Consider the following 72,089-nt stretch of genomic DNA (forward strand, 5'->3'; position numbering starts at 1 on the left):
GGGTATTGGAGTGAGGGGCAGGTATTGGAGTGAGGGGTGGGTATTGGAGTGAGGGGTGGGTATTGGAGTGAGGGGTGGGTATTGGAGCGAGGGGCGGGTATTGGTGTGAGGGGTGGGTATTGGAGCGAGGGGCAGGTATTGGAGTGAGGGGCGGGTATTGGAGTGAGGAGTGGGTATTGGAGCGAGGGGCAGGTATTGGAGTGAGGGGCGGGTATTGGAGTGAGGAGTGGGTATTGGAGTGAGGGGCAGGTATTGGAGTGAGGGGTGGGTATTGGAGTGAGGGGCAGGTATTGGAGTGAGGGGCAGGTATTGGTGTGAGGGGCGGGTATTGGAGTGAGGGGCAGGTATTGGAGCAAGGAGTGGGTATTGGAGTGAGGGGCAGGTATTGGAGTGAGGAGTGGGTATTGGAGTGAGGGGCGGGTATTGGAGTGAGGGGCAGGTATTGGAGTGAGGGGCGGGTATTGGAGTGAGGGGCGGGTATTGGAGTGAGGGGCAGGTATTGGAGTGAGGAGTGGGTATTGGAGTGAGGAGTGGGTATTGGAGTGAGGGGCGGGTATTGGAGTGAGGGGCAGGTATTGGAGTGAGGGGTGGGTATTGGATTGAGGGGCGGGTATTGGAGTGAGGGGCGGGTATTGGAGTGAGGGGCGGGTATTGGAGTGAGGAGTGGGTATTGGAGTGAGGGGTAGGTAATAGAGTGAGGGGTGGGTATTGGAGTGAGGGGCGGGTATTGGAGTGAGGTGCGGGTATTGGAGTGAGGAGTGGGTATTGGAGTGAGGGGCGGGTATTGGAGTGAGGGGCGGGTATTGGAGTGAGGGGTGGGTATTGGAGTGAGGAGTGGGTATTGGAGTGAGGGGCGGGTATTGGAGTGAGGGGCAGGTATTGGAGTGAGGTGCGGGTATTGGAGTGAGGTGCGGGTATTGGAGTGAGGAGTGGGTATTGGAGTGAGGGGCGGGTATTGGAGTGAGGGGTGGGTATTGGAGTGAGGAGTGGGTATTGGAGTGAGGGGCGGGTATTGGAGTGAGGGGCGGGTATTGGAGTGAGGAGTGGGTATTGGAGTGAGGGGTAGGTAATAGAGTGAGGGGTGGGTATTGGAGTGAGGGGCGGGTATTGGAGTGAGGGGCGGGTATTGGAGTGAGGGGTGGGTATTGGAGTGAGGAGTGGGTATTGGAGTGAGGGGCGGGTATTGGAGTAAGGGGCGGGTATTGGAGTGAGGAGTGGGTATTGGAGTGAGGGGCAGGTATTGGAGTGAGGGGCGGGTATTGGAGTGAGGAGTGGGTATTGGAGTGAGGAGTGGGTATTGGAGTGAGGGGTGGGTATTGGAGTGAGGGGCAGGTATTGGAGTGAGGGGCGGGTATTGGAGTGAGGGGTGGGTATTGGAGTGAGGAGTGGGTATTGGAGTGAGGGGCGGGTATTGGAGTGAGGGGTGGGTATTGGAGTGAGGAGTGGGTATTGGAGTGAGGGGCGGGTATTGGAGTGAGGGGCAGGTATTGGAGTGAGGGGCAGGTATTGGAGTGAGGGGCAGGTATTGGAGTGAGGGGCAGGTATTGGAGTGAGGGGCGGGTATTGGAGTGAGGGGCAGGTATTGGAGTGAGGGGCGGGTATTGGAGCGAGGAGTGGGTATTGGAGTGAGGAGTGGGTATTGGAGTGAGGGGCGGGTATTGGAGTGAGGAGTGGGTATTGGAGTGAGGAGTGGGTATTGGAGTGAGGGGCAGGTATTGGAGCGAGGGGCGGGTATTGGAGCGAGGAGTGGGTATTGGAGTGAGGGGCAGGTATTGGAGTGAGGGGCAGGTATTGGAGTGAGGGGCAGGTATTGGAGTGAGGGGCAGGTATTGGAGTGAGGGGCAGGTATTGGAGCGAGGGGCGGGTATTGGAGCGAGGAGTGGGTATTGGAGTGAGGGGCGGGTATTGGAGTGAGGAGTGGGTATTGGAGTGAGGGGCGGGTATTGGAGTGAGGAGTGGGTATTGGAGTGAGGAGTGGGTATTGGAGTGAGGGGCGGGTATTGGAGTGAGGAGTGGGTATTGGAGTGAGGAGTGGGTATTGGAGTGAGGGGCAGGTATTGGAGTGAGGGGCGGGTATTGGAGTGAGGGGCGGGTATTGGAGTGAGGGGCGGGTATTGGAGTGAGGAGTGGGTATTGGAGTGAGGAGTGGGTATTGGAGTGAGGGGCAGGTATTGGAGTGAGGGGCAGGTATTGGAGTGAGGGGCAGGTATTGGAGTGAGGGGCGGGTATTGGAGTGAGGGGTGGGTATTGGAGTGAGGAGTGGGTATTGGAGCAAGGAGTGAGTATTGGAGTAAGGGGTGGGTATTGGAGTGAGGGGCGGGTATTGGAGTGAGGGGCGGGTATTGGAGTGAGGGGCGGGTATTGGTGTGAGGGGTGGGTATTGGAGTGAGGGGCAGGTATTGGAGTGAGGGGTGGGTATTGGAGCAAGGGGTGGGTATTGGAGTGAGGGGCGGGTATTGGAGTGAGGGGCGGGTATTGGAGTGAGGGGTGGGTATTGGAGTGAGGGGCGGGTATTGGAGTGAGGGGCGGGTATTGGAGTGAGGGGCGGGTATTGGAGTGAGGAGTGGGTATTGGAGTGAGGAGTGAGTATTGGAGTGAGGGGCAGGTATTGGAGTGAGGGGCGGGTATTGGAGTAAGGGGCGGGTATTGGAGTGAGGAGTGGGTATTGGAGTGAGGGGCGGGTATTGGAGTGAGGGGCAGGTATTGGAGTGAGGAGTGGGTATTGGAGTGAGGGGCGGGTATTGGAGTGAGGAGTGGGTATTGGAGTGAGGAGTGGGTATTGGAGTGAGGGGTGGGTATTGGAGTGAGGGGTGGGTATTGGAGTGAGGGGTGGGTATTGGAGTGAGGGGTGGGTATTGGAGTGAGGGGCGGGTATTGGAGTGAGGGGTGGGTATTGGAGTGAGGGGCGGGTATTGGAGTGAGGGGTGGGTATTGGAGTGAGGGGCGGGTATTGGAGTGAGGGGCAGGTATTGGAGCAAGGGGTGGGTATTGGAGTGAGGAGTGGGTATTGGAGTGAGGGGCAGGTATTGGAGTGAGGGGTGGGTATTGGAGTGAGGAGTGGGTATTGGAGTGAGGGGCGGGTATTGGAGTGAGGGGCGGGTATTGGAGCAAGGGGCGGGTATTGGAGTGAGGGGCAGGTATTGGAGCAAGGGGCGGGTATTGGAGTGAGGGGTGGGTATTGGAGTGAGGGGCAGGTATTGGAGTGAGGAGTGGGTATTGGAGTGAGGGGTGGGTATTGGAGTGAGGGGCAGGTATTGGAGTGAGGAGTGGGTATTGGAGTGAGGGGTGGGTATTGGAGTGAGGGGCAGGTATTGGAGTGAGGAGTGGGTATTGGAGTGAGGAGTGGGTATTGGAGTGAGGGGCGGGTATTGGAGTGAGGGGCGGGTATTGGAGTGAGGGGCGGGTATTGGAGTGAGGGGCAGGTATTGGAGTGAGGGGTGGGTATTGGAGTGAGGGGTGGGTATTGGAGTGAGGGGCGGGTATTGGAGTGAGGGGCGGGTATTGGAGTGAGGGGCGGGTATTGGAGTGAGGGGCAGGTATTGGAGTGAGGGGCAGGTATTGGAGTGAGGGGCAGGTATTGGAGTGAGGGGCAGGTATTGGAGTGAGGGGCGGGTATTGGAGCGAGGAGTGGGTATTGGAGTGAGGAGTGGGTATTGGAGTGAGGAGTGGGTATTGGAGTGAGGGGCAGGTATTGGAGTGAGGGGCAGGTATTGGAGTGAGGGGCAGGTATTGGAGTGAGGGGCGGGTATTGGAGTGAGGGGCGGGAATTGGAGTGAGGGGCGGGTATTGGAGTGAGGAGTGGGTATTGGAGTGAGGAGTGGGTATTGGAGTGAGGGGCAGGTATTGGAGTGAGGGGCAGGTATTGGAGTGAGGGGCGGGTATTGGAGTGAGGGGCGGGTATTGGAGTGAGGGGCGGGTATTGGAGTGAGGGGCAGGTATTGGAGTGAGGAGTGGGTATTGGAGCGAGGGGCAGGTATTGGAGTGAGGGGCGGGTATTGGAGTGAGGGGTGGGTATTGGAGTGAGGGGCGGGTATTGGAGTGAGGGGCAGGTATTGGAGTGAGGGGCGGGTATTGGAGTGAGGGGCGGGTATTGGAGTGAGGGTCAGGTATTGGAGTGAGGGGTGGGTATTGGAGTGAGGGGCGGGTATTGGAGTGAGGGGTGGGTATTGGAGTGAGGGGCGGGTATTGGAGCGAGGAGTGAGTATTGGAGTGAGGGGCAGGTATTGGAGTGAGGGGCAGGTATTGGAGTAAGGGGTGGGTATTGGAGTGAGGAGTGGGTATTGGAGTGAGGGGCGGGTATTGGAGTGAGGGGCGGGTATTGGAGTAAGGGGTGGGTATTGGAGTGAGGAGTGGGTATTGGAGTGAGGGGCGGGTATTGGAGTGAGGGGTGGGTATTGGAGTGAGGGGCGGGTATTGGAGTGAGGGGTGGGTATTGGAGTGAGGAGTGGGTATTGGAGTGAGGGGCGGGTATTGGAGTGAGGGGCAGGTATTGGAGTGAGGGGCGGGTATTGGAGTGAGGGGCGGGTATTGGAGTGAGGGGTGGGTATTGGAGTGAGGGGCGGGTATTGGAGTGAGGGGCGGGTATTGGAGTGAGGGGTGGGTATTGGAGTGAGGGGTGGGTATTGGAGTGAGGAGTGGGTATTGGAGTAAGGGGTGGGTATTGGAGTGAGGGGCAGGTATTGGAGTGAGGGGCGGGTATTGGAGTGAGGGGTAGGTATTGGAGTGAGGGGCAGGTATTGGAGTGAGGGGTGGGTATTGGAGTGAGGGGCAGGTATTGGAGTGAGGGGCGGGTATTGGAGTGAGGGGTAGGTATTGGAGTGAGGGGCAGGTATTGGAGTGAGGGGCAGGTATTGGAGTGAGGGGCGGGTATTGGAGTGAGGGGTGGGTATTGGAGTGAGGGGCAGGTATTGGAGTGAGGGGCGGGTATTGGAGTGAGGGGTGGGTATTGGAGTGAGGGGCAGGTATTGGAGTGAGGGGCAGGTATTGGAGTGAGGGGTGGGTATTGGAGTGAGGAGTGGGTATTGGAGTAAGGGGTGGGTATTGGATTGAGGGGCGGGTATTGGAGTGAGGGGCAGGTATTGGAGTGAGGGGCGGGTATTGGAGTGAGGGGCAGGTATTGGAGTGAGGGGCAGGTATTGGAGTGAGGGGCAGGTATTGGAGTGAGGGGCGGGTATTGGAGTGAGGGGTGGGTATTGGAGTGAGGGGCAGGTATTGGAGTGAGGGGCGGGTATTGGAGTGAGGGGCGGGTATTGGAGTGAGGGGCGGGTATTGGTGTGAGGGGCAGGTATTGGAGTGAGGGGTGGGTATTGGAGCAAGGGGTGGGTATTGGTGTGAGGGGCAGGTATTGGAGTGAGGGGCGGGTATTGGAGTGAGGGGCGGGTATTGGAGTGAGGAGTGGGTATTGGAGTGAGGGGTGGGTATTGGAGTGAGGGGCGGGTATTGGAGTGAGGGGCGGGTATTGGAGTGAGGGGCGGGTATTGGAGTGAGGAGTGGGTATTGGAGTGAGGGGCAGGTATTGGAGTGAGGGGTGGGTATTGGAGTGAGGGGCAGGTATTGGAGTGAGGAGTGGGTATTGGAGTGAGGAGTGGGTATTGGAGTGAGGGGCGGGTATTGGAGTGAGGGGCGGGTATTGGAGTGAGGAGTGGGTATTGGAGTGAGGGGTAGGTAATAGAGTGAGGGGTGGGTATTGGAGTGAGGGGCGGGTATTGGAGTGAGGTGCGGGTATTGGAGTGAGGAGTGGGTATTGGAGTGAGGGGCGGGTATTGGAGTGAGGGGCGGGTATTGGAGTGAGGGGCGGTTATTGGAGTGAGGGGCGGGTATTGGAGTGAGGGGCAGGTATTGGAGTGAGGGGCGGGTATTGGAGTGAGGGGTGGGTATTGGAGTGAGGAGTGGGTATTGGAGTGAGGAGTGAGTATTGGAGTGAGGGGCAGGTATTGGAGCAAGGGGCGGGTATTGGAGTGAGGGGCGGGTATTGGAGTGAGGGGTGGGTATTGGAGTGAGGAGTGGGTATTGGAGTGAGGGGCAGGTATTGGAGTGAGGGGCGGGTATTGGAGTGAGGGGCAGGTATTGGAGTGAGGAGTGGGTATTGGAGTGAGGGGCAGGTATTGGAGTGAGGGGTGGGTATTGGAGTGAGGGGCAGGTATTGGAGTAAGGGGCGGGTATTGGAGTGAGGAGTGGGTATTGGAGTGAGGGGCGGGTATTGGAGTGAGGGGCAGGTATTGGAGTGAGGGGCGGGTATTGGAGTGAGGGGCAGGTATTGGAGTGAGGGGCGGGTATTGGAGTGAGGGGCGGGTATTGGAGTGAGGGGCGGGTATTGGAGTGAGGGGCAGGTATTGGAGTGAGGGGCGGGTATTGGAGTGAGGGGCAGGTATTGGAGTGAGGGGTGGGTATTGGAGTGAGGAGTGGGTATTGGAGTGAGGGGCGGGTATTGGAGTGAGGAGTGGGTATTGGAGTGAGGGGCGGGTATTGGAGTGAGGGGTGGGTATTGGAGTGAGGAGTGGGTATTGGAGTGAGGGGCGGGTATTGGAGTGAGGAGTGGGTATTGGAGTGAGGGGCAGGTATTGGAGTGAGGGGCGGGTATTGGAGTGAGGGGCGGGTATTGGAGTGAGGAGTGGGTATTGGAGTGAGGGGCGGGTATTGGAGTGAGGAGTGGGTATTGGAGTGAGGGGCAGGTATTGGAGTGAGGAGTGGGTATTGGAGTGAGGGGCAGGTATTGGAGTGAGGGGCAGGTATTGGAGTGAGGGGCAGGTATTGGAGTGAGGGGCGGGTATTGGAGCGAGGAGTGGGTATTGGAGTGAGGAGTGGGTATTGGAGTGAGGAGTGGGTATTGGAGTGAGGGGCAGGTATTGGAGTGAGGGGCAGGTATTGGAGTGAGGGGCAGGTATTGGAGTGAGGGGCGGGTATTGGAGTGAGGGGCGGGTATTGGAGTGAGGAGTGGGTATTGGAGTGAGGGGCAGGTATTGGAGTGAGGGGCGGGTATTGGAGTGAGGGGCAGGTATTGGAGTGAGGGGCAGGTATTGGAGTGAGGGGCAGGTATTGGAGTGAGGAGTGGGTATTGGAGTGAGGGGCAGGTATTGGAGTGAGGGGCGGGTATTGGAGTGAGGGGCAGGTATTGGAGCGAGGAGTGGGTATTGGAGTGAGGGGTGGGTATTGGAGCGAGGAGTGAGTATTGGAGTGAGGGGCAGGTATTGGAGTGAGGGGCAGGTATTGGAGTGAGGGGCGGGTATTGGAGTGAGGGGCGGGTATTGGAGTGAGGGGTGGGTATTGGAGTGAGGGGTGGGTATTGGAGTGAGGGGCGGGTATTGGAGTGAGGGGTGGGTATTGGAGTGAGGAGTGGGTATTGGAGTGAGGGGCGGGTATTGGAGTGAGGGGCAGGTATTGGAGTGAGGGGCGGGTATTGGAGTGAGGGGCGGGTATTGGAGTGAGGGGCGGGTATTGGAGTGAGGGGTGGGTATTGGAGTGAGGGGCGGGTATTGGAGTGAGGGGCGGGTATTGGAGTGAGGGGTGGGTATTGGAGTGAGGGGTGGGTATTGGAGTGAGGGGTGGGTATTGGAGTGAGGAGTGGGTATTGGAGCGAGGAGTGGGTATTGGAGTGAGGGACGGGTATTGGAGCGAGGAGTGGGTATTGGAGCGAGGGGCGGGTATTGGAGTGAGGGGCAGGTATTGGAGTGAGGGGCGGGTATTGGAGTGAGGGGCGGGTATTGGAGTGAGGAGTGGGTATTGGAGTGAGGAGTGGGTATTGGAGTAAGGGGTGGGTATTGGAGTGAGGGGCAGGTATTGGAGTGAGGGGCGGGTATTGGAGTGAGGGGCGGGTATTGGAGTGAGGGGCAGGTATTGGAGTGAGGGGCGGGTATTGGAGTGAGGGGTGGGTATTGGAGTGAGGGGCAGGTATTGGAGTGAGGGGCGGGTATTGGAGTGAGGGGCAGGTATTGGAGTGAGGGGCGGGTATTGGAGTGAGGGGCGGGTATTGGAGTGAGGGGCGGGTATTGGAGTGAGGGGCGGGTATTGGAGTAAGGGGTGGGTATTGGAGTGAGGGGCGGGTATTGGAGTGAGGGGCAGGTATTGGAGCAAGGAGTGGGTATTGGAGTGAGGGGTGGGTATTGGAGTGAGGAGTGGGTATTGGAGTGAGGGGCGGGTATTGGAGTGAGGGGCAGGTATTGGAGTGAGGGGTGGGTATTGGAGTGAGGGGCGGGTATTGGAGTGAGGGGCGGGTATTGGAGCGAGGGGTGGGTATTGGAGTGAGGGGCGGGTATTGGAGTGAGGGGCAGGTATTGGAGCAAGGAGTGGGTATTGGAGTGAGGGGCGGGTATTGGAGTGAGGGGCGGGTATTGGAGTGAGGGGCAGGTATTGGAGTGAGGGGCAGGTATTGGAGTGAGGAGTGGGTATTGGAGTGAGGGGCAGGTATTGGAGTGAGGGGCAGGTATTGGAGTGAGGAGTGGGTATTGGAGTGAGGGGCGGGTATTGGAGTGAGGGGCAGGTATTGGAGTGAGGAGTGGGTATTGGAGCGAGGGGCGGGTATTGGAGTGAGGAGTGGGTATTGGAGTGAGGGGCGGGTATTGGAGTGAGGGGCGGGTATTGGAGTGAGGGGCAGGTATTGGAGTGAGGGGCGGGTATTGGAGTGAGGGGCAGGTATTGGAGTGAGGGGCGGGTATTGGAGTGAGGGGCAGGTATTGGAGTGAGGGACGGGTATTGGAGTGAGGGGCGGGTATTGGAGTGAGGGGCGGGTATTGGAGTGAGGGGCGGGTATTGGAGTGAGGGGCGGGTATTGGAGTGAGGGGCAGGTATTGGAGTGAGGGGCAGGTATTGGAGTGAGGAGTGGGTATTGGAGTGAGGGGCAGGTATTGGAGTGAGGGGCAGGTATTGGAGTGAGGGGCGGGTATTGGAGTGAGGGGCGGGTATTGGAGTGAGGGGCGGGTATTGGAGCGAGGGGCGGGTATTGGAGTGAGGAGTGGGTATTGGAGTGAGGGGCGGGTATTGGAGTGAGGGGCGGGTATTGGAGTGAGGGGCAGGTATTGGAGTGAGGGGCGGGTATTGGAGTGAGGGGCAGGTATTGGAGTGAGGGGCGGGTATTGGAGTGAGGAGTGGGTATTGGAGTGAGGAGTGGGTATTGGAGTGAGGGGCAGGTATTGGAGTGAGGGGCGGGTATTGGAGTGAGGAGTGGGTATTGGAGTGAGGGGTGGGTATTGGAGTGAGGGGCGGGTATTGGAGTAAGGGGTGGGTATTGGATTGAGGGGCGGGTATTGGAGTGAGGGGCAGGTATTGGAGTGAGGGGCGGGTATTGGAGTGAGGGGCGGGTATTGGAGTGAGGGGCAGGTATTGGAGTGAGGGGCAGGTATTGGAGTGAGGGGCAGGTATTGGAGTGAGGGGCGGGTATTGGAGTGAGGGGTGGGTATTGGAGTGAGGGGCAGGTATTGGAGTGAGGGGCGGGTATTGGAGTGAGGGGCGGGTATTGGAGTGAGGGGTGGGTATTGGAGTGAGGGGCGGGTATTGGAGTAAGGGGTGGGTATTGGAGTGAGGGGTGGGTATTGGAGTAAGGGGTGGGTATTGGAGTGAGGGGCGGGTATTGGAGTGAGGGGTGGGTATTGGAGTAAGGGGTGGGTATTGGAGTGAGGGGCGGGTATTGGAGTGAGGGGTGGGTATTGGAGTGAGGAGTGGGTATTGGAGTAAGGGGTGGGTATTGGAGTGAGGGGCGGGTATTGGAGTGAGGGGCGGGTATTGGAGTGAGGGGCGGGTATTGGAGTAAGGGGTGGGTATTGGAGTGAGGGGCAGGTATTGGAGCAAGGAGTGGGTATTGGAGTGAGGGGCGGGTATTGGATTGAGGGGCGGGTATTGGAGTGAGGGGCGGGTATTGGAGCAAGGAGTGAGTATTGGAGTGAGGGGCGGGTATTGGAGCAAGGGGTGGGTATTGGAGTGAGGGGCGGGTATTGGAGTGAGGGGTGGGTATTGGAGTGAGGAGTGGGTATTGGAGTGAGGGGCAGGTATTGGAGCGAGGGGCGGGTATTGGAGTGAGGGGCGGGTATTGGAGTGAGGGGCAGGTATTGGAGTGAGGAGTGGGTATTGGAGTGAGGGGCAGGTATTGGAGTGAGGGGCAGGTATTGGAGTGAGGGGCGGGTATTGGAGTGAGGGGCGGGTATTGGAGTGAGGGGCAGGTATTGGAGTGAGGGGCGGGTATTGGAGTGAGGGGCAGGTATTGGAGCGAGGGGCGGGTATTGGAGTGAGGAGTGGGTATTGGAGTGAGGGGCGGGTATTGGAGTGAGGGGCAGGTATTGGAGCGAGGGGCGGGTATTGGAGTGAGGAGTGGGTATTGGAGTGAGGGGCGGGTATTGGAGTGAGGGGCAGGTATTGGAGTGAGGAGTGGGTATTGGAGTGAGGGGCAGGTATTGGAGTGAGGGGCGGGTATTGGAGTGAGGGGCAGGTATTGGAGCGAGGGGCCAGGCCACATTCACTAGTTGTCTGTTAATTTTAACTTGAGTGTTGCTGAGAAAAGAGACATGTTGAAGCTTTTCATCTTGCACTCATCAGCATACTCGCAAAAATACCAGTATTAGGGGAAAACAGCAATTTATACTGTATGTGACGAGAGTGCTGATTGACAAGCGGTGGTTAACTGTCAGTCACCATCGGTGGTGCATTCTCCTTGGCAACGCCACTTGCCAACCAATCAGCTCTCTCTTTACAGTATAAATTGTTGTTTCCACCCTTATAGTGGTATTCTTGCGAGTGTCCTGATGAGTGCAAGATGAAAAGCTTCGACGTGTCTCTCTGGTCGGCAATGCCCAGGTTCTGGACCACCGAATGGCCATTTTAACTTTATTGGGCCAGACTTTGCGGTGAACGGCAACTGAAGGGCACCCCCCTACCCCCCACACCAACCCCACCACCCCCCCACCTCCACCACCCCCCACACCCCCCGGGGCCTGCAGTTTCTCCCACAAAGCGCGGCAAATTAAAGTCAGTGGGACAACCTGACAGCGCCGTGCCATCCACACCGGGTCTGACCTTGGGGACCCGCGAGAGAAACGGGGGAGGATTGTTCATGAGCAGTGCTGAGCCTGAACTAGCAAGTCCCGGTTAGGATGTCGGATTCAACGTCCAGCCAGGGACAGAAAGGGGCAGGATGTCACCGGGGGCTCATGCCCGACCCGATCGGACGTAAAACAGCGCCCGAATGGCGCCGGGTGAGCATCCTGACGTCACCGGGCACCTGGGCGATATTTCGGTCGGCGGGCGTGGGCCTGGGAGTTGGCAGCGTACCCGCTGCCAATTAGGAGGCCTGTTAAAGGCCTTTACTGTAGTAGTTGACCTGGATTTTTCGCTGCCCCCTCCCCCAGGGTTGGCGGGTGGGTGGTGGGGGGAGGTGGGGGGGGGGGTGGTGCGAATCAGCCTTCAGGTTTTTGAGGGAACCTCATCCAAGGGCCAGGGTGAGGTTTCCGAGATTAGTTTGAAGAAAATAATGAAAACGTTTGGGTGGAATTTTTACCACCGACGTGTTTACTTGAGCGATTCTTACGGGTGGAATTTTTTTGGGTGGAATTTCATAATCTTTACTTTTGGCTTTAAGATTTTTTCGGCTCCCTAAGGCAGCTCTCCGCCCCTCGGTGGGGGGGTTTCATTGGGCACTTCCCCCCCACACCCCCATCCCCCCCAAACCACCCCCGCCAGCGCTGAGCCTTTCACGCCGGCCGGCCGTCAATTGGCGTGAAATGGCAGCCGGGGGTGGTGGGGGGGTGGGGGGCCGATGGTGGGCGGCGGCCTGTTTCCCTGGTCCCACCCTCCTTGCCCGCGCCGGACATCCCGAAAATCCCGCCCAAAGTGAAATGAAGGAGATCGGATTTAGCCAGCGAGGTAAAAGCGAACAGCAGGAAAGGAAAAAGGAATCTGCGGATTCCGGAGACCTGAAATTAAAACTGAAAAGGCTGGAAAAGCTCAGCTGGGGTCTGACAACATCCGGGGAGAGGGGAACAGAGTTAATGTCTCAAGCCCGATATGAGTTTACATATTTAGGTATTTATGAGTCCAGCATAAGCTTTTCCAGCACCTTCTGTTTGTACATTAGAGAGTGGTGTGGGATCTTGCTGTGTGCCAATTGCCCATCGCATTTCCTAGCATGACAGCAGCGACCACACTTCCAAAAAGTACGCCATTGGCTGCTCAGAGGCTTTAAGGCATCGTGACATCATGAAAAGTGCTTTAAGATCCTTATAATGGGTAAAGAGCGGAGGATGGGGGTTAACCGGATAGTTCCTTCAAAGATGGGCCGAATGACCTCCTGTATGCACTGTGTGGTTCCCATATTGCCTTGCTGTTAACCCAGAGCTTCGAAACTGGTAAGGGATTAACATTAAACGCGAGGTGACGGAGGGTCACACTCTCGCGCTTTCCAATGGACAGGATCATTAAATCCAATCCCCAGGTGCCAGTAAAACCCTAGAACCTCAGTTCATGAAATGGAAGTCCACCCTATCTAGTTACCGAAGGTCAGTGACGGTGATGTCACTCCCGAATGGCATAAAAATCCAATCTGTCAGAAAGCAGCAGGACGCTGAGCTCAGACAGGACGCCTGGCACGTTTCATTACAACTGAGCAAGCTTTGAGATGGTCGCCCATAGCTTTGTCCCGTTTGCCCCTGGGTTGCTTTAAACTTACAGACAAAGGATGAAAGCCCTCGTTGGCACTGGTGCCATTGGAAGTGAGAACAGGAGACGTCCTGTTAGGAGAGCATTGGGCCTGGTCAGATTGGATCCAATCAGCCTGTGGTCAACCTCGTCTGACTGACGAGAGTCAGGGATGGGCCATAAATGCTGACCCAGCCAGCAAAGCTCACATCCCCTGAATGAATTAAAAAAAATTATAGCTGTGTGTTTGTAATTACTCTATTATTTTCAGGTTTAGGTTTTTGGGGAATAAAGCTGTTGGATTTATGATGAAACTGTGCTGCTTGTGATTCACAATGTCACTGTGCTAGCAAAGCCAGAGGCCTGGACCAATGTCCCCGGAGATAATCCCATCAAGGCCGCTGAGGGGATTAAAATTCAATTCATTAATAAATCTGATATAAAATGCGGCTCTCAATGATAATGAGCACAAAACCCATTGTCTTCACGAACGCCCTTCAGGGGAGGGAGTCCGCCATCTTTACCCAGTCTGGCCTGAACATGGGCGGAATTTTCCGCTCCCGTTGGCGTCGAGGGTGTGAGGGTGTGAGCGGACAACACGGCGAGACGGCCAAAAGTCGGTTTCACGCCGTCGTGAAACCAGTTTGTAACCGTCCGCTCCTCCCGTCAATGGCGGGGCCGCGTTTCCCACCACCGCACATCGGGAGCCTAATTTCAATACTTTAGCATCTCATTATAAGCCCTTGCTCACTGGAATCATCCCCCCTGTGCTGGATCAGCCAGGCATGTTGGTGTGACAGCACATCGACGTGTTTCACCACTGAATATAAGCGACGTGCAACTCGCAAGCTGCCCTTCACTCGGGACTTCGAGGTTTGTTTGCCTACCTTGCTTCAGGCAGCACTCGTGGGCATCAGCGCCAGGCTTCACAGGCAGCACCACATCACTTTCAGAGGGGCTCACGGGCAGGTCTCTACCCACCAGACCAGCCATAAGGCAGGGGGTGGCTTTTCAATGGCTGCAGGGCTAGGGCTTGTTTGGGGAAGGGGGAGAAGTGGCCTCAAGCGAGGGAAGAGGCTGCAGGGTGAGGGCTGGACTGGGGAAGGGGAGTATCCCAGGGGGTGTGTGTGGGGGGCACATGTTGACCTGTACAAATGGCCTCAAGAGGGTGAGGGCTGAAGAGGCAGCCTCCAGAGGAGATGAGGCCAGATGGAGATGTGAGGGTGTGTGAGAGACAGTGAATGGTGATGTCCCTTGAGCTGGCAGTGAGTGAGATGCCAGTGAGTGTGTGATGGGTTTGTGAGTGTGTGAGTTTAGAGTGATGAGATGGTTGCCTCACTCTGGGGGCACAGATGAGATCATTCATCCTCTTTCTGTACTGGTTGGCCGACCTCTTCTGTACAGGGTTGGCACTAATCACCACTGCCACCATCTGCCAAGTCGGAGTGGTGAGATTGCTGGACCTCCAGCGGCCAGAGTGAGGGTAGAGCACATCACGGTCAGCCTCCAAAAGACATTCCAGTGACGGACCACTGAGCTCTTCTTGTCTTTCAGGGCCACGTCTTCACTGGAGCAGCCCTGGGTATGCGAGCATTGAGAACTGTGTGCGTGGCTGCAGTTTGGATATGGTACCCGGAGTGAGGGAGCGGTGAGGTAACGGTGTGGTGGACAATTCAGAGGCTGCCCGCCAACGAGATGGCCCATTTCCTGTGGCTGCTTAATTAATGAGGTGGGAAGGGGACGATATGGTACAAAAACCCATCACGGGTAAAACATCGTTTCTCACGGCCGCGCCACACTCAGTGCAATTCAGGGACCATTCCGCCCAGGACTTCAAACCCCACCCTCTGAAAAGGGTCCAGCTAAACATTCAGTGGTGTCAAGCCGTCAGGGAAAAAACGCACGGTGGGTGTACCTACACCACACGGACTGCAGCGGCTCAAGAAGGCAGCTCACCCACCACCTTCTCAAGGGGCAATTAGGGATGGGCAACAAATGCTGGGCCCAGCCAGGGGACACCCACATCCCGAAGTCAACTTTACAAAAAAACAGATTCAGGTGGATCAAAGCACTAATGGGCAGGAACAGGTGATCTGTTCAAAAAACCTTTCCTTAAAAAGCCTAATACTCAAAATATCAGCTCATTTGACCACCAATGTCTGTGTTATGCCATTCAGCTTTCCAGTTAGCTTTGACCACCTAGACTCAAGCCACGATTCCATCCCTCCCCCTCCCGACTCTTGCCCCTGCTGTTCCCCTCCCCTACCCAGCGCTATCCACCTGACAGGCCAATGTCCTGTGCCAGCCCTGTCCTTGCCCCCCTTTCTGCCTTTATCCTTGCTGTGCCCTTGCCCTTGACTTACCCCTGCCCTGCTGTGCCCTTGCCTTCTTCCTGCCCCTACCTATGGACACGCTCTCCACCTGTCCTGCTCTGCCCTGTCCTGCCCTGCCGTCCCCCCTCACCCCACCACCACCCCCCCCCCACCCCGCCCCCCACCCTCCCTGCCCTCCCCCCTACCCTGCCTTGACCTGGGCTGCCCCTGCCCTGCTCCTGCCCCTCCACATTTTGACTTGGCACAAGGTGGCCGTTGACTCCTTGAGACAGGGAGAAAAGAGTGAACCACCCAGGGGCAGGGATGGCCCCTGTGCACTCGGTCCAGGAGAAGCCTGCGCACGTTCAGAAAGAACGGGAGTTTACAGTGTTGGCTTTGCCTGCGGTGAGTGGGGTAAATCCTCCCTCCACACTCGCTGTACGCCCGTGACACTGTTTCAATGCAAAAGAAAAACCTCAGCGTGATTGAATCAGCTTCCTTTGTTCTCAGCTCGGCCCCCTCCTGCCTTGCAACTGGGCAAGCTTCAGAGGGCAATAATTAATCTTTCACTGGCGTGGATGCTCCCGTTCCTGCGACTGGCTCCTTTAAGGTAGGCCGGTTCCAAGCAATTTGTGCACTGCGAGGCTTTTATTGCAAGATGGGGAGGAAGGGAAGGCTCAGGTTTGTCCTGAGCTGTAAATCTCCTTGACTGATATTTGCATATAGTCATTTGGATTCATGGTTGACTAATTGAGCCATCCATCTAAACAAGTACCAGCAACACACAAACAAGCCTCTCTCAGCCTGCTAAATATTAAATATATGTTAATGAGTGTTAGAAGCAGGGCAACAGTGCATGTAAATGATACCCACTTAGTCTGAATCAATCTTAACATTGCTTTCCCTTCATCTGCAAAACCGTGATGGATTCTATTTGTAACTGGGAGATATATGTGGAGCACTCATGGATCATCATTCATACACCGGCTTTGACACAGCTTTCAGGGACTGAGTCTATTCTTCTTTGATAATGCATGTTCTTTATCTTGGGTTGGTGCTGCATTAGCATTTAAATGCAAGGCCCCAGTCTCACACACAAAAAAACCAACCCTCCGCCGATGGGCGTCCTGTCTCACCCTCTCCAACGGGTGGCACCCACGCCTACGTCAGCTGCACCCCGCCACCTTCCCCCCAACCCGTGCCAGCGTGGGCAGAGGCAGATCCCCCCCCGGGTTCAACCACCGCTCGAAAGGAGAGAGAGAGAGAGAGAGAGAGAGAGAAAAAAAACACCCACACTGTTTCGATTTACTGCTCTCGCAGTTTTACTCCCCGGTGTAAGGCTACGAATTCCAAACTGCGAACCGGCTGCTTGGATTATGTTGATCCGAAAAGTAGTGGGTGACAAAGACTGGACGCGGCTAAGATCAAAGGCCATGGTAATCGGACACCAACTGAGAATTCGCCAAGCGGAACAAAAGCCAAATAATATGGCTCTCGGCGTTTGTGGTGTTAGGTGCCTGAGTGAAGAGGTGGATCTTTTTTGTGAGCGTTTTGTAGACTTCCATGGAAACAGGCCCAATGGGTCCAGGTTGGTGTTTCTGGCCTAGCCGGGGCGCCTCTCACTCCTCTTCATCTAAGCCAATCACCACATCCTCTAGCCCTTTCCCCAGCTTGTGTGTATCTAGCTTTCTCTCAAAGGCACCTCACCTCATCCACCCCACATGGGAGTCCCCAATCTCTGAGTAAAGAGGTTTCTCTTTGGCCGATTGATTTTTGACTCCCTAGTTACGGACTCTCCACACAAACAGAAGCACCTTCTTCAACTCCTCTCTTTCAAAGCTTTTCCCTGCCGCAGCTCAGTTGGTAGGTCCCTTGCCTCTGAGTCACAGGCCCCGAATCTCATTCCTGAGGCGGGTAGGGGGGAGTTGGAGAAATTCCCGGCTCAGCCCGTCCGCCTCTGGACTACATACATGCCACGGTGAGGCTTCATTGTTGGGAGGGGCCGGATGATGGGCCTGAGGGGGGTGGGTGGAAGGACAGAGCCTGGCGTAAGAGGCCTGAGGAGACATGTTTGTGGGTGGAAGGCCATAGGGGCATGAGGGGACATGGGGGGGGTGGGGGGCCGAGATGAGTGACTTGGCATTGGGGGCATGAGGGGGACCTTTTGAGTTTTCTTCCACAAGGTCCCCTCATGCACACTAGGGTTTGTGACTCCTTTAAGGGGCCATAAATCACAGCTCCTGTAAAATCTGGCCCACCTCCATGGAAATAGCGGAGGAGTGGGAAATACCTATCTCCGCAATGGAGCCGGCCTGGTTGGGAGTGCGGGATGCGGGCTTCTGACAGGGATACACTCTTGAAAATCATACAGCCTGAGAACGGGGGTGGGAATCCTGGAATCGGGACCCCGCCCGCCATCTTTAAAGGCCAGGCAACCCAACTCGGCGACAATCCGGACCACGAGGTTTCAGGTTCAGGTTCCCATCCAGGGCCGGGCATACAATTCGCGGTTAACACTCCAGTGCATTACTGAGGGAGTGCAGCACTGTCAAAGGTGCCACCTTTGGGGGTGAGATGTTAAACTGAGGCCCCATCTGCCTGCTTGCTGGATGTAAAAGATCCCACGATAATACTTAGAAGAAGAGTTTCCCCAATGTCCTGGTCAAGATTTATACCTCATTCAACATTACACAAACAGATTATCTGCTGAATATCAGGTTTCTGTTTGTGGGAGCTTCCTTTGCACAAATTGGCTGTTGTGCTTCCTACATTATAACAGTGATCACACTTGATTGGCTGTAAAGCACTTTGATATGAAAGGTGCTATATAAATGCAATCCGTTCTTTTCTTTTAAAATTTTAAAGGTCTCAACTAGGGCACCCCTCAGCCTCCTCTTTACCAGAGTGAGAAGCCTCGGCCTGTTCAACCTTCCCTGACAGTTAATACCTCTCAGTTCTGGTATAATTTCCAATGCAGATTCACCAGAACAACACTGGGACATATAGGGTTAAATTACGAGGTTAAATTGGATAAACCTGGCTTGTATTCCCTTGAGTATAGAAGATTGAGAGGTGATTTAATTGAGGTGCCTTTTTTATTCTTTCATAGGATGTGGCCAGCATTTATTGCCCATCCCTAATTGCCCCTTGAGAAGGTGGGGGTGAGCTGCCTTCTTGAGCCGCCGCAGTCCATGTGGTGTAGGTACGCCCACTGTGCTGTTAGGGAGGGAGTTCCAGGATTTTGACCCAGCGACAGTGAAGGAACGGTGATATATTTCCAAATCAGGATGGTGAGTGACTTGGAGGGGAAATTGCAGGTGGTGATGTTCCCATGTGTCTGCTGCCCTTGTCCTTCTAGGTGGTAGAGGTCATGGGTTTGGAGGGTGCTTCGAAAAAGCCTTGGTGAGTTGCTGCAGTGCATCTTGTAGATGGTACACACACTGCTGCTACTGTGCGTCAGTGGTGGAGGGAGTGAATGTTGAAGGTGGTGGATGTTGTGCCAATCAAGTGGGCTGCTTCATCCTGGATGGTGTTGAGTTTCTTGAGTGTTGTTGGAGCTGCACTCATCCAGGCAAGTGGAGAGTATTCCATCACACTCCTGACTTGTGCCTGGTAGGTGGTGGACAGGCTTTGGAGAGTCAGGTGGTGAGTTACTCCCCACAGAATTCCCAGCCTTTGACCTGCTCCTGTAAGCACAGTATTGACATGGCTGGTCCAGTTCAGTTTCTGGTCAATGGTGAATCCCAGGATGTTGATAGTGTGGGATCCAGTAATGGTAATGCCAAGGGGAGATGGTTTATCTTGTGTTGGAGATAGTCATTGCCTGGCACTTGTGTGGCATAAATATCACTTGCCAATTATTGAACTGAATTTTACAACCGGGCGTGTTTTGGACAGGATTGGGTGGGTGGGGTGGCACGTGTAACAGCACCGTCTTGTGGCCATTTGTGTATGTATGTATATATCGCCAAAACCAGATTAAACTAGTTGTTGGGTACTTGACATGCCATGTGGTGTAGTGATATGCCTTTAAGGGATTGCAGCATGACATCGCTAGAAAGGAAGTGTGTCATGCGATCCGGTTTTAGTTTCACTTTTGATTTTTAACACAGAACACACACACAGCTCCGCATCTCTGATGTATTCAAGCTTTCTGGCGTTGTATATGTGTTCTCATGTGCCTAGTCTCAATAAGTGCACCTACAATGTGTTTACCCAATCCCTTGGGAGTGATTGGTGTCTTTATATCATTATAAAAACATGACATGTGGCACACTGTCTCTTCTGTCCTTCAAATTACCACAGTCTGGTGAGGTGGATGTGATTTTGGATTCTCTGGCTGAATAAATCTGGTTGGAGAATTTTCCAGAAAGCCAGAGGCTTGCTGAGAATTAGGCTTAAAAGTCCTATCTTAGTGAAAAGGCTGTTTTGATGTGACTTTTGAAGATGACTGCATCAGGGAGAGCGCAGTCAAAACTGAGAGTCTTTCGGTGCGCATGTGGAGTGGTTAGAGACGACATTCATTGCTAATAATGTCCTCAAAGTTCTTGACAATCCGATTGTTCATCGGGCAGTGAAGGAGAAAGGAAAAGGGTGATATGTCTGACTGAAGCAGGCCTAGGCGTGTATGAGGCCAAGAATTTGCTTGCGCCTGTCAGCTTCAGCAGCACTGCAATCCCAGGCCACTGGAGATCGCAGAAAACTGTCGGATTGCAATCGGTGAGGACATTGGAGACTTTATCGTGGCTTTGAGGAAGCTGTCCACCCAGCGTAATGTGGGAGAATTTCAAGAGCATGCATTGTGGGACAGATTTGTGCGCGGTTTTAATAAGCGAACGCAATCGCGGTAAAGTTGCCAATATCGCCAATGTTAACTTTGGAATGGCCTGCCAAACAGCATCATCCGTGGGACGTGATTGGAGTCAGAGTTAACGGCCACCAGCCATCAACTGAGGTGAATATACTGTAGCTGAGGAAGCAGAAAGCCCTCATGGCAGCAGTTAGTAGGAGCGGAGGTACAGCAAGGTCCTGTTACCAGTGCTTAAGCCAATGTTGGGCACAGAATTGTCCGTCCATCATGGCAGAGAGCTAACGCTGCAGGAAGGAGGGTCCTACCAATCGATGAAAGCGTGTAAACAGAGAAAATGCCGATTGGAGGAAACTGCTGTCACTCCGTGCAGTCGCCAAGCAACATCAGGTCAATGAGGGGGTCGGCTGAGACCCCTACGCTCCAAAGCACAATGGTGTCCAGTGGAAGTTTGCAGGCCGTGGTAGCATTGGATGGAATTCCGGTGAACATGGAGGTCGACACGAGGGACATCAGTCAGCCTGGAATCTTGGATCGCGACACCGTCAAGAGTTGAGCCAGCATCAGCAGTAAAAGAATCATGCACGGGATTACAAAATTATTGACGGGAGAAAAATCCCCATAATGGGAAGTGTGTCAGTTCCAGTCACATACAAGGAGCGATGTGCAAAGTCGCCCATCGTTGTAGTGAAAGGTGATAAAGCAGCCTTACTTAGAATTAAAAAGCAAAAAAACTGCAGATGCTGGAAATCCAAAACAAAAATAAAAATAGCATGAAAAGCTCAGCAGGTCTGGCAGCATCTGCAGAGAGGAACACAGCTAATGTTTCGAGTCCATATGACTCTTCAACAGAACTAAGTAAAAATAGAAGAGAGGTGAAATATAAGCTGGTTTAAGGGGGGGGGTGGGACAGGTAGAGCTGAATAGAGGGCCAGTGATAGGTGGAGATAACCAAATGATGTCATAGACAAAAGGACAAAGAGGTCTTGAAGGTGGTGATATTATCTAAGGAATGTGTTAATTAAGGGTAGAAAGCAGGACGAGCAAGGTACAGATAGCCCTAGTGGGGGTGGGGTGGGGGGAAGGGATCGAAATAGGCTAAAAGGTAGAGATAAAACATTTAAAAATAATGGAAATAGGTGGGAAAAGAAAAACCTATATAAATTATTGGAAAAAAAGGGGGGCATCAGAAAGGGGGTGGGGATGGAGGAGAGAGTTCATGATCTAAAATTGTGGAACTCAATATTCAGTCCGGAAGGCTGTAAAGTGCCTAGTCGGAAGATGAGGTGCTGTTCCTCCAGTTTGCGTTGAGCTTCACTGGAACAATGCAGCAGGCCTAGGACGGACATGTGGGCATGAGAGCAGGGTGGTGTGTTGAAATGGCAAGTGACAGGGAGGTCTGGATCATGCTTGTGGACAGACCGAAGGTGTTCTGCAAAGCGATCACCCAGTCTGCGTTTGGTCTCCAACGTAGAGGAAACCACATTGGGAGCAGCGAATGCAGTAGACTAAATTGAGGGAAGTGCAAGTGAAATGTTGCTTCACTTGAAAGGAATGCTTGGGCCCTTGGACGGTGAGGAGGGGGAAGTAAGGGGGCAGGTGTTGCACCTTCTGCGGTTGCATGGGAAGGTGCCGTGGGAGGGGGTTGAGGTGTAGGGGGTGATGGAGGAGTGGACCAGGGTGTCATGGAGGGAACGATCCCTGTGGAATGCCACCAGCGGGGGGTGGGGTGGTGAAGAGAAGATGTGTTTGGTGGTGACATCATACTGGAGTTGGCGGAAATGGCGGAGGATGATCCTTTGAATGCGGAGGCTGGTGGGGTGATAAGTGAGGACGAGGGGGACCCTATCATGGTTCTGGGAGGGAGAGGAAGGTGTAAGGGCACCCTGAAACTGAGAACAATATCCCTAAAGTAGAACGGAGTGATTGGGCTCCTCCCAGAGTGGTAGTACCAAAGTCAGATGCTCGTGGAAGAATATGTGGCTATAAAATAACTGTAAATCTGATGCTGGAATGTAACCCAACCCTTACTTCACCAAACATGGAGCATCTGTTCACCATGTTGTCAGGAGGTCAGATTTTTTTCAAAGTTAGGCCTGGCAAACGCTTAATCTGCAACTTGAGTTAAATAATGAGTCCAACTCGTATTTGACTATTCATACACACATGGGGCAGAACTTTATGTCCCGAAGGCCGCATGCATCAGGCCCGATCGGGGTTAAAATAGCGTGTGACAACGTCGGGCGAGAGTCCCGATGTCATCGCGCACTTGCCCGATATTTCGCCCTAACCCTAACCCTAACCCTAACCCTAACGCTAACGCGCCCGCCGACAATCAAGGGGCCTGTTAAAGCCGTAATCAGTTAATTTAATCCTACTTTTCGCTGCCTGTACAACCTTACGATTGGCGGGTGGACAAATAGGTCGGGCAGCCTTTAAATATTTTAGGAATCTCAACCCACAGGCGGGATGGGGTTTCCAATAGCAATTTTTTTAAAAAAAAGGTTTAAACATAAATTTTGAAAAGCCCCTGTTCATGTGACTGAGCCACATGTGGGAATACGATTCCCTTATTTTTAAAATCTTTATTTTTTAATTGTAAAATTATTCAGCTCCCGGGGGCAGCTCCGTGCCTTCAGGGAGCTTTCGTTGTGCGCACAGACGGGCAGACTTCAGCGCTCGCACTCCTCCCGCCCTCGCCCGGATAGCGTGGGGGCTATCAGCGCACGTTTCACGCCGGGTGGCCGTTAATTGACCAGTCAGCGTGAAATCGCGGCCGGGGCCTGTTTCACGGCTGTTCCCAGGCCTGCCTGACAAAGGGAGAAATCCTGCCCACGGGTCTTTTTCGGTGTCACAGATTTCCACTCAACGTTACTTCAGCCCCCAGAAGCTCTCCAGGGGCATTGAATCCAGTTTTTTGCAAGGAGTTCAGGGAGTAGGGCCACTATTTGGATGACATACTTATTTCAGCTCCAAACGGGGAGATCCATGACGACAAGGCTGAATAAGCTTGGAAAGGCTTGGAGGTCGGGTGAACTATAAGTGGGGAGTAGATTTTTAATTTAACTTCAGAGAAAAAAACAAAAAAACTGCGGATGCTGGAAATCCAAAACAAAAACAAAATTACCTGGAAAAACTCAGCAGGTCTGGCAGCATCGGCGGAGAAGAAAAGAGTTGACGTTTCGAGTCCTCATGACCCTTCGACAGAACTGGAAGTTCTGTCGAAGGGTCATGAGGACTCGAAACGTCAACTCTTTTCTTCTCCGCCGATGCTGCCAGACCTGCTGAGTTTTTCCAGGTAATTCTGTTTTTGTTTTTAATTTAACTTGACCATTTTAGGAGTTTTCATGCTGTATTCACTGTAGTGAGCTAACAAGGCCCAGATGCCATTTTGTACCCACACTGGGCTAAAGACGCCATTTTGTATTTTGTACTTTACAATTATTCCCATGTATTAATCAAGAAATCCTATATAATTAGTAACCAGCCAGAAACAGATGATTAAATAAGTAGCGAGCCTCAATAATTGAAGAATAAGTAATTCATCAAGTAGTTATTAAGGCTGGGTAATAGTCTAATGTTTGAAATTTAAAATATTAATTTGCTGCTGTAGACACTGTTCGGGGGAACAGGGAGCATCCAGATACCACAGGGAACATGGGTCTCACCTGCCCTTGGCTGCCTGGGGCAAGTACGTGTCCAGAGAACGAATGAAGACCGGTACAAATTCAGGTAAAGATCATGAAACGTCTCCTTGTTCCACTCCATGGAGCAACGTACATAAATGGTAAATCTGTTAAAACAAACTCGGTAACAACAATGGCCAATTATGACAGGCTTGACTCAAGATGAGGTAATGTTAATTCAAGAGTCATAGGGGGTTTCAGGAGCCAGCTTGTTGCTTGCAAGAGGTACTGAGTGCCCCGTGGGGCACGATTTCGGGGAAATTGCTGTCGGTGAGGGAGCTTGAGCAAGATTCACACTTCTTTTTCATTCTTTCATGGGATGTGGGCATCGCTGTCAAGGCCGGCATTTGTTACCCATCCCTAATTGCCCATGAACTGAGTGGCTTGCCAGGGTCATTTCAGAGGGGCAGTTAGGGGTCGACCACGTTGCTGTGGCTCTGGAATCACATGCAGGCCAGATTTCCTTCCCTAAAGCACATTAGTGAACCAGATGGGTTTTTATGAAAATCACTGAACGTCACCACTACTGAGACTAGCTTTCAATTCCAGATCTTATTCATTGAATTTAAATTCCACCAGCTGTCATGATGGGATTTGAATCCACATCCTCAGTGTATTAGCCTGGGCTTCCTGATTATTAGCCCAGAAACGTCACCACGACACCATCGCTCTATCACCCAATTGTGAAAGTCGCTCATGTAAACTCCTTTTAAAATTTACTATCCAGAGCTCTGCTTTTCCCTTAGTTAGTTCAAGTCTTGTCAGATCCAAAATGAATCTATTGAGTTACAGAGGGCAAGGTCAGATAACAAATCTCTGTAAAAGTTTACAGAAGGCACACAAACGTGAAATGTTTCAAAACTCTGAAGAGTGTTTGGGTCAAAAGGTAGACAAAGATGGGTTACAACATACCAGAGGAAGGTTCAAGCCAAAAGGAATGTGCCTCACCCTCAGAATACCTCTGAACTCAGCTCTTTTTTGGGCTTAGTGATTTACTACAGTAAATCCACACCTTATTGCATCCATTCGATTAGGACTTGAGGAAGGGGGGGGCGCGGTGGTTCTGTGGAATTGGACAAGGGAGGGTGACAAAGCAATCCAGTTGCGCAAAAGTAAAATGGTCGATTGTAAAATGCTTGTACCTTATGACGTGTCCAAAAAGGTTAAGCTAGCATGTGTTCCTATCCTGACTGAATAGCTGCTGAGTTCTCTCAGGTGTTGGACAATGGTGAGGAGAGGCTGATTGCATTTGCCTCACGCACCCTCAGTGGGTGACATCATGTTCAGATAGAACGTCGAGCATTGCCTTCGATTTTTGGAATAAGGAAACTCCATCAATAACCGTATGAGGACACTTGAGCCCTGAGATGCGGAGCTTGAGCGGTGGCTGGAGTCACTGTGGTGCATCCACAAGGATTTTGTGGATAGCACGTTTAGAGAGGTGGTGACAATGCAGCTAAGGAGTACACAGGGCAAAATGGAAATGGGTGACCACCAGGGTATCAAAGGGAAACAGGCAGGCAGTGCAGGAATCCCCTGAGGCTATCTCACTCTCTAACTGCTGTTCCATTTTGGACACTGGCGAGTGAGATGGTTCCTCAGAGGACGGTAGCAAGATCCAAGTTCATGGCACCAAAGGAGGGGTGGAGGACGGGGGTGGAAGTGCTACAGAGGTGGAGGATTCCATTGTGAGGGGAGCACACAGGCATTTCTGCGGCAGTAGTTGTGACTCCAGGCTGGTATGTTGTCTCCCTGGTGCTAGGGTCAAGGATGTCACAGGCCGTCTGCAGGACATTCTTTTGGGGGAGGGTAAGCAGCCAGAGGTCGTGGTCCACATTGGGACCAATGGCATAGGCAGGAAAAGGGACGAGGTCCTGAAAGCAGATTTTAGGGAGTTAAGGAGGGAATTGGAAAGCAGAACCTCAAGAGCAGTAATATCAGGATTACTCCCAGTGCCACTCACTAGTGAACATAAGAATAGGAGGACTGAGCAGTTCAACAAGTGGCTGGAGAAATGGAGTAAGAGGGAGGGCTTTAGATTTCTGAGGCATTGGGATCGGTTCAGGGGAACATGGGACCTGTACAAGAAGGACAAGTTACACCATAACAGGACTGGGAGTAATGTCCTCGCTGGGAGGCTTGCTAGTGCTTTTCACAGAATCACAGAACTGTGTAGAAGGAGGCCGTTCAGCCCATCGTGTTTGCACCGGCTCTCTGAGCATTTTAACTTAGTGCCAATCTCCTGTCTTTTCCCCATAACCCTGCACATTGTTTCTATTTAAATAATTACCCAATGTCCTCTTGAATGCCTCAGTGGAACCGGCCTCCAGCATAATTCCAGGCTGTGCATTCCAGACCCTAACTACTCGCTGTGTGAAAAAAAAAAATTCTCACCTCGCATTTGCTTCTTTTGCAAAACAATTTAAAACCGTGCCCTCTGGTTCTCGATCTGTTTACGAGCGGGAACAGTTTCTCCCTGTCTACTCTGCCCAGACCCCTCATGATTTTGAAAACTTCTATCAAGTCTCCTCTCCAAGGAAAACAGTCCCAACTTCTCCAATCTTTCATCATAACTGAAATGTCGCATCCCTGGAACCATTCTCATAAGCCTCTTCTGCACTCTCTCCAGTGTGTTCACATCCTTTTGGAGAGGGTTTAAACTAGATTGGCAGGGGGGATGTGAACCTGGAGGGAACTGGGGGACGTGCAGAAGAGAAAAACTGGCAGTGGGAAGTAGTGAAGTATCAACGGATAAAGAGGAGATATCTGGGAGTTGCTACAAGGTAGATAGAACACTTGGAGAGTTTGATAGAATTAGAGTAGGCAACAGTAAGTCATTAGATGGAGTCAGAGTAAGCGGGAAGGCAAATAAGCCTAAATTAGGTTAATGTTCATGTATGTGAATGCACGGGGAGTGTGGTTAATATGATTGGTGAACTACAGGCACAGGTTGATAAATGGAATTATGATATTATTGCTAAAACAGGGACCTGGCTCAAAGAAGGGCAGGACTAGGTGTTAAATATTCCCGGGCGCAACGTGTTTAGGAGAGACAGGAAAGGAAGAAAAGTGGGGGGAGAAGCACCATTGGTTAAAGATGGCATTGCAGTACCGGAGAGAGGGGATGTTCTGGGTCAAGGACGGAATCTCTCTGGCTAGAGGTAAGGAATGAAAAAGGTGCAATAACATTGATTGGTGTAGTATATAGAACACCAGCTAGCAGAAGGGATGTGGAGAAACAAACTTACAGAGAAATTACAGAACGGAGCAAGAGTTATAGAGTAATTATAAAGGGGGAATTCAATTATCCAAATATAGACTGGGATAGGAATAGTACAAAGGGAAAAGAGAGGCTAGAGTTCCTGGAATGTGTTCAAGATAATTTTCTGCAGCAGTGTGTTTCCAGTCTAAGGACAGGCACCTGGTCCTTGAGAATGAATTGGCCCAAGTGGATCAAGTATCAGTGGGGGAGTCTCTAGGGGACAGTGACCATTGTATCATAAGGTTTAAGCTGACCATGGAAAAAGACAGGGAATAGTTCAGAGCAGGGATAATTAATTGGCGGAAAGCCAACTTTGATGGGATGAGAATGCACTTGAGTCGAGCGAGTTGGAATCAAATGTTGGCAAAAAAGATGGTGGCTGAACAATTGGCCGACTTCAAATTAAAGTATTGTGGGCAATGTCAAGGGATATTCCCTTGAAGGGGAAAGGTAGGACAAATAAATCCAGAGCGCCCTGGATGGTGAGATGGATAGAGGTGAAGATGAAAAGGGAGAAGCGCATGAACAATAGATGTCAGGGAGAAAATACGATGGAGAATCAAGCTGAATAGAGAAGGACCAGAAAGGAAGTGAAGAAACTAATAAGAAAAGCAAGGAGAGAACATGAAAAGAGGCTGGCAGCCAACATAAAAAGGAATCCCAAGGTCTTCTATAAGTATGTAAACAATGACAGGGTGGCAAAAGAAAGAAGGATGATTAGGAACAAAAAAGGGGTCTTGCATGTGGTGGCTGGAGAAATAGCAGAGGTGTTGAACGAGTACTTTGCATCTGTCTTTACAGAGGAAGAACTTGCTACCCAGGCTGAGGTGAGAGAGGAGGTAACTGATGCACCAGAAGGATTTATAATTGAAGAGGAGGAGGAGGAGGTGTTAGAAAGACTGTATTTATCTAAAGTAGATAAGGTACCAGGACCAGATGAGATGCATCCAAAGGTACTGAGGAAGAAAGAGTGGAAATTGCAGAGGCACTAGTGATAATCTTTAAGTCTTAGACGCAGGGGAGGTGCCAGAGGACTGGAGAATTGTGGATGTCTCACCCCTGTTCAAAAAGGGGTGCAAGGATAAAGCCAGCAACTACAGACCAGCCAGTTTGACCTCAGTGGCAGGGAAACTTCTGGAAACTATAGTACGGGCTGAAATCAATAATCACTTAGACAAGTGCGGGATAATTAAGGAAAGCCAGCATAGATTCAAGGGTAAATTATGTTGAGCTAACTTGCTGGAGTTTTCTGAGGAGGTAACAGTGAAGATTGATAAAGGAACTGTTGTTGATGTGGTGTATATGGATTTTCAAAAGTCATTTGATACAGTGCCACACAACAGACTCATGAGCAAAGTTCTAACCCATGGAATAAAAGGGAAAGCAGGGGCTATGGATAACAAATTGGCTGAGTGACAGGATACAGAGAATAATGATACATGGTTGTTTTTCAGATTAGAGGAAGGTTTGTAGTGGAGTTCCTCAGGGGTCAGTGTTGGGACCCTTGCTCTTCCTGATGTATATTATGACCTAGACTGTGATGTGCAGGACATGATTTCAAAATTTGCAAATGATACGAAAATTAGAAATGTTGTCAATTGTGATGGGGATAGTCTTGAACTTCAAAAGGACATAGACATATTGGTGGATTGAGCAGACAAGTGGCAGATGAAGTTCAATGCAGAGAAGTGTGAGGTGATTCATTTTGGCAGGAAAGATATCGTGAGACAGGATAAAATAAAGGGAGAGACGCTAAAGGAGGTGCAGGAACGGAGGGATCATGGTGTATACATACATAGGTGATTGAATGTGGCAGGACATGTTGAGAGAGCAGTTAATAAAGCATATAGTATCTTAGGCTTTATTAATAGGGGCATTGAGTACAAGAGTAAGGAGGTCATATTGAACTTGTATAAAACACTAGTTAGGCCTCATCTGGAGTACTGTGTCCAGTTCTGGGCACCATACTTGAGGAAGGATGTGAAGGCATTGGACAGAGTACAGAGGAGATTCACAAGAATGATTCCCAGGATGAAGAACTGTCTCTATGAGGATAGATTGGAGAGGCTGGGTCCGATTTCCTTGGAGAAAAGAAGGCTGAGAGGAGACTTAATAGAGATATTCAAGATTCTGAGGGGTATGGACAGGATAAATAGTGAGAAACTGTTCCCACTCAAGAGAATATCAAGAACTAGAGGGCACAGATTCAAAAGAATTGGCAAAAGGAGTAAATGTGATGTGAGGAAAGTTTTTTCTCACCCAGTGAGTGGTTGGAGTCTGGAACAAGCTTTCTGAAAGGGTGGAAGAGGCTGATTCGATCGAGGTATTCAAAAGGGAATCGGATTGCTATCTGAAAAGCGAGAATGTGTAAGGTTATGGGGATAACGCAGGGGAGTGGGACTAGGTGGGATGCTCTTTCAGAGAGCCAGTGCAGACTCGATGGGCCGAATGGTACACTGTGAGTTCTATGATCGAAACTGACCATAAGCCGCTGACGGCTACTTTGAATTTAAAGTCTCCAGTACCCACTTTAGCTTCAGCCCGAATACAGAGACTGGGGCTTTGGTTTAGTCTGTTTATCAGTGCGAGATTATATACAGACGATCGGAAGATCATTATAATGCCGGTGCAATGTCTAGATTACCATGCCTGACATATAGGCGGGACACATTTCTCTTTTCATACATAGAAGAGTTGCCAGTCACAGCCAATGAGATTTTTAGAACAACTTGTGGTCCGACTATATTGGCATTGCAATGGGTGGCCAACTATACAGTAAAGGGTTAACTCTAATCATAGCTACTGAGCATATGTGCGTAAGGAGCTATGTCACGGTGATGTCACTCACTGAGAGGCAATGGATGTGAAGCATCTCGGAGAGTAGCTCCAGCTACATCTTGGATTTATGTAACTTTAGCTGACATGTAAGTAAATGTATTTGAACAAAAGATCGGTGCCCCCAGCCAGATCTCTTTTAGAGCAAGAAGCCAACAAATCCCCAGGTAAACTTACAACACCAGAGACACAGGCTGGAATCTTACAGCCCCTCCCGCCGATGGCATCTTCCAGTTCTGCCAGAGCCGGTGGAATTTTGAATGGCCCACCACATCCACCGCGGCGGGACACTCCACACCGGGGCTGGAAAACCCTGGCCACAGGCACTGGCCATTTCTTTATGCGTAAGAACATAGGAAATAGGAGCAGGAGTAGGCCATTCAGCCCCTCGAGCCTGCTCCGCCATTCAATTGGATCATGGCTGACCTTCTGCCTCAGTGACATTTTCCCACACTATCCACATATCCTTTGATATCTTTAATATATAGAAATCAATGATCTCAGTCTTGAACATACTCAATGATTGAGCCTCTACAGCCCTCTGGGATAGAGAATTCCAAAGATTCACCACCCCCTGAGTGAAGAGATTCCTCCTCATCTCAGTCCTAAATGTCCTGCCCATTATTCTGAGGTTGTGTCCCTTGTTTCTGGACACTGCCCCCAGCCAGGGGAATCATCCTTTCTGCATCTTCCCTGTCGAGCCCTTTTAAGAATTTTGTAGGCTTCAATGAGATCAGCTCTCATTCTTCTAAACTCTAGAGAATACAGGCCCAGTCTCCTCAACCTCTCCTCATAGAACAATCCTGCCAGCCCAGAGACTCGTCTGATGAGCCTCCATTGCACTCCCCCTAGGGCAAGTATATCCTTCCTTAGGTAAGGAGACCAAAACCATACACAATTCTCCAGTTGAGGTCTTAGCAAGGCTCCATGCAATTGCAGCGAGACTTCCTTACTCCAGTACTCAAATTCTCTTGCAATGAAGGCCAACATACCATTTGCCTTCCTAATTGTTTGCTGCCCCTGCCTGTTAGCTTTCAGTGACTCATGGACAAGGATACCCAGCTCCCTTCGGACATCAACGCTTCCCAATCTCTCGCCATTTAAGAAACACTGCCTCCCGCCAACTCAAGATGGCCATGCAAGGAGGCTGCCGATACCTGTCTGTGCACTGATCCTCACGTGTGCTAGCATCCGATGACATAAGTGTGTGCACGCTGGGGGATTGGGGGCCATGGATGAAGGGGAACCTGAGTGATGTCAATCTTGATTTACACCAGAACGTGTTGCAACCAGGCAGAAAGAGTAATGCAAACCACCCCCTCTGAGGTAATTAAATGGCGCTCGAATTTCCTGTGATCAGCGCGGGGGCACATCTGGCTGGTCTGAAATTCCGAACAATTCCACACTTCCTGAGCCCCACAGCAGGAGGGCATGGCCTCCCCAAAGGATTGGGAGGGCGAGAGAGAGGGTGGGGTCCACTTCTGATCCACCTGCTGATGGACGCAGTTCAGTTTGCAGCTCCATAAAAAAGTGTTCAACCTCAGAGGGATCTTTCAATTATGTTGGATGGTATGATCTTATCACAATCAGTTCTCCGGAACACGACAAGAGCTCACGATCATCCAGGAGAAGCACCTTGAAGATAATGCTGGTGATAAGGGGATATCTGGCAAGAGTGAGAATACCAGAAATCCAGATTCAGACTCTTCAAGCAGCATCGACTGTACTCTGAACTCTACCAGACTGTGTGCTTTAAATCATTAGAGATAATACTATTCTTTTACATACCTAAAGATTCTGTAACAATTTAGACTACTGGAGCTAACAAAAAAAAAGTGAAGCACATTAATAAGTGTTAACTTGACACTGCCAGCCCTGTAATATTTGTAATATTTACAACATGCCAGTGATAACTGCACATGCTGCGTGATGCCCATTACCCCCTATCAAGACGGCGGCCGCACATACAGTTGTACATGACTGGCATTGGCAGCAAATGCAGCTTTTAATAAATACTCTTTATTTCTGTTTTTCCTACCACACACTAGAGTTCCACCGTATCACCTGGCTTCATATTGGAGGAGCAGAGCGCACAGTACAAATTGTTAAGCGTTCTCTTGTTAAGCAAATGCTAGGTACAAATTGGAAGAAACATCAGTTGCCATTGAATCACAAATTGGCATTTCTTTTTTTTTGTTTACTCATCATTACACACCCCACACTACTACCGGAAGAACACTAAGCTGAATTGTTCCTTGGAAGGCAACCTAGAATGAGATTTTCATCGCTGAAGTCACATTTAGAACTGTCAGAAACAATCCAGGCAGAAAGAGAGTCACGATAGGGGTAGAGTGAGGGAAGGAAGTCTGAGGTTGAACTGGAAGGTTAGGGTGAAAGAATATATTCACAAGTGGCTGAAGTGGATACCAGGAAGAGTTGTGAAGATACCAGGTCTTAGTACATATTTGGCCAAGGTGTTCAGTAGTGGAAAGGTTAGGTTTGTGCACAGAGATCATGATTTACCCCCAGAGGTTCATAAGGAAGAAGGGAGTTTGCGATAAGTCAAATGAGCCTGGTGAATTGGATAGTTGGGATATGAGTAGACCACCGTCAGTTACTCCAACACAATCTGTGCCTGAAACCAGTTCAGATCCAAGTCACAGCCAGGCAGCATGCTTGATGAAGTGGAAAATGCAAGTCCACGTCAAAATCAGTCTTTTCCGGAGAACACTGCTCCCTCAGACTCAGGCCCAGGTTGGTCCAGGTCCTTCTCCAAGTTTTGAAAGCTTGAGTCAATAAAGCAGGCGCCCTCTTAGGAATAGGAAATCAGTAGTTAATTTGGATTTGTAAATAAATGAAAAACAGGGAATACATATAAGTTGTATTGGAATTATAGGTTAGATTTTGAACATTGTGTACTTTCTCATTCAGGAGGGAGGAGTATGACAGTGGTAATAGCACCACCCTGTGGCCATTTGTGTATCTATATATAGTCAAACCAGAATAAACTAGTTTCAGTTGGTACCCGACTTTACATGTGGCACACTGTCTCTTTCCTATCCCACAAAGATATCACAGCAAGTAAAATATGTCAGGTGGCTTGTTCACCACCTTCCCACCCCTGTCTAACCTGGTCTCTCTATTATGGGTGGTGGGTAATGCTGGCCACTAGCCTGCCTGCCCTTAGGACTGTTGAAGCCATTAAGTAGCCAATTAGTGGCTACTTTAGGCCCTCAACCTGCTTCCACTGCCATTCTATGCTGGGCAGTCGAAGGCGGGTTAGGGTGGGAAGGTCATTTCTTCACCCAAGTTGGTGAAAGGTGGGAAGAAAGGGAGGGGTGCATCCTTTATGGGAGGGGTGCCCTGTGCGAATTGAGGGCACCCCTCTTTAAGATCAAAACGCCCCTTTGTACCTCCCAGCCTGGTCTTCAAAAGTGCCCAAACCACCCCCTCCTCCGGCCGTTAGCTTTTTAAAGTCAGCCTCAGTATATTATTGTTGCAGGCAGCCTTCTTTCAAATCCGCTCAGTTTCTGAGCAGTAAGCCCATTTGTAAAGTTCATCCCATCAGCCCAAACCTGAATGTTGTCCAGGTCTTCTGGACATGGACTGCTTCAGTATCTGAGGAGTCGCGAATGGTGCTGAACATTGTGCAATCATCAGCGAACATCCCCACTTCTGACCTTATGATGGAAGGAAGGTCATTGATGAAGCAGCTGAAGATGGTTGGGCCGAGGACACTACCCTGAGGAACTCCTGCAGTGATGTCCTGGCGCTGAGATGATTGGCTCCCAACAAACCACAACTAGGTATGTGCTCGGCATGACTCTAATCCAGTGGAGGTTAAGGTATTAAAAAGATTCAACAGGGTGGCTGCACAGAACTCTTATCTCTGGTGAGGAATCCAAACCATGGGGACATAATGGCCTGGAATTTGTCAGGTTTTGATGGGAAATCCAGCGTTTGTTGTGATGACCCCCCCCAGCCTCAATCTGATTCCAGCTTCAACATTTAGTGCAAGTGCAGATTAACACGGGAATTCTGATTTTGAGATCGACCAGTCAGTGCCGAGCCACAGAACGTGCTTGTCATCCCCAACTGCCCCACCCACTGGAGCGTTCATATTGCTGCTGGAACCCCATAAAAAAGTTAAGCCCTTGTTCAACGATTGTAACTGGGTTTTGAATCTGGGTGGTAACTACAACTCGTCTGGCCCTGAAAAAGGAATTTTATATTCATGGAATGTAAACATTTCCAGAAATGTTTCATCCAATTCAGGGTCACAGGGAATCGGAGCCCATCCCAACAGGCAATGGGCACTAGACAGGGTATACCTAGGATGGGACACCAGTGTATCATAGAGCACACGCTTACACTGGGGGACAATTTACCCTAACCAATCCATCTAGCTAGCACCCCTTTAGTCAGTGGGAGGAAACCAGACCACCCGGCAGAAACCCATGCAGACACGGGGAGTAAGTGCAGACTCCACACAGACAGACACCCAAGGTCACGATCAATGCGGGTCCCTAGAGCAAGCCGAAGCACCCCTGTGCCACCCTGACAAAGATTTCTATCGTGGTTAATCATAAGATGTTCAAAACCAGGTTTTGATTTTTTTTTTAAATATGTCTTTTCTCATAAGGTATTAGCTTCTACCCTAACCCCATATGCATGTTCCAGTCTTGACTTCACTCTGTATGATTCTTAAGGGATTTGATCTTTAGTGCAATTCATTTCCTGGTTGGCTGTCTGTGAGAATTCTTTAATGTGATTGGCTGCTTGGACAGTTTGATCGCGTCACTGGAAAACTCTATGAAACTGCACCACTATTAATTGCATGTCTAGAGAGAGTTAACGTCCTCGCCACTGAGATTGCTAGATCTGTCAGCGCAGCTTTCTTTGAGGTTAGGGTGTGGCCCCCCCACCCTGTTTTGCCTCTGATTGCAAAAGCCAGACCATTCTTAATATCAGAGCCAGGCCATTTTAGGAAGCATTCTTCCCAGGAAAAGGGCTATGGAAGTCTGGAACGCTCTTCCCTAAAAAGGCAATGAATGTTGGAGGCCAACTGAAGATTTGAAGATTAGGATAGGCTTTTGTTGGATGAGCGTATCTATGGATATGCAGGATAGGTGGCTGAATGGGTTTTGATATGAAGATCAACCATGATCTAATTAAGTGGTGGAACAGACTCGAGGGGCTGAATGGCCTCCTCCTGTTACTGCGATTGTAAAGAAAGGAGCCAAATTGATCAGATTTTCAGAGTGTGCTGCTTGATGCTGGGGTCAGGGTCCCCCGAAAGTTAAAAGAATAATTTTCTTAACAAATTGGAGAGTAATTAAGTAGTTGATCAATACATTCCATCATGTCTTCCAGTAGAGATAATTAGTGAGGAGCAGCAGAATGGTAGTAGGTAAAGTTCAATTCATTGCAAGCAGGGCAGTATTGATCCTGCAAGGCAACAGATGAATTTGGATGGCAACAGCTTGGCTTTGCTAATTAGCTAATTATAGTTAATTAAGACAAAACCTCATAGAGTTTGGCTTTTCCCATGGTTATCCCACTGAAGTCTGCGACTTTCAGCATTTACCTGGGCATTTGACAGGGTCCCAAATCACTGGCCAGACAAGGGGGTCCTATTGTTGCTGAGCCCGTTACAACTGTGGGAAGGGTCTGAGGAGATTCCGATGCTTTTGGAGCATGTTGCCAAAGATGAACCCAAAAAGGCAGCCAGCTCTTCCAGCTGCACAAATCACGCCCCCCCCACCACCCCCGCCGCAATGTGCACCCTCCGTACGCGTGATTTCACCCACAAGCCCCGTGACTTGTACCTTAACGCACCCCTACTCCCTCCCACCCATCGGGCAGAATCACCCAGATCCACACACAAAGTGCGGCAACGAGTGGGGAACAAAAGGACATTTCACCCTCCGGCCGCAATGGCGGGTTTTCACCACCTTATCGTTCCCATTCCTGGCATGTCCCGCCTCATTAATGATGCATTCCCGGGAACCACGCCGGATCGCTGGCCTCTGATGCGCCCACCCCGCCGTCACCTCAGGCCTTCAGTAATCCGGGCCCCATGTTTAAAGGCCCCCTCCCACCACCGCCCCGCACAGAGCTAGCTCTCTCTAAAGGATCGGAAGCTGCTGCAAGGTCATGGCTGCCAAAGGGAGGAAACACGCTGTTCCCAAACTTAACGGTGCCTCTCTCGGGCGCCTACTGGACACAGTGGAGGACCGACGTGATGTCCTCTACCCCCTGCTCTGGGTGAACACCAGCAAACAAGGTCACCAATCCAGCCTGGGAGGCGGTGACAGTGGTGGTCAGCGCCAATGCCCTGCAAAAGAGGACAGCCACCCAGTGCAGCAAGAGGATGAATGATCTCCTCCGATTCGCCAGAGTAAGTTACTCTTCTCAACACTCTCAACTCACATACTCACAAACCCAGCACACACCCACAGGGCCCTCACTCACTGCCAGTTCAAGGGACATCACCGTTCACTCTCTCACACTCACCTTCATTGTCCTCATCCCGTCCAAGGAACCACTCACCACCCACACAGGCCGGGCATACTTATCATCTGGCCTGGCAGGCATCATGCTTACACTCTCTCCATCTCTATCCATGCAGGACAAGCTGGCACACAACAAGAGGGAGAGGTCGCAGACCGGTGGTGGAATGCCTGAAATCAAGGTCCTCATGGACTTTGAAAACAGAGCCATCCAGCTGGTCGGTGAGGATCTGGACCATTCCCTGTGCTGACGGTGAGGTCAGCGCTGCTCTACCAAGTGAGGATCCAGCAGCGCAACATCCATCAGACAGCCACGCTGTGAGTGATGTGTCCTGTTTCACAGGCCACTGCCATGCACTAACTATCTCCCCTTGCTTTCACAGGCACATCTGGGAAACTGCCAACAGAGTCCATGACCCAGGGCCTCCAATCAAGCCTCAAAGAAACCTCTGAAGAGGAATCTGAAGACACCCTCCCTGAAGTCCCATCACAGCACTCACCCACACCCTCCCCCAGTGCAGAGACACACACCCCGGTGGTACCTAGCTCTAGAGTAGCATTGTGGCCACAATCCGATAAGCACATCACACTGCCTGATCCACAGCAGGCAGTGGCAGGGACTTCCCAGGTTTCCGGCACTCGGAGGACTGCTGGAGGGGGGAAATCTGTTGGGACCAAGACAGATGACAAGCCTCTAGACTCAGTCATGTTACAGTTGCTGGAGCTGCAAAGGCAAGCTCGGGAACATCAGGAAGGGATGTCCTCTGCACTCCTCAGATTGTGAGGCACGATGGAGGAGTCCGTCCACCTTCAGATTGAGGTGATAGTGCTGGCATGGCAACGCACCGAGGTCAACACTGGCAAGATGGCGGCTGCCATGGAGTTCTTGGTCCAGGATATCCTGGAATTCTGCATGGGTTGAAGTCCATCGCTGATGCCATAGTTGGCCCCCAACAGTGTGTACATGAGAAAGGGTGCTGGGCAGCTTGATCTCACTCCGGCTTCCCCATCTCCTCAAGGAGTCAGCCTGAGGTCCCCAGGCACCCATTCGGGAGGAGGATCAGCAGGGGCACACCCCAGGGACATCCATCCCAGTGACTCCAGGGGTATCTGGCCCATCCGACTCCCCTCTTCCTGTGACCCCAGCAGCTCCAGCTCCACAGGCTGAGGAGGGTGTCACTGCAACACAGCAGGACCCTGAAAGCAGGCCGGGGATCTCCAAGTCTTGGCCCTCCAGAGGACACCCGCCAAGGTCATCACAGACAGAGTGTAGCAGTCAGCAGGCTGTCTCCACCTCCGCTGTGGATGTCCAGGGAGCACCAAGATGTAGCAGCAGGGTTAGGAAGGTTCAGGACAATTAGTTGCACAGCCTGGGCACGGGTGTTAATCACTTGTACATAATGTTCATTATTGTCAATAATTCTCAAGAATGTCTCCCTGCCCATGGCTCCTTGTTATGCTGAGCAGTGTTCGTGTAACTCAGATGTGGAACCTTGGTTCCTGCACAGGATAAAGGCAAGTGTCTCAATCCAGGGCCTCTTCCCTGTGCAGTGTGTAACCTTCAGGCCAAAGTGATGGTGTGGCTTCACACTCCCCGGACACATTAGTACTGCCTGCACCTCGATGGTGCTGGTCTTTGCTGCCACAATGTAGTGGGCAAGTGTCACAGAGTTCCCTCATTCTCTCGGTGTACTCCCAGCACCTCTGAGGTGAGGCTGGTTCCCCAACTCATCAGCGTCTGTGACTGATGATGCTGTGCTCCTGGAGGGGTCTGGTGCTGAAGGCTGACAAAGGATCAGGTGCATTTAAAGTCCCACAGTTGCATCTCCATGATATGACCCTGATCACAGAGCACAAGCAAGCTGCCCTCAGCCAGACAGGAGTCAGACATTCATAGAGACTATGTGAAGATCTATGGAGTGTCCTCACTATATGTCATAATCATCCATGAACCTTGCGGCTTTGTGAGTCTCACAAGGGCCTCCTGACTGTACCTGCCTCATCTGGGCCACTGTGATGGCTTCTTCACCAGCATCCTCACCCTCGAGGACCTCATCATCATCATCAGCCCCTTCGACATCCTCCTCATTGAAGGATACGTGAGCTCCTCCATTTCCTCCTCAGCCAGATCCTCCCTCCTTTGCATCGCAGGTTGTGGAGCGCGCAGCAAGCTACGATGGTGCGCGACACCCTCTGGGGACTGTACTGCAGTGCTCCACTGGACCTGTCGAGGCTCCAGAACCTCATTTTCAAAATGCCTATCGTTTGCTCCACCAGTCTGGGTCTGGGCATGAGCCTTGTTATACCGTTGCTCTGCTGAAGTCTGAGGTTGCCACGTGGGTGTTATCAGTCACGTCCTCTGTGGGCACCTGTTGTCCCTGAGGAGCCGACCCTGCAGCCTCTCTGGACCCTGGAAGATGTCAGGGATCTGAGACCTGCTAAGGGTGTAGGAGTCGTGGACACTCCCTGGGAATCGTGCGCAGGCCTATAGGATGTGTTTGTGGTGGTTGCACATCAGCTGAATATTCAGCGAGTGGATGCCTTTGCGGTTGACGTTGTTGACTGCTTGTTGCCACGGAGATCTAAGCACCCCATGAGTGCACCCCGCACCTGTGGAAACCCTGAGATCTGTGCAAATCCCAGCGTTCTTGCTTCCTGGCTTTCCTGACCCCGGGCAAAATGCACAAAGTTCTGTGCCTTTGCGAAGATGGCGTCCGTGACCTCCTGGACACACTTGTGCACGGATCCTGCACGGGTCACATGTGGAGCCCTGGAAGGAGACACTAGCATAAAAATTGAGCACCACAGTCACGTTCATGGCCACTGGTAGTGAATGCCCTCCATGTCCCGTGGCGCTAAATCCTGCAGCAGGTGGCATATGTGACTGACCAGTTCCATAGACATGTGCAGTCTTCGGCTACACCAGTTCTCAGTCATCTGCAGGAATGACAGTCACCGTGTGCAGACCCTGGGTCTAGCAAGGCACTTCTGAGAGGCGGCTCACTGTGGATCTTCAGCTGCCTGCACAGCAGGCCCTCCTGCCCCTTCATGAGGGAGGTTGTAATGAGTGTGAGTTAAATCATTTCTGAATGTAATGGCGATCATGTGACTGTATAGACCAATCAGCCCATAAGCGCTGGGAATCTTAGGGGCGGGGCTTTTTAGCCTTGGTGCAGACTCACCAGGAGTCTGTAAATAAAATTTGGTGTTTCTAATAAGAAACCTGTCCTGCACTCTCCAAATTTATTACAATTGGCGATGAGAATAATTAGCACCGACGCAGCACCTCACCTCGCGACTGTGAATATTCTGATATTTTAAGGGAAGGCAAGAGATAAACTCACCAGCAAATTTTCTCTTTGGCAGAATTGACCCGTTCGACTCATCCTTCGAGGACTGGAGTCAATACATGGAGCGATTAGGTTTCTACTTTGTAGCTAATGAAATGACGGCGGAGGAGAAGCAGGAGGCAATTCTCCTAGGTGTCTGAAGGAGCAAAGCCTGTAAACTAACCTGTAGCTTGACAGCTCCAGACATGCCAAATTCCGGATCCTTCACCGAGCTAGTTGAGCTTGTGAAAGGACATTTTCAGCCTAAATCCTTGGTGGTCATGCAAAGATTTAAGTTTAACTCTCGAGTAAGCGTCCCCGGTGACTCGATCGCAACATGCATCACAATGTTAAAACAGTTAATGGAGCACTGTGACTTTGGCGATACTTTAAACGACATGTTGCGAGATCGTTTGGTTTGTGGCATAAACGATGATGCCATTCAGCGCCATTTGCTTGCAGAAGTTGAGATAGACCTGAAGCGCTCCATGAAGACAGCGCTAGCAATGGAGAGTGCTGAGAGGGACTCACAGGCTCTGCAGAGTGTGCAACATGGCGCTGTTTTGCAGCTAAGGTGGGAACCTGCCACTGGTCGTGTCGCCAAAATCAGGGAAGCTGCAGTGAAGGGGGACTTGGTCCCAACCACTAGAAAAATAAAAAGAAATGCTGGAAGCAGTTCACCAGTAACCCAGAAGTTAAAGTGTTACCGTTGTGGGGGAAATCATGTACCTGAAGTCTGCAGCTTTAAAGAGGCAGAATGCCAATACTGCCACATAAAAAGGCATGTTGTTAAACAGTACAGGACTAGATCAAGGCAGCCATTCAGACATCAGGTCAAGTTAAATGAAGTGCACAATATAAATGAGTCAGAAGTTACTGAGTCTGACGTTTATACCCTACATAACCTGAAGGCCAGGAAAACTGAACCAATCACTGTTACAGTTCAAGTAAATGGAAAGCCTCTGCTCATGGAGGTGGCCACAGTAGCATCGACCACAGTGGTGGGAGAACACAGCTTTAAATACCTAAGAGAAGGTACCCAGCCATTGAGTTTGGAGAAAACCGCTGCTCAGTTAAAAACATATAGAGGAGAATCAACCCAGGTGAAAGGCATCACCTCTGTACCTGTATCCTACAGGCCACAGACAGCTCAGCTGCCAATAATTGTTGTAACAGGAGAAGGACCATGTCTTCTGGATGGTGATTAGTTGAAGGAAATCAAACTGAACTGGTCAGAAATTCTTCAAGTCGGAGCAGGAAGAAATCCTGAGTTGATGAGGGAATAAGATGGTGTCTTTTGGAATGAGATTGAAGAATTGAAGGACCTTCACAAGGAGCAAGGATCCCTCAGGTCAGAGTTGGTTCCTCAGGAAGATCATGAAAATAGTCAAAACGAATGCAGTGCCAGACTGAGCCAACTGAAGAAACAGTTTGAAGAAAAGAAACAACGGCACTCAATGTTCCAAGAGGAAGCCAAAAGATACAAAAGGGAGATAGGAGAACTGAAGAATCAGTTGATGGAGACAAAAGATGCATTAGAAGGGAAAGTGATGGAGCTTTCCAAGAGGCGAATGGGTAGTTCAACCCCTGAACCGAACCAAGTTAAGATTTCACCAGAGAGAAATTTGGCCGACTGTGAAATCAAAATGAAGGACGAGACAAAACCCTTTGGCAAACACAGAAAGAGAAAACAAATCAAACCTGAAAAGCCAATAGGATATGTATCCAGAACCTTGTCTGTAGTTGAGAAAAGTTTCTCGTAAATTGAATAAGAGGCTTATCTATCGTATTTGGTGTAAAAAAGTTCCATCAATATTTGCATGGTCGACATTTCACCATAGTCACAGATCAGAAACTACTGTTAAGTTTGTTCAGTGAAGATAAGACAATCCAACTGAGAGCCTCTGATAGAATTCAAAGATGGGCTTTAATTTTGTCAGCATGCAAGTACATTTATATGCACCATCCAGGTGTGCATTTAGCAAATGCAGATGCCCTCAATCATCTCCCTTTGTCCAATAGTATTACACTTGTTCCAGTACCTCAAGAGGTAGTACTTGTGTTGAATTTTCTGGACTCCTCATCAGTCTGTGTGAGACAGGTAAAGAATTGTACAAATCGGGGTCCAATTTTAACGACTGCCTGTGAACAAGTATTACAAGGATGGTCAAATACACAAGTTCCTGAAGAATTAAAGCCTTTCTTTGTATGTGGGGCTGAACTGAGTTGTCAGGATGGTACCTTATTATGGGGAGCAAGAATCGTTATCTCTGTGCAAGGAAGAAAACATTATTGGAAGAACTTCATAGTGCACATCCTGGTATTTCAAAAATGAAGATGCTCACATGAAGTTATATCTGGTGGCCAGGTATAGACAATGATATAGAAAAAATTGTGAAACACTGTCTACAGCGCCAGCAAGAGCAGAAGGTGCCCGTTTCAGCTCCATTGCATCTACGGGAGTGGCCTGGTCGACCCTGGGTTAGACAACATACAGACTATGGAGGCCCATTTCTAGGTACCATATTTCTGGTGATTAGTGACACACATTCCAAATGGATGGATGTGTTTGAATTGAGAGCATCTACTTCATCTGCAACCATTGAAAAACTGCTCCAGAGTTTCAGTGTTCATGGTTTACCTGAAGTTATTGTGTCAGACAATGGTATGGCCTTCACTAGCATTGAATTCCAAAGATTTGTGAACCTAAATGGGATTAAACACATCAGAACAGCACCGTGCCACCCCTCTCCTCATGGCTTAGCAGAAAGAGGAGTACAAACCTTTAAAACAGGCATGAAGAAACTATCAGAGGGAACATTAGAAACACAAATTTCAAGATTCCTGTTCAGCTATCGCACAACTCCTCATGTGACCACTGGTTTAACACCTACAGAATTGTTGATGAAGAACCGACTTTGTATGAGATTGAGTTGGGGGGGGGGTGGGGGCAACATTCCCCCCGCACCCCGCCCCTCCCCCCCTGTTGGGGGGATGTGTGGGAGCGGGTGGGGGGGAGCGGGCCGCCATTTTACATGGACAGACCAATTAAGGCCCTCCCAGCGTGACATGCGCCAGGGAGTGCTGACGCTTCCTGTGAGCATGCTCGCAAAAGAGCGAACAGATCCCGCTGAGGCAAAGTGCTGCCTCGGGGAGATTGGCTCAGTCTTTAAATAAAGATGAGGAAAAACTGTTGCTGCCATGTCCCCTCTTGTGACCCTGTCACATGAGTTGGGACATGCCCGTAACTTTTATTTTAACACTCTGAAATTTTAAAATCCCTCATGGAACCTCATCCTGCCAGCGGACGAGGTTTGGTGCTTTTTCAGAAGCCCGCCTGGGCTCCTGGCCTGCCCGCCTACCTTAAGGTTGGTCAGGCAGCTCCACTAATGGTTTCAATTAGTTTTTTAATGACCTTAATAGGCCGTTGACAGATCGGCGGGCGCACAACCAAGTCGGCTGCCCTCCCGCTGACCTGAGAATGTAAGTGACCCAGGGTGATGTTGGGGCGCACGCCGGACATCACCCCGCGTCATTTTACCCATCGGCAAGCGGGCCCCACCCCTGCTTGCCGAACAGAAGATTCCTCCCTAGTATTCCCTAATTTAGAGGGGAAGGTGGAGAGAAACCCAGGGGAGTCAGAAAGTGAATCATGACGTTCACAGTAAAGGTCAGGGGTTAACTGTGGGAGGGACGGTTTTTGTATGAAATTTTGCAACTGGACTGAGATGGGTCCCAGGTACAATCGCCTCTGAAACTGGAGCTTTATCTTATCAAGTCAAAGTGGGGAAACAGGATTGTTGGGGAACAGGATTGTTGGGGAACAGGATTGTTGGGAAACAGGACTGTTGGGAACAGGATTGTTGGGGAACAGGATTGTTGGGAAACAGGATTGTTGGAAAACAGGATTGTTGGAAAACAGGATTGTTGGGAAACAGGATTGTTGGGAAACAGGATTGTTGGGAAACAGGACTGTTGGGAAACAGGATTGTTAGGAAACACGTGGATCATCTCAAAAGTCGAGAAACCCTCCAACAGCCAGTTAATCCCCCTGAAATTGAAGTCTATACTCAGTCCCCTGCCAGATCGACAAAGAATAGACATACCTGATGTCCCTGTTGAAGTAAATGATTCTGAGCTGCCAGTGTCTAGGGATGTCCCTGAAGCTGCAGTTCCTGTGCAAGTCGATCCAATAGGAGAACCTCCAGTTGTAGAGTTGCACCGCTCTACCCGAATCCAAAAACCTCCTCAAAGACTAAATTTATAACTGCATGGACTGTCTGGGTGGAATTTTATGCATGCGGGATTTTACGGTCCCGCCAAATTCAATGAACCTTTGAACTGCCCACCACATTTTACGGCCCCGCCGTGAGCAGTTCAAAAGTCCATTGAATTCGGCGGGACCGTAAAATCTCGCCAGTGTAAAATTCCACCCTATGTAATTGTATATAATATGGGTTAAGATGTTTTTTTTAAATAAGAGAGCAAAACAAAATTAAAGGGGGAGGAACGTAATAATTGCAAGTTAAACCATTTCTTACTGTTATGGTGATCATGTGACTGTATAGACCAATCAGCCCTAAGTGTGGGGAATCTTAGGGTCGGAGCTTTTTAGCCTTGGTCTTGGAACAAGCATCTGGAGCTTGTAAATAAAGTTTACTGTTTATTACAGTAAACCTGTCCTGCCCTCTCCAAGTATATTACAGGGTTTCCCGTCCCTTTGCCGAGACAGGTGCCTACGCCACTCTCTTCTTCTTCTTCTCTGGTGTCTGTAAGCCCTGAGACAAACCGCTAAATCACCAGACTCCATGATCCTGAGGGTCAAAGGGAGAGAGATGCGTGAGTTAGCATAGATGTGTTAAGAACCTCTCCTGGTTAAGTCTGAAGGTCCATCACACACGTAGCAGGGTGCGGGCCACCACTTGAATGGCCAGTGTGTAGTGCGCTCATTGGCTGTCTGAAACTCCACCCACCCGGCCCCAATCCATCCAACCAATAAGCAGCAGCTTTGTCCACCGAACTTCATGCTGTGTTCTCAGCTCAGGTGCAGACATTCTCCTAACCCGCACTGCAAGGCTGCCCTGTTAACTTGAACCATGATGGATAACGGTCCAAACCTTAATAAATACATTGCAAGGGGCTGTGGGCACCTCAACCAGTGACTGTGCCATGGCCACTTTTCACAAGGGGATTCTACAACTTGCCCAGCCGGCTGATTTCTCTATGGCCCGCTAAAACGCACATTAATTTGCAGTCTGCACCCGAGGGTGAAAGGGTCGGGAGCATTTAGGGGCATTTTTATGTTTTTGAGTTGCTTAAGTGGGCAGAAAAGCTTCAGAGACCCGACTCCAAACATCTCAATGGATTTTTGAGGAAACCTCATCCAAGGGTGGGATGAAGTTCCTGATCTTAATTTTAAAAAAAAATGTTTGGGCAGAATTTTTACCATCAATGTGTTTAGGCGAGTGATGCTTACAGGTGGAAAATTTTTTCTGTATTTCATAATGTTTATTTTTGGGTTTAAAATTCTTCGGCTCCCTGAGGCAGCTCTCTGTCTTCAGGAAGCTTTGGTTCAGCGATTCCCCCTGTGCCCACGCTGACGTCAGCGCTCGCCCTCTTCCCACCCCCACCTCCGGCAGCGCCGAGCCTTTCACGCCGGCTGGCCGTCAGTTGGCGTGAAATCGTGGCTGGGATCCGATCGCGGGTGGTGGCCTGTTTCCCAGTCCCATCCACCGTGTCCGCTCGCCCACACGACAACCCACAAATCCTGCCCATAAAGTTAGTCACCGTTATGGTGACCATGAAGCTACCGTGACTGTTGTGGAAACCCATCTGGTACATGAAGGAACTCTGGCGTCCTCACCTGGTCTCACAGCGGTGTGGTTAACTCTTAGCTGGCCTCTGAGATGGTTGAGCAAGCCAATCAGTTCAAAGGATATCGGGGATGGGCCACAGCCAAGTCATCTCTTGGTTGAGATAAAGAAACAAAGGGAACACCCAGGGCCAATAAGGGAAAAATATCCTGGATAATATCTCCCCAATCTCCTTAGGTGATTGAAACCAATCCAGGAGACCACAGGGGATCAAGTGTTACTTGTAAAGTCGTTTACCTTCTCCTTGCTATGACCTCTGTCCCAGTCTGGAACCGGTCCAGCTCTGCCTTTGAAAACAAGTAGCGATTCAGCCCCCAGCACACCAGCCCTGTATAACTTGAGTTTGTTTAGTTGGTATCTCCTGGAGATCCCGAGAGATCTAACAACCAATGAATGGTTTTTGAAGCACACTCACTGTTGCGTTGGCAAATGTGGCAGCCAATAATGCTCAGGGCAAGGCCCCAAAGCTAGAGGGTGGCAAATGATCAGTTAATCTGATTTTGCGGTATTGGTTTTCTTTGAGCTGCGCACTTAGGGATTAAATGTGTTCCTGGAGGTTCCATCACATGACTTGCCCCCACGCTCCAGCCATTAGTCAGCCAACACGTCCATCCTTGTGACATGGTGCCTTCCTACGCCAATTGGAAAGCAAGAAGAGTCATCACCCAATTGGATGATGCTCATCTGTAACCAAACAGCCCTTTCCCCCTGCATTTTCAATATCTGGTAAAGAGAAATATTCAAAGAAAATGACAAAAAAACCCTAATATTTTAATGCCCCAATGATTTTTCTCCAGGGTTGCACACAGTAGCTTTATGGAGATTGATCTTCAATCCCTGGACACTCACCTCCTGACTCCCCAAAGCCTGTCCACCATCTACAAGGCACAAGTCAGGAGTGTGATGGAATACTCTCCACTTGCCTGGATGAGTGCAGATCCCACAACACTCAAGAAGCCCCTCACCATCCAGGACAAAGCAGTCATTCTGATTGACACCCCATCCATCACCTTAAACATTCATTCCCTCCACCACTGACGCACAGTGGCAGCAGTGTGTACCATCTACAAGATGCACTGCAGCAACTCACCAGGGCCCCTTAGCCAACACCCCCATCCAAACCCACCTCTACCATCTAGAAGGACAAGGGCAGCAGATAAATGGAAACACCATTGCCTGGAAGTTCCCCTCCAAGCCACTCACCATTCTGACTTGGAAATATATCGGCCGTTCCTTCACTGTCGCAGGGTCAAAATCCTGGAATTCCCTCCCTAACAGCACTGTGGGCGTACCTACACCACATGGGCTGCAGCGGTTCAAGAAGGCAGCTCACCACCACCTTCTCAAGGGAAATTAAGGATGGGCTATAAATGCTGGCCCAGCCATCGAAGCCCACGACTCATTGAATGAATGAGAAAAAGCTCCAAGGCAGTTCAGAGGGGTTGGTGTGCACCTGAATATTTTGCGTTCGCCTATGAAAGCCAGTTGGGGGCCTTAGTTTAATAACTCATCCAAAATACAGTGTCTCAGCAAAGCAACTCTCAGTAAGTCCCACAGTTGGCCTTTGATCATGTGTTTAACTCCATAGTGATCTTGAACCTAGTGCACCTATCAGCTGAGCCAAGCTGACCCACCCATCATGTGAATAATGACAGTGATAAAGTGTCAGTAATGTACCATTATCACAAATGGTTTTATAAAGCTTTCTAACTGATCTCTGGCGTTCAAAACAGAGAGTTCTCCAATTCCAACATGCATCATGATGCACAAAACATCACTAATTAAACCTTTAAAACAGGAGAAGAAACAGTCCTGGGAGTGATTACTCTGTATAGCATATTTTTTTGTTTCTATTTAGTTTCCACATGAATTCTGGTGGGTTCAATGATAACTTTAACATTCCCATCACCACTGAGATACCTCAGCCAATGAATTAACAGAATTTACTCCGATAAATTATGAAAAGGGCAGCTGACCAGAAGTAACACTAACATTCACACCACACAAGTGCCAGGCAATGACCATCTCCAATAACCATCACCCCTTGATGTTCAATGGCATTACCATCACTGAATCCCCCACTATCAACATCCTAGGGGTTACTATTGACCGGGAACAGAACTGGACTAGCCAAATAAATACCATGGCTACAAGAGCAGGTCAGAGGCTGGGAATTCTGCGACGAGTAACTCACTTCCTGACTCCCCAAAGCCCATCCACCATCTACAAGGCACAAATCTGGAGTGTGATGGAATATTCTCCACTTGCTTGGAGTGCAGCTCCCATAACACTCAAGAAGTTCAACACCATCCAGGACAAACCAGGCCTCTTGATTAGGACCCCATCAACAAACATTCACTCCTCCATCACTGACGCACAGTAGCAGCAGTGTACACCATCTACAAGATGCACTGTAGGAACTCACCAAGTCTCCTTAGACAGTACCATCCAAACCTGTGAGCTCTACAATCTAGAAGGACAAGAGCAGCAAATAGATGGGAACACCGTCACCTGCCAGCTCCTTTCTAACTCACTCACCATCCTGACTTGGAAATATATCGGCCGTTCCTTCACAGTCGCTGGGTCAAAATCCTGGAACTCCCTCCCTAACAGCACTGTGGGTTTTCCTACACCACATGGACTGCAGCGATTCAAGAAGGCGGTTCACCCAGCACCTTCTCAAGGGGCAACTAGGGATGGGCAATAAATGCTGGCCCAGCCAGCGAAGCCCACATCTCGTGAATGAATAAATAAAAAAAAATTGTAGGATTAGTGATACAATCAGGCATTCACCCAGTGATCACAGTGAATCATTGGCCAGGTATAGGTCTGTACTGAAGCAGTGGTACAAGTGGATCCTCTGCAATTGCACCTTGGCAATCCAAAATGGTGCCTTTTTGCCTGGTATTTTCAAAGTGTGTCACTCCCATAACCTGACTCACCTGGCCAATAGCTTGTCCTCTCTGAATGGAGATAGCTCCTCTTTAATCCTATTCAAAGGTTACCGGGGGCGGGTTGTGGATGGGGGCTGGGTGGGTGGTTGTGGGAGGGTGGAATGCGGAGTTGAGGCCACTACCCTCTCGGCCATGATCGTCTCAAAGGGCGGAGCAGGCTCGAGGGGCAGAATGGCCTAGTCCTGCCCCTAATTTGTATGCTTGTATGTAGCCCATGAAATGAGCTCTCTGAGGGGTGGTCTTAGTAAGTGCACTGACCCTAAGGGAATCTGAGCTGTGCCTACCTGAAAGGCTCTCAGTTTGCTCTTTGGCCTATGTTGGGTTGACAGGGGCGCTACAGTTGGCCTTATCGCTCTTAGGTACAGGAGAGAAAAAAGAGACCTCCCCATGTTTGTCCAAAACCTCTGGACAACTTCAAAAGGTCAACAACATGAGGAAAGAGAAGAAATAGGGATAGTATAGTGGACTCCAGTAGTTAAAGGGTTACTGTTTACTTTCATACAAAGGGTTCATACTGTCAGTAGGAACCTTGCAGGCACATTACTAGAGAATGGAATGTGTCGGACCAGCCAGCTGTCTTTCCAGATGTGCTGTATTAATCTTCCGGCTAATCGAGTGCCTGTCTATCTAATTATCAAGGCTTGACTGCGCGAGTTTCCAGGTGCAAAGGTACAGATCCTCGGTCCTTGGCTGCAGTTGTGATTAAACATTTCTATGCAAACCGGGTGGTATACTTGAACCACAAGGAACCAATGCAAACGACACCATTGGGAGAAAATTAGGACGATGTGATTCTGTGATGTTTGCACCCAATTTTAAAATGTATTAACAGCTCACTATTAATTATAAAATTAAATGATTAATTATAAAAGGAAAGTGGTGAAAGTTTGCTTTTGGTGCAAGGCTCCCTTTAACCTGATGAGGCAGATTTATAAAATCCATCTTTACACAGCTTATGAGGAACCTGGCAAAGCTTTTCATAAATAAAACGCCTCTGCGATTTGGTATTTATTTAATTAGTGGTATAACTATGTTCTGCCACCCATTGTCTGTCCCGCAGTAGAAAGCGAGGAACTATGAAAACTTGAGGCCTTGCCTGGTGGAAAAACGAGAAGCCATAAAAAGTTAACTCAGGACCCAGTGGAGGAACGAGGAATTAGAAGCAATTTGATCTAATTAACAAGTTTGCCTTCATTCCATTAACCTTAATAGTTTACAAAAGCCTTACATGTGGAACATTACCAAAGGCCTTCTGAAATCCAAGTCAAATTTACATGCTGCGTTACTCTTGACAACTAATTTAATTGCTCCCTCTAAGAATCTGACTAGTCTTCAACTCTTTCTTGCATCGTTTTGGTCTCTTGCTTTATTCAGGCCATCTTTGTTACCGCATTATAAAATGCTGCCTGTCTGTGACCAGGAAAGTATGATAGCGTTCCACCAAGGCTGAGATATCTCATGTATCTCAGTTGCCATGGAGACAACTAGCAACCTAAGGACGTGGGGATGGAGGAGCAGGCCCAGGAGGGGAGGCGAAACGGGCTTCTGCCTGCGACCCGAACGCGAGTTCACGCTGGCTGGCCAATTAACGGGGCCCGTCGAGAAAACGAGAAGGCCTCAGCCCTGCCCGAGGGAGGGGGTGGGGAGGGGGGGGGGCGGTGGGGGAGCGCGGGAAGAGGGCGCGGGCGGGGGCTTCTAGCCAACCCCCCCCGAAGGCAGACAGCTGCTGCGGAGCTGCCTCAGGGAGCTTCAGGCCTGGACAGGTGAAACCACAGGAAAAAAAACTGTGCGCCAAACTGCGGCTGTGCCTGCACATTCAAGCACCTGACAGCAGATCTCAATAAACATCAGTTGCTAGGTACCTTTTGATTATGGGCACAATATGGCTGTTGGCCTGTGTGGGGCAAGGCCCGCTCGCCAATGTGTAAAATGACGCGTGATTATGTCGGGCATGCGCAGAACTGTCAACAGCCAATTAAGGCCATTAAATAAGTAATTGTACCTGTTTAGAACTCTGTCCGTCCAACCGTAATGTTGGGGGGCCAGGCAAAGAGCCCAAGGGGCCTCACGTTTTTCAGGAAACCTCATCCACCGGCGGGTTGAGGTTTCCTGAAGCTCTTATAAGATAAATAAATACGTTTTCCAGACATCACAAACATGTCCCAGCTCATGTGACACTAAGGGGTCATGGTTTAAATACATTTTCACCTAACTTATTTAAGAGGTTTTATAATCCATTCAATCTCCCCGAGGCAGCCCTGTGTCTCAGGGAGATCGAGGTGCTCCTTGCGTGAGAGAGGAAAGAGCGCAGGCCCTGACTCTCCCTCCTACCCCACCCCCCTCCCCCCCCCCACCCCACCCCGGGCGCTGAGCGCTACCGGCCGTGTGTGTCAGGCTGGGTGGGCCTTAATTGGCCCCCACCCGCGTAAAATGGCGGCGCGCAGCCAATCGAGGGTGGCGATCAGCTCCTTGCCCTCCCCGGCCCACTCCGGCCCAGCCCGTCCGACATAGGAAAGGCTCTCCCTTACATTTCGCCCCTGGACCTTTCACCCCACCCTGGATCGAGGTTTGAGCGAAACTGTGAAGGCCGCCCGGCCGATTGGTCAACCCGCCAACCGTAAAAGTGGACGGGCCCACGTAAAATCGCTTGCAATTGCCTCCTTAGTATCAAGTCGACAGCACAGGAACAGGCCATTCAGCCCATCTGGCCTGGGTTGGTGTTTAAGCTCCACGTGCGGTGCAGCAAACGTTCACCGGATTGGTCCCTGGGATGAAGGGGGCTGTCCAATGATGAGAGGCTGAGTAAATTGGGCCTATATCCTCTGGTGGTTAGGAGGGTGACCGGCGATTTAATTGAAATGCACAAAAATTCTGAGGGGGTTTGAAAGGGTGGACGCTGAGAGATTGTCTCTGTTGGTCGGGGAATCTGAAACGTGGGGACACAGTCTCAGGATAAGGGGCCGATCGTTTAGGGCTGAGGTGAGGAGAAATTTCTTCACGCAAAGGGTTGTGAATCTTTGGAATTCTCTACCCCAGAGGGTTGTGGACGCTCCATCGTTGAACGCATTTAAGGCTGGGATAGATGGATTTTTGGTCTCTCGGGGATTAGGGGAAACGGGGAGCAGACAGGAAAATGGAGTTGAAGCCCAAGATCAGCCATGATCCTATTGGGTGGCGGAGCAGACTCAATGGGCCATCTACTCATGCTGCTATTTCTTATGGTCTTAAGAGCATCTTTCCACTTTACTTCGGAATATAAAAGGAGTCAATGATTCCAGAGAGCATCTGGCTATTGAGGTACTAAACACCTACAAAGAGCTATAGTTCTATAAAAAAAAAAGAGGCTGCGGAAGGAAGTTCTACCTTTGTCCCTCCAAAATGGCTGCTGGAAGCAACAGAAGATCTCAAACCTCCAGTCCTTAAGACCAAGTTTCCCAAATCCCATAAGAGTCCAGACATGAGGGCCGACTAGATTTATTGCCCTTCTACCTACTATTTATGGAACAACATTTTTTAAAATGCCAAATGCTTTGGATTGAACCCTCTTGAGATTGCTATGCTTGCAGAATGTGCAAACACTCTCCACTAAAGCGCTGAAATCTCTTTGTTCAGAAAGCCTCTGTCTTTGTAATGAGCATGATGTATCCAGTGATTTCTTGCTAAATCTACAGAACATATATCTGAGGCTGGTCACGGGCTATCTCAAAGGGTCATCTCCACCAGGCTCGGGCCTGCATGCATTCCAACTAACCCTGAGATCAACTCTGACCTTCAGCCTTTACGGCCATCAATCACCATGGAAACGCTGCAGAGGCTTCAAAGGCAGGAGGGGAGGAGATGGGACGAGAAAGGGAAATGGCAGTTCACCTCGTGTGTGTGTGTATGTGTGTGTGTCTGTGTATATATGTGTGTGTATACATGTGCTTGTATGTGTACATGTGTTTGTATATATGTTTGTGTATGTGTGTGTGTATATATGCATGTGTATACATGTGTGTGTATGTATGTGTATATACATGTTTATGTGTGTGCATGTATGTGTATGTATACATGTGCATGTACATGTGTGTATATACGTGTGTGTGTGTACGAGTGTGTGTGTATATACGTGTGTGTGTATACGCGTGTGTGTATATGTGAGTGTATACATGTGTGTGTATATGTGTATGTGTGTGTATACCTATGTGTATATGTTGTGTGTATATGTGTGCGTATAAATGTGCATGTGTACATGTGTATGTGTGTGTAAATATGTGTGTGTACAAGTGTGTGTATACACATTGTGTGTGTATGTGTGTGTATACATGCATGTGTGTGCATATGCACGCATGTGTGTGTGTGTACGTGTCTGTGTGTGTATAGGTGCATGTATGTGTACACGTGCATGTATGTGTACATGTGCATGTGTATTTGTACATGTGTGTGTATGTGTCTGAGTATGTATATGCGTGTGTGTGTGTATACATGTGTGTGTGTGTGTGTGTACATGTGTGTGTGTGTTCTTCAGGTAACAAGAAACGTCTTCAAAGATGTCGATTGTTGTGAAGACAATCCAACATCAGGCCTGAATGGAGCCACACCCCAGATATGTTAAAGCTACTAGACCAATTTCCAATATTTAAGAGTGTCAAGGGGTTATGCTTGACTTGGGCAGAACGTACTGCCTTGTTGTGAGGTGATTTTAGTATCGGGGGCATTTAATGGGGTGGGAGTGTACAGGGCAGGGACGCCAACACCTACCTGCCTCTCCCCCGATCAAATCCAAGGTGGGAAGGCTTTCCAATTGAGGCCCTTAAGTGGACAGATATGGTGAGCCTCCCCCAGTGGAGGTGACATGGGGGTCTACTCGGGTATCCAGCCATCAGGCAAGACCCCCGTGGCCTGGATAAAATTCTTCCCAGGGTCTCTATTGCAGCCTGAGATCATTTGAGGCCCTTGTAGTTTCAGGAGCAACTTCTGCAATCCACTAGAGCCCACGCTCTCAATCTTTCATTGTTTTTTTGATCAATGAATCTGCTTCTCTGTCTGCTCAGATCCATAGCTTCCTCGAGGACTTTGTTCACCTTCGTACCAAAAGAGAAGAGAATGCAGACAGCAATGTCACTAGCGTACAGCCAGCGGCTTAGCATCTGTTGATTGTTTTGTGGAAAAAAAACTAATGTCCCAGGACCACAAGGAGGTCATTCAACCCTTTGAGAATGTCCCACTGCTATTCAATCAGGTCTTGGCTGTTAGTGGCCTAACTTCATTCCCCGCCTTTGCCCCATATCTCTGAATTGATGTGTGGTGTCGCTCTCTCTCTGGTGTTTTCTGTGTTGCGCTCTCTCCGCTTCTCCCTCTGCTTCTGTCCCTCTCATTTCCTCTCCTTCTCTGCTTCTCCATCTCTTGATATTTCTCTATCTCTCTCTCTCTCTCTCTGGGCGGAATCTCATGGAGGTGAAGAGGCTTCGGCCCTGTCTGCAGTCGACGGGAGCCCTGAGTTGCCCCTTTTCGCCACATCTTGCTCCGCTCAGGCACTTAACAAGGACCCCGATGGGGGCGGAGGTCCCGTCTGTCGAGAGCTGCCAGCCAATCGGAGGACTGGAAACTCTCAGTGGCTCAGCAGCGCTGCTGGGGAGGCGGTGGCTGCTGCCAGTATGACACCCACCCCAATGATGCGGGAGGGGAGTTCATGGCAGGGGGTGGTGGGGGGGGGTAGTGGGGGAGGGGTTGGAGAGGAAGGGTGTTGGCAGCACAGGCAGCAGTGGCTCTCAGCACCACCGCCCCCCCCCACCTCCCGATATCGGTTCCCCCAATCAGGCACTTAGTGCCGTTGAATGAGGGAATCCTGTGCCGCAGAGACCACTAGCAACACACATGTGTTGGCATGTTGTGCTCGTCATGGTGACAAGCTCTGAGTTAATACCAGCGGTGGCAGGAATAGGCCCTTCAATGGGCATTAATTAGTGGAGGTGGTGGCGTAGTGGTATTGTCACTGGGCCAGTAATCCCGAGGCCCAGGGTAACGCTCTGGGGACCTGGGTTCGAATCTCACCACAGCCAAGAGTAAAATTTGAATTCAATTTAAAATCTAGAATTAAAAGTCTGATAACCATGGGACCATTGCTGTTGTTGTAAAAACCCATCTGGTTCACTGATGTCCTTTAGGGAAGGAAATCTGCCGTCCTTACCTGGTCTGGTCTACAGGTGACTCCAGACCCACAGCAATGTGGCTGTCTCTTAAAATGCCCTCTGAACAAGGGCAATTGTGGATGGACAATAAATGCTGGCCTAGCCAACGATGCCCACATTCCATGAATGAATAAAAAAGTGACTTGCCCTTTAAGTGCCTCAATTGGCAGCAGGGTGGGTAGACCATTCATGGGCTTTCTCATGGGCTCCCCCACCACAGAATTAACCAGGGTGGAGGCAGGAAGATAGCAGGGCCCTCACCCACCACCATCCATCTGATAAAATGCCCCTCCCTCTGCTATAGGGGGAGAGCATGAAATATCGCCCTCTTTCTCTGTGTCTCTCTCTGTACTAGTTCCTACCTCTCTGTGCTGCTCTCTTTCTGTATCTCTCTCTATGTTCTCTGTCTTGTCTGCTTCTCTGTTTCTCCCCCTGATTCAGCCTCTCTTTTTCTCACCGCCCATCCTCTCTCCCTCTCTCTCTCTCTCTCTCCCTCTCTCTCCCTCTCTCTCCTCTGTCCCTCGCGTCCAGCATCTGTTGATATCATCCGGGGTTTCAATAGTGAAAATCCGACAATCTTGATAAGCCTTATTTTAGTTAGTTCTGACCTATCAATTCTCAGGGACTCAATTGAAGAGCTGGGTGTCGGTTACCTTTCCCTGATCACGGTTAGATTGCTGCCTAAGGGTATTCCAGATTGATTGGAATGGCTAATTACATCACACAGATACAGTCAGCCACACAGCAACAACTCCGCGGTGATCTGAAACCAGCAGCCAGCACATAATGCGGCATTTATTAACCCATTGAATGCTGAGTGGCAGCAAACATGTTACCAGCTGCGGTTCACCCACGGTGGGTAAGGGGATAGGGGAGGGGGGTCAACTGAGGTAGTGAGATTTCCTGCACAGACACTCAGTATCTCAAACCCCTCTTGGTAACCCCTCACAAGTCACTTTCGGTGCCAACCTACCTGCCGGCGGTGAGGTCTGCTGATTGGCCAAGGCGCCAGGGAAACCCCTCCCCCCACCTCTTCATAAACAACACCTCAGCATTCCTGTCAGTCCCGCCTGAGAGGGCAGACTCATCGGGGAGACAGTGCAGCACTCCCTCAAAACTGCACGCCGGTGTGACAGCCAGGAATAGAGGTGAGGGGCTGGAACCCATGACATTTATTCTACGCTCCACATCAGATACAATGGGGGGAGGTTTGCTCTCAGTGCCCTGTGTGTAACTCATACACTGTAGAGTGAGTCTGCTTTTAATCTGTTTTTATACTCCAGTGGGGTGGGGGTCCATCTAGTTACAGCTAGTTACCCCAGTCATCACCAGTCCTTTGGACAAGCAATGGGTTTCCTCTTAACGACCCCAGCTCCTTCAAAAAGGAAATGAAATGCCTCTGTTACGCTTTGAATGGCCCAAAGCCCTTTACAGATCATGAAGCCCTTTTTGAAGTTTAGTCACTGTTCTAATGTAGGGAACGCAGCAGCCAGTTCTCACACAGCAAGATCCCACAAAACGGCAAAGTGGGAAATGACCAGGTAATCAGTTTCAGTGATGTTGATTGAGGAAGGAATCGTGTCCGGGTCACTTCTGGAGAACTCAGTGCTCCTCTTGGAAATCGCGACACGGGATCTTCCACATCCACCTGAGAGCCAAGTCAGAAGCTTAGGATCAGTGGGAGAGATGGTGGTACAGGGGTAAAGTCACTGGGTTAGTAATCCGGTAGGCCCAGGCTAATGATCTGGGGACTTGGGTTCACATCCCACCATGGTAGCTGGAATTAAAAAGCTAGGCTCAGTAATGGTATAACAACAATGGTGTTGATTGTTGCTTCACTGATGCCCTTTAGGGAAGGAAATCTGCAGTCCTTACCTGGTCTGGCCTACATATGACTCCAGACCCAGCAATGGGCCTGACTGTCAACTTACCCCTGAAATGGTTTGACAAGCCACTCAGTTCAAGGGTAATTAGGGACCAGTAGCAAATACTGGCCCTGCCAACAATGCCTACATCCCATAAAAGAAAAGACAGCCCTGCTGGCAGGGCAGCACTCCCACAGTACAGCAGAGGGAGCGTCGGCCTGGGTGACACAGTCAAGTTGCTGATGTGGGAACTCAGGCCCACGAGCGCCTGCAGAACAGCATCAGCCTCTGCATCAGAAACAAAACCGATATAATTCAGGATCTCCTGGATTGACCCCCAGCAGATCTGGTTTCTCCTGTCAAAGGGGAGTTCCTGTAATGCCTGTGGGACATTGCCGACTGAAACAGGTTAATATGACTGTTGTAGGGTCCTTGTGCAATTGTGTTTGACCTGCGCTTTCTGATAATACATTTCAGCAAAGAATTGATGTAGTATCTAGACAGGCTGCAACAATATTTTTATAACAACGCTGTAAGAATAATATCATAGTTTTATAAGTTGGAAGGCACTTGGAATTATTTAACATTGTCTCAAAAACGCCTCAAATAACCTTGTACAAAAAGGAAGGAGGGTTCCATTTTCTGTCACACCCTTCGCAACAACCACAGAATAGATCAGATCTCTTTACAGATAACCCAATACCTTATGAAGCGTAAGCCACTGTTACAATGTAGGAAAGTAGCAACCAGATTGCGCACAGCAAGCTCCCACAAGCAGCAAAGGGGTAACGACCTTGTGGGCCTGAGTTCCCACGTCAGCAACCTGTCTGTGTCACCCAGGCCGACGCTCCCTCTGCTGTACTGTGGGAGTGCTGCCCTGCCAGCAGGGCTGTCTTTTCTTTTATGGGATGTAGGCATCACTGGCAAGGCCAGCATTTGCTACAGGTCCCTAATTACCCTTGAACCAACTGGCTTGTCACACCATCTCGGGGAGACAGTGCAGCACTCTCTCAAAACTGCACGCTGGTGTGACAGCCAGGAATAGAGGTGAGGGGCTGGAACCTATGACATTCACTGTACGCTCCACATCAGATACAATGGGGGAGGTTTGCACTCAGTGCCCTGTGTGTAACTCATACACTACAGAGAAAGTCTAATCTTAATCTGTTTTTATACTCCAGCGGGGTGGGGGTAATGACCAGGTCATCTGTTTGAGCGGGGTTGGTCAAGGGAGAGATAATGTTCAGGAGTACCAGAGAGAACTCCTTGACGCACCATGGGCTCACCCAGCAGAGGATTTGGCTTAATCTCTCATCTGAAAGACAGCACTTCTGACAGCGTTGCACTCCCTCTGTGCTGGCATCGGGAGTGTCGCCCTAGATTTTGTGGTCAAATCTCTGGAGTGGGGCCTTGAACCCCCAACCTTTTGGACAAGAGGTGAAAGTCCTACCAACTGAGTCGCAGCTGCCACCAGCACTAGAGGCTTTGGGCTGATTTCTTTTCCTCTCCCCTGTTTGCAAACACTAAGGACATATTGTAATAACCCTACCACCCCTCCTCCTAGTACTGCTCAGGCAGGCATCAGTTAACTCATCATAGACCAGGGCATTGTAACTGGGCTCACTCAGGCTTGTAATCACTTTCTCTTCGTGCTTAGGGTGAAGAAAGTTTGAAACACCAAAGTGATTCATGATTCTCCAAGTTTATTTCTTGAAAGGGAGGATGTATAGTTTGAAGAGTATTATTTTGTACAGACAATGCAAACAGCGTTGCAGTTTGTGATGAATTGCAATTAGCCTGTGTGCAATAAAAGGGGGTTTCAGGAATGTCTGGTCTGTCAGATTTGGAGATTTATTTGTCGAGTGTGGCAGTCTTTGGTTCGATGCTGGGTCACAGTGCTCCCAAACTCATTAATTTAAGAACTTTGCTGTGCAACATGAATCTGCTCAGCTGCCATTAAAAGCCCTTCATTCGGTGTCCTGAGTGGAAAAACAGAGAGAGGCTGTCAGGATGAAAGAGCTGGGGACCCTGCAGCGTTCCTCTGCTCCAGTTACAGCGCACAGCGATCCCCAGCGGGCAGCTTTAAAGAGGGCCGCAAGGTGATGTCAGCCACCGGGCACCAGGGCCTTGCTGACCTCCCCCTGCCCGCGCCCAGCAGCTGCCCGCTTCCAAGCCGCTGGCTCACACCAGGGGGTGAGGGGGTAGGGATGGTGGGTGGTTGGGACGCGGCAAATCTCAAAAGCGTTTGTTGCTTCCCAGAGAGAGAGAGAGAGAGAGCCATTCACATAGGGATGTTAGGTATAAGAGCTTGACTCTACCCCACCCCTCAGCTATGCCACCTGACCTCCCCCTCAACTCCGTTCCCTGCCTTTAATCCATACCCACTGCCACTTTGATATATTCATATCCAAAAGGCATTCAATCAAGTGTCACACAAAAGGTTAATATGGAAGATATGTCAGTTTATGGCATTGCGGGTAACGTATTTGCATGGGTAGAGGCTTGGTCAGCAGATAGACCATAAGACATAGGAGCAGAAATTAGGCCTTTCGGCCCATCGAGTCTGCTCCACCATTCAATCATGGCTGATAAGTTTCTCAACCCCACTCTCCCGCCTTCTCCCCGTAACCTTTGATCCCCTTACCAATCAAGAACCTATCTATCTCGCTCTTAAATATACTCAATGACCTGGCCTCCACAGCCTTCTGTGGCAATGAATTCCATAGATTCACCACTCTCTGGCTAAAGAAGTTTCTCCTCATCTCTGTTCTAAAAGGTCTTCCCTTTACTCTGAGGCTGTGCCCTCGGGTCCTAGTCTCTCCTACTAATGGAAACATCTTCCCCACGTCCACTCCATCCAGGCCTTTCAGTATTCTGTAAGTTTCAATCAGATCCCCCCTCATCCTTCTAAACTCCATCAAGTATAGACCCAGAGTCCTCAAACGTTCCTCATATGTTAAGCCTTTCATTCCTGGGATCAGGCTACACACGGCACTTCAGAGGCTGTGACTATTCTTTTGTGGGACGTGGTCATCGCTGGCTGTGCCAGCACTTCTTGCCCATCGCTTGTTGCCCTTCAGAAGGCGGTGGTGAGCTGCCTCCTTGAACCGCTGCAGTCCCTGTAGGGTTGGGAACACCCACGGTGGGCGGAACCATCCCAGTGTTGCACTGGGTGCGGTAGCGGGCGGGAAAGAAAACGACGTTTAACCCGCCGGTCGCGATGGTGGGTTTTCAAGCCGTATCGTCCCAAAACCCAATATGCTGTTCCCCAGGATACATGCCGGTTCAATGGCGGACACGCTCCTGTTCGACTGCCTACGCCATCACCTCACCAGGCAACCACGTTTAAAGCCCAGCCCCACTCAGGCCTTCCAGCCCAGGACTGCAACAGAGAAGACAAGGCCCCGAAAGGTGAGAAGACTGTAGCCCTCGAGCGGCTTCTGGATGCCGTGAAGGCCCCACTGCCGATGACCTCTAAAACACGGGGGGCTACAGTCTCAGGGTAATGGGGCCTATCATTTAGGACTGAGATGAGGAGAAATTTCTTCCCTCAAAGGGGCTTGTGAATCTTTGGAATTCTCGACCCCAGGGGGTTGTGGATGCTCCATCATTGAACACATTTAAGGCTGGGACAGACGGAACTTTGGCCTCTCAGTGTTAATCAAGGGATATGGGGGAAAGTGGAGTTGACTCTGACGATCAGCTTGAGTATATTAACTGGCGGAGGAGACTCGAGGGGCTGTGTGGCCTACCCCTGCTCCTATATCTTATGTCCTTATATACTGAGGCAGACATTAGCAGATGAAATTTGCTACCACATGGGGGAGGCAAGGTGAGCAGCGGACATTCACTGAAGGGGATGCGATATAAATAATGAAGGATAAAGGGATAGAAGAATGTGTTGATTGAATGAGATGAAATAAAGTTGGAGGAAGATTATGTGGAACACAAACATCAGCATAGACTCGTTGGGCCAAATATTCTGTAACAACGCTGTAAATCCTTTGCGATGCGTGGTAATACCGTTAAACCGAAATGGGTCATAATCTCAGCCCCTTTTTGGGACTGTTCCGGATCAGGCGTACTCCTCGGCTGATCGCTCTCACTTAAGGTTGAGAAAGAGGGGCCTCGGAGAAACTTAAGTGTGTCTGAAGAGGTGATCTAGCTCTTCTTGAAGGAAGGGAAACACCAGAGAATGTCACCGTGCTCCAGGTAGCCTTTCAAACACTCTTAGCTAGATTACAGGCAGAATTTTCTGCTCATTGGCTGGGCCCAGGCCTGGTCTGAATGAGCGTGAAATGGCGCCCGCTGATGTCGCAGAGTCACATGAGGGGACGTGTCTCTAACATTTTTAAATTCTTTCTATTTTTTTACTTTTATAGATTTTCAGCAGCTCTGTGCCTCGGGGAGCTTTTCCTGTGTGTATCCGCGTGCATGCACGAACCTGTGCGCTTGCCCCCCTCCCCTCCCCCAACACAGGCCTCGCTGAGCGCTGCGGCACGCGTTTCACGCTGGGTGGGGTTTAATTGGCCAGCCAGCGTGAAATGGCGGTCAGGCCCCGATTGCGGGCAGCGGCCGGCTTCCCTAATCGCTCTCGCTCGCCCCGCTGAGCCCAGCCGACGAGGGCAAAATCCTGGCCTATCACAGCCTGGGTATTATAATGACCAGGCATTTCTCCTCAACCATACACCACTGCACTGAAAAAGGTACAGAGACAGGTTTTCGAGTTTGGATACAGAAGACTATATGAGGCAATATATTTTCTAAATTATATAAAAGTTTACTAAAGAACTGAACACGCAATTCACTTTTGATGATAATCCCAGCATTAACAGTTCTGGGAAGGGTAAGGATAATCTTGTCTCTATTGGAGAATCCAGGTCTTACTAACGTTACCGAGGAATATCCATCAATATTTAAAGTAGTATTTGCCTTAGACCCCGAGCAGAAAGCTATTACGTCTAGCAAGATACCTCCATCCCATTTACAGGGAGAACTATCATCGCTACACCACAGCAGCTAGACCTTTACCTTGAGAGAAGCTGGAGTGAATCGAATGAACCTAAAACTCCTACTGTGTGGTTTCAATACTTATACCATAAAAGAGCTGAAGCAGCAGGACGCATGTTGAGCCTAATGCTGGACATCATCCTTTGTTTTAGTTAACATCCTTCATGTTAGTCAACATCCTTCAAACAAACAGGACACTGAGAGGTGCAGATGGCCATCACTACACTCAGTTTCCAGGATTCAGTTGACAAGTTATTTAGGTGGCGTCCTTATAATTATCCATTGTTAGATTGTGGTATCTTACAATTTATCAATGCTATGCTGAGGTGCTATAGAGGCACCTGTTTTCTCAGGAACTGCCTTGTGTTAGATGATATACCATATCCAATGCCACAGGATGTTACTGTCCTTGAGCACACAATTATGCCGAGGCATGTTTGTAAATGTTTAAACCTTTGTCCGGCAGATGAACCCTGCTTTTACTTTTTAATCCCTACTTCATAGGAGAATCACTTCTTTTAATCTTATAGTTCTGTATTTAAAGTGGGATTCTGTTATAACTCTGTACTTATAATTGCATTCCTCCACAAAACAATAAATATCTACCATTCCTGAGCTCCTCTCCTGCAGAACCCTCAGTCTTCTCTTTTCTAGAGAAAGTAGACCCAGGCTGTTTAGCCTTTCCTGATAGATACAACTTCTCAGCTTTGGAATCATTTCAGTAAATACCTTTTGCATCTTCCTCAGTACTCTTTTTATAATACGGAGACCAGAGTGGTTCACGGCACTCAATCAATGATATCCAAGAATAACGTAACCTCCATATTTTACAGTGCTATCCTTCTAGAAATGAACTCTTGTGGTTTGTTTGATTTTGACCTGACCTTCCGAATCTGTCGTTGCTTTTAGTGATTTTCTGTAACTCTGCCCCACTTCACCATTTTAACAGTTATTTTCCTGGGAGTATGGACCTCCTTATCCTTCCGACCAAAATGTACCACTTCACACTTATCTATGTTGAACTTAAGTTGACAGCTACATGCCTATTTTACAGATTAATCAATGTATTCCTGTATTTTATCATTTTCCTCTTCAGTCTTAATGGAATTCCCCCAGTTTGGTTCGTTCCACAAGTTTGGATGTTGTCCCTTCAAATCCCTAAGTCCAAATCATTTACATATATGGGGGTTCAACAGTAATTCCGGTATTAATCCTTGTGGAGCACCACAACCTGGGGTAACTACTTTTAACCCCTTATTGTCGACTCCCTTTTTGTTGCTATCCAACCCTCCTAATTGGCCAGAGGCCACATTTCCTGGGCTCAGTCCTGAGTCTACTCTGCAGTATCCAGCCAAGGTCTTTTGAAAATCCAAATATATCATACGTACTGCATTACAATTATCTACACTCTCTAATTGTAATGTAATGGATATGTTTGACAAGATGATGCCTGTTAATTGATTGATGTGCATCTGTGAGTTTTCATCAAGGGACATGTGTTTGACTAATTTACATAAGGTTGATCAGTTGGTATAGGTTTGACCAAATGATGCATTTTTGACAATTTGACGTGTCTCATATACTGATATGGATTGAGAATGGTTAACAGACAGAAAACAGAGAATAGGAATAAGCAGGTCATTCTCGGGATGGCAGGCTGTGGGGGAAGGGGGGGTGGGTAGTATCAGAGCTAGGCTCACACTGTTAATCTACATCAATGATTTGGATGTGGGGACCAATTGTAATATTTCCAAATTTGCTGATGACACAAAACTAGGTGGGAATGTAAGTTGTGAGGAGGATGCAAGCAGACTTCAGCAGGGTAAGTAAATGGGCAAGAACATGGCAGGTGGAATATAATGTGAATAAGCGTTAAGACACCCACTTTGGTAGCAAAAACAGAAAGACAGAGTATTTCTTAAATGGTGAGAAGTTGGGAAGTGATGATGTCCAAGGGGACTTGGGTGTCCTTGTCCATGAGTCACTGAAAGCTGACATGCAGGTGCAGCAAGCAACTAGGAAGGCAAATGGTATATTGGCCTTCAGCCCAAGGAGATTTAAGCAGTAAAGTTGTCTTGCTGCAATTGTACATAGCCTTAGTGAGACACACCTGGAGTATTGTATACAGTTCAGTTTCGGGCCCTTTATCTAAGGAAGAATATACTTGCCATCGAGTGAGTGCAAAGGAGATTCACCAGGCTAACCCCTGAGATGGTGGGATTGTCTTAGAAGGAAGAGATTGAGGAGACTGGGCCTGTATTCTCTAGAGATTTGAAGAATGAGAGGTGATCTCATTGTAACTGACGCAATTCTTACAGGGCGTGAAAGGGTAAGTGTGAGTAGGGTGTTTCCCCTGGCAGATGAGTCTAGAACCAGGGCACACAGTCTCAGAATAATGGGCAGGCCATTTAAGACTGAGATGAGGGGGAATTTCTTCACTCAGAGGGTGGTAAATCTTTGGAATTCTCTACCCCAGAGGGCCATGGAAGCTCAGTCATTGAGTATGTTCAAAACAGAGATCGATAGATTCCTGGAAGCTAATGGCAACAAGGGATATGAAGATAGCATGTGAAAGTGGCATTGAGATAGATGATCAGGCATGATCTAACTGAATGGCAGAGCAGGCTCTATGGGCTGAATGGCCCACTCCTGCTCCCATTTTCCTTATACCCTTTGCTATTTAAATGTGTATTTGACAATTTGATGCGCCTGACCAATTTCTGAAAGATTTATCAATGTATGTGCGATTCATCAACTGAAATGTGTTTAATCAAATGATGATCACTTGCTCAGCTGTTTTATGCTTGGTCAGTTGAAGTTGCCTTGATTCTTCGAGGTGTGTTTGACCATGTATTTGATCTATTGATGTAAATACATAGAAAGAATTACGGCCCAGAATGAGGCCATTCAGCCCATTGTGCCAGTGCTAGCCCGAAAAGACCTTTCTGGTGTAATTTGCCATCCAGCTCTGTGTGTGAGACCCTGTTGGTTTTGGCATTTCAAGCACATATCCCAAGGGTAGGTGTTTTAAAATGTGATGAGGGTTTCTGCCTCTACCATCTCTTTCAGGCAGTGAGTTCCAGATCTCCACCACCCCCTGAGTGAAAGTATTCCTCTTCAACTCCTCTCCAGTCCTCCGACCAATTACGTTAATCCTATAGCCTATGGTTACTTACCTTCTGGCTAAGGGAAATTTACCTCACGGTTTCCAATCCGCTCCATCCGGGCTCCTCGTACTTTAATACACCTCAATTAAATCTCCTCTTAGCCTCTTCTGTTTCAAAATAAAACTAACCCATTTAAGTCTAAATCATTGACGCATATCATGAACAGCACGGGACCCAAGACTGAGCCCTGTGGGACTCCCATTGGAAACAACCTTCCAGTCACAAAAACACCTTTTGTTTTTAATCCATTCACGGGATGTGGGCTTCACTGGCTGGGCCAGCATTTATTGCCCAGCTCTAATTGCCCCTTGAGAAGGTGGTGGTGAGCCGCCTTCTTGAACCGCTGCAGTCCATGTGGTGTAGGTACACCTACAGGTACCGCACTCTATTGACCATGATCCTTTGCTTCCTGCCACTGAGCCAAATTTGGATCCAACTGCCCACTTTCCCTTGAAACCCAAATGCTTTTGATCAACTGATCAGTGTCTATGATCAGTTGATGACTGTTTGACTAGCTGATGTGTTTTTCATGAATTGTTGAGTGTTGGATCACTTGATGTCTTTGTAACCGGGTGACATCTGTTTGCCGAGTTGATGTGTGTTTTCTGACTTTATAGGTGTTGTACCAAACGTACATGTTTGAACATGTGACCTGTTTCTACCATTGGATGTGTTTTTGATGAATTGACACATGGTTAGATAATTGTTTGGCCATCTGATAAGTGTGTGTATGTCACAGGTTCATGTAGATTTGTCCAATTGATGTGTTTTTGACAATTTGATGTATGTTATACCAATTGTGCATCTTTGATTTACCATGTGTATTTCATCCATTGCTTTGTGTATATCCAACTGAACAATTGATGTGTCTTTGATCATTTTATCTGTGTTTGGCGTATTGATGTGAGTTTGACCAGGTTGCACCAACCAGATTGCACTGTGTCAAGCGTATGTCTTCAATGGGTGCGTGCGTGCTGTTCGGTTTTATAAACCAATTGTTGAGTGTGTCAGAAAAGGACCCCATTATCACCCCACTCCTTGGGCACCCATGCCAGCAGACTGACTTGTGGCTGCTTTCAGGGAACTCATTTTTCCAAAATTTGGGCCGAGATCATAGTTTCAAATGGACGGTTGAAGGAAAACAGGAGGAGAGAAAAGTCAGCACATAAACCACATCCACACGAAAACTTTCGGAGCCTCATTGAAAACCTAAACAGGACAGTTTCAGCCAGTTTTTCCTATTGTAATATAGGCGTTGATAATGGCTAACTAGTTTTAGCCTCGTTGACACAAGTTATTATTTTCATTCTCATCACCCTGCTGAGGACCTCAAGCCTGACCTTCTGGGTGTAATTCCCCACCCCACTTGCACTCTGACCTCTCTGTCCTCAGTCTGCTACCTTGTTTTAATGAAGTTCAACTGAGGACCAGAAGCTGACCTTTCCATTCGGCACTTTATAGTCTTCCAGACCTAATATCAAGTTTAACAATTTCATCATAACCAGCGCTCCAAATTATTTTTCAGTTGCTGATAATGGTTCTGCTTTTTGCCATTTACTCCTCTTCTAAACCCATCTTCTGTTTCTTTACTTATCCCCATCACCATCTCCTTTTGCCTTGCACCCCCATCCCTTCTGTCAGTTAATGTCTCCTGCCTTCCGCCCAATCATGGACCTTCCTCTCTGAAAGATCTTACCCTTCGCCCTTTCCCTGCATCTGTACTTGCTTCAAACCTGTTACACCAGCAACTTTTTCCAGTTCCGATGGAAGGTCGTCAAAGTGAAACGTTTCTCTCTCCGCAGGAGCTGCCTGATCTGCTGAGTATTCCCACATTTTAACTTGGACTTCCAGCATCTGAAGTGCTTTGATTTTATACTTACATTCTCCTTTCTTTTCCCAAAAATATACTTTAGTCATGAAATTTATCAAAATACATTACAAAACTTTTCAGAAAGTGCCATAAAATCCGACTTGTCTCCATTTAGTTCATTCCACCCATGGGTGCCCTATACTATCATAATTCTTTTGATATTTTCAATACGTATCCCAGGTCAGGCATCCAGCCTGGAGGCAAAGCATTTCAAAATGACAAAATACAAAAAGTGCAATAGAATTCAACTTTCCTTTCTACAACGTGTTCCTTTTTGAGGTGCCTCAATGCAATTTCAATACTTCTGTATCCATATTCAATGTCAGGCATTGAGGGGTCTATACAGTTCCCAGACCCTCGGTGCACTATGGCTGAAAGGTCTTAGACAGCGAACTTTCCCCACTGTGCCTTTGTGGCGGCTGCCCCAAGCTTTAGTGCGTCCCTCAGCACGTAGTCCTGGACCTTGGAAGTGCCAGTCTGCAACACTCAGTCGGGGACAACTCTTTGCGCTGGAAGACCATCAAGCATTGGGCAGATCAAAGGGTGTCTTTCACTACGTTGATGATCCTCCAGCTACCGTTGACGTTTGTCTCGGTGTGCGTCCCTGTGAACAGCCCGCAGAGCACAGAGTCCTTCGTCATGGAGCTGCTCGAGATAAACCACAACAAAACCCACAGCATCTCTTACCTGGCCTGCTTTGCAAAGGCACCTTCCAGAGGGAGGCGAGCAACAGTCTCTCACTGAATGAGCACTTGGCACGTCATAACATTCAAGGCTACGGGCAAAGTGCTGGTAAATGGGATTAGGTAGGTAGGTCGGGTGTTTCTCACGTGTCAGTGCAGACTCGATGGGCCGAAGGGCCTCTCCTGCACTGTGTGATTCTGTGATTCTGTGATTCTGATTCTGACTGCCCCTTATTCTCTTCCCCACCACAGCCACCTTGAGGGTAATGTTCTTCAGCTCTATCATTGCAGTGCTCAGCAACACAGTAAGTAAACTATCACCACATTTAGGATGTCACCATTTTAAGGGACGTCCCCATCAAACTGCATCTGACAATCAATAAGCACACAGCCAAGGCACTTTTGACAGGAGAGAGATTCATATCTCGGCTGAAATCTAGTAAGCTCCTGTCAACTCTCATTCAAGCACTCCGTTCGGGCAAACAGAGTGCAGCTGACTAATTGATGGAGACTTGGGCCAGGCTTTTCCAAGTCTGTCACAGGTGGGACCCGCCGCGGGCAAGGTGGTGCCCCAGCCAGAAGTCCATCGACTTGTGGCGGGGCCGGAAGATCCCAGCAGCAGGTGGGTGTGGAAAATCCCGGCGTTGGAGTTTGGTGAGGGGGGAGTTTTAAAGGTTAATTTTGTTCTTAAATTTTGCTTTTAAAATCTAATCTAGTCTCTAATTAGCAGTAACGGAAAGTGCTGTGTAAACAAGCTAAATTCTTTCTTTTTTGCAGTTTAGACAGGGTTAACTCACTCTCAGCTGTAAGAGCTGAATAGTTAATGAGCTAACTGGTTGAATCAGGTTACTGTAGCCCCAGCTCAGTTTACTATAAATTCAGGGTCCTTTAGTGCAGCCAAGGCAAAAGGAGTACAGCTGACTAACCGAGTGAAGACTTAGAGTTTGGTGAGATGGGGAGTTCGGGGGGAAGGACATGTTCATTTCCTCTTTCTATCTTTCTCACCCCAAAGGAATTGGTACTTGCTCTAGTACAGGGAACAGGAGCTGTATGGTGAGTATCAGGAAAGTGGGTAAGTTCTGTTCTTTCCCTAAGGTTTAAAATAGTACCCAATTTGGTGGTAAAGTTAATAAAATATATAAGAAGGCAACATAAATAAGTGATTAATATAAATAAGTAATTATTTAAAACACATTAAGGATGGCAGGACAGTTGATGTGTCAAGGCTGCAGCATGTGGGAGCTCCTGGATAACAGTGTGATCCAGGTTTAAACACATCTGCAGTAAGTGTTTGCAGCTTGAGGAACTTCGTCTCAGAGTCATTGAGCTGGAGGCTGAGCTGCAGACACTGCGACACATCAGGGAGGGGGAACTTTACCTGGATGCTTTATACCAGGAGACAGTCACACCCCTTAGGATAGGGTCTTCTGATTTGGTCAGTGGCCAAGGACAGGAGGGAGTGACTGGGAGCGAGGCAGGTAAGGGGACCCAGAGGGCAGGAGTGCAGGAGTGTCAGCCTCTACAATTGCCCAATAGTTTTGAGGCTCTCTCAGCTCGTTTGGATGAGAATGGAGGCTACAGAGTGGATGAGCAATCTGACTATGGCATCGTGGTACAGGAAGCCATCCAAGTGGGGGGAGCAAAAAGGAATGTAGTGGTAGTAGGGTACAGTGTAGTGACGGGGATTGACACTGTTCTCTGCAGCAAAGAGCGAGAGTCCAGATGACTTTGTTGCCTGTCCAGTGCCAGGGTTCAGGACATCTGCTCAGGGCTGGAGAGGAACTTGCAGTGGGAGGGGGAGGATCAGATGGTCGTGGTCCATGTAGATACCAATGACATAGGCAGGATGAGGAAGGAGGCTCTGCATAGTCAGTATGAGGAGCTAGGCACCAAATTAGGAAGCAGAACCTCAAAGGCAATAATTTTTGGATTATTATCTGAGCCATGTGAAAACTGGCATAGGATAAATAAGATTAGGGAGATGAATGCGTGGCTCAAAGACTGGTGTGGGAGAAGTGGGTTCTGGTTTGTGGGGCACTGGCACCAGTTTTGGGGAAAGTGGGATCTGTACCGTTGGGGCCTGAACTGTTCTGGGGCTTGTGTCCTCATGAGCTGCATAACAAGGAAGTAGAGAGGGTTTTAAACTGAATAATGGAGGCAAGGGATCAATTTTGGGAAGATGTGGTCAACCAAAGAGTAGAGGCAAGGCAAGAGATACTGCTATTAATGTGGGAAATTATAAATAGACTGTGAGAGGAAGGGGCAGAGGGTATAAATCTAAGAGTAAATCAGCAGATAAGGCTAGAACCTACAAAAATAATAAAAGGACAAAACTAAAGGCCCTGTATCTATAGGCATGAAGTATTTGATAAAAAACAGATAAACTGATAGCACAAATAGAAATAAGTAATTCGATCTGATAGCCATTACAGAAACATGGCTGTAGGATGACATAGATTGGGACCTGAATATTGAAGGATACATAACATTTAGGGAGAACAGGAAATTAGGAAAAGGTTCCATTAATTAATGATGGTTTTCGGACATTAGAGAGGGGTGACCTAAGTTCAGGAAGTCAGGATGTAGAACAGCTTGGCTTGATATGAGGAATGATAAAGGCAAGAAATCACTTGTGGGAATGGTGCACAGGCCCCCTAATTGTAACTGCACAGTAGGACAGAGTATAAAAGAAGAGATAATGGGAGCCTGTCAGAAAATTACAGGAATAATCATGGGGGATTTTAATCTACATATAGACTGAAAAAACCAGATGGGCAAAGACAGTGTAGATGAGGAGTTCATAAAATGTTTTTGGGATAATTTCTTAGAACTGGAGCCAATCAGAGAGCAGGCTGTATTAAACTTGGTATTGAGCAACGTGATAGGATTAATTGATAACCTCCTAGCGAAGGCACTCCTGGGTAGCAGCGATCACAATATGATTGAATTTTACATTCATTTCAAAGGAGAAATGAATGAGTTCAAGACTAGTATTTTAAACTTAAATAAGAGTAATTATGAGGGCATGAAAGCGGAGCTAGCTAAAGTGAAGTGGTAAATGAGGTTAAGGGATAGGTCAACAGAAGTTCAGTGGTAAACATTTAAAGGGATATTTCATAATACACAGAATATATACATTTCAATGAGAAAGAAAAATTCCAAGGGGAGGGTCACCATCTGTGGTTAACTAAAAAATTTAAAGACAGTGTCAAGTTTAAAGGAAAAGCATATAATTACGCAAAGACAGGTGGCAGGTCAGAAGATTGGAAAGAATATAAAGAACAGCAAAGAATGACAAAAAGATTAATAAGGGGGAAAATTAGAGTTTGAGAGAAAGCTAGCTAATAATATAAAGACAGATAGTAAGAACTTCTATAGATATTTAAATGAGAAAAGAGTTAACAAAGTGAGCTGGTCCTATAGAGAGTGTGTCTGGGGAATTGATAATGGAAAGTAGGGAGATGGCAGATGAATTAAACAGGTATTTTGCTTCAGTCTTCATAGTAGAAGACACAAGTAACATCCCAGAAAAAGCTGTAAATCAGGAAGTGGAGGGAGGGAGGAACTCAGGAATATTACAATCACCGGGCAAGTGGTATTGAGCAAATTGTTGGGGCTGTGGGGCTGATAAATCCCCAGGTCTGGATAGACTTCACCCTAAGGTCCTGAAAGAAGCGGCTAGTGAGATAGTTGATGCTTTGGTTTTAATTTTCCAAAATTCCCCAGATTTGGGGAAGGTTCCATTAGATTAGAAAATAGCAAATATAACTCCTTTATTCAAAACGGGAGGGAGACAGAAAGCAGGAAACAGGCCAGTTAGCTTAACATCTGTCATAGGGAAAATGTTAAAATTAAAGATATTATAGCAAGGCACTTAGAAGAATTCAAAGCAATCAGGCAGAGTCAACATGGTTTCGTAAAAGGGAAATCATGTTTAACCAATTTATTGGAGTTCTTTGAAGGAGTCACATGTACTGTGGATAAAAGGGAACCGGTGGATATACTGTACTGAGATTCCCAGAAGGCAGTTGATAAAGTGCCACATCAAAGGTTATTGCAGAAAACAAAAGCTCATGGTGTAGAGGGTAACATATTGGCACTGATAGAAGATTGGCTGGCTAACAGGAAACCGAGAGTATATACAAATGGGTATTTTTCAGGTTGGCAGGATGGAACGAGTGTTGTGCCACAAGGATCAGTGCTGGGGTCTCAACTTTTAAGAATTTATATAAATGACTTGGATGAAGGAACCAAAGATACGGTTGCTAAATTTGCTGACGACACAAATATAGGTAGGAAAGTAAACTGTGAAGAGGATGTAAGGAGGCAACAAAGTGACATAGATAGGTTAAGTGAGTTGGCAAAGATCTGGCAAATGGGTTATAATGTGGGCAAATGTGAAATTGTCTATTTTGGCAGGAAGAATAAAAAAGAAGCTTATTATCTAAATGGTGAGAGATTGCAGAGCTCTGAGATTCAGAGGGATCTGGGTGTCCTGGTGCGTGAATCACAAAAGGTTAGTACGCAGGTACAGCAAACAATTAGAAATTTATCATTTATTGTGAGGGGAATTGACTACAAAAGTAGGGAGGTTATGCTTCAGTTGTATAAGACATTGGTGAGATTACATCTGGAGTATTGTGTACAGCACTGGTCTCCTTATTTAAAGAAAGATATAAATGCATTCGAAGCAGTTCAGAGAAGATTTACTATACTAATATTAGGAATGGGTGGGTTGTTTTATGAGGAAAGGTTGGACAGACTAGGATTGTATTCACTGGAATTTAGAAGAGTAAGAGGCGACTTAATTGAAACGTTTAAAGTCCTCAGGGGCCTTAACAGGGTGGATGCTGAGAGGATCTTGTGGGAAAATGTAGAACTAGGTGTCACTGTTTAAAAATAAGGGGTCACTCGTTTGATAGAGAGATGAGGAGAAATCCTTTTCTCTCAGAGGGTTGAGAGTCTTTGGAACTCTCTTCCTCAAAAGGCAGTGGAAGCAGAGTCCTTGAATATTTCTAAGGCAGAGCGAGGTAGATTCTTGATTAACAAGGGGGTGGAAGGTTATGAGGGGGTAGGCAGGAATGTGGGGCTGAGGTTACACTCAGGTCAGCCATGATCTTATTGAATGGTGTAGCAGGC

The sequence above is a fragment of the Carcharodon carcharias genome, chromosome 34 (assembly GCF_017639515.1).
Source record: "Carcharodon carcharias isolate sCarCar2 chromosome 34, sCarCar2.pri, whole genome shotgun sequence".
Taxonomy (NCBI): domain Eukaryota; kingdom Metazoa; phylum Chordata; class Chondrichthyes; order Lamniformes; family Lamnidae; genus Carcharodon; species Carcharodon carcharias.